The sequence below is a fragment of the Euleptes europaea genome, unplaced genomic scaffold (assembly GCF_029931775.1).
Source record: "Euleptes europaea isolate rEulEur1 unplaced genomic scaffold, rEulEur1.hap1 scaffold_111, whole genome shotgun sequence".
NCBI classification, from domain to species: Eukaryota; Metazoa; Chordata; class Lepidosauria; order Squamata; family Sphaerodactylidae; genus Euleptes; species Euleptes europaea.
In genome coordinates this window covers 1-61,688 of record NW_026612068.1, presented here as the reverse complement: position 1 = coordinate 61,688, position 61,688 = coordinate 1, and the positions used below count along the sequence as shown (strand labels likewise).

The window sequence follows — 61,688 nt, the reverse complement described above, 5'->3', positions numbered from 1 at the left end:
TGCGAAGAATAATCAACCTACCTAAAATATCATTTTACTAGGGTGTCACTAATGTCTTGAGCAGAGATAAAATATTTCCCCAAACCACTTTTTGTGGTGTTTTCTCTATCTGAGAACTTTGGTTCAGTTTTTTTCTCCCTTAGAGGAACATGAGATTTTTTAAAGAAAACCACTGATTTCTTGAGCTTGAACTTAAACTAGCATGTAGAAACAGAAATTGTTTAATTCCTTAATGGCTTGGATCCACCGAGCCGGCATTCTGGCTTTCTTGCCTCTCTCTTCCACTTCCAACCCTCCGTTCTTTGAAATGCTGCTTGGGAGGGGCATGAATGGCATGGGATGTAGCAGAGGTTGCTGTTCCAGGAAGGGGCTGTTAGTGGACAGCATGCCCTGCCCCTTGTGCAAGTGCCCTTTTGTTTGTACGAGAACGTATTTGAAGCCAAGCAAAGGTATCAGTGCCACAAGCTGAAAACAAATTTTTTTTAATATGAAGTAATCCATTTATTCTTTACTATGTCTGTACAGCATGTTTTTTAACTTTTAGGAAACGAGTCAATTTCTGATACTGTAATGACTGATCAGTATATGTTCTTTATTCTGATCTTTAAGGAAAAAATATACTCAGTCTCTGTCAAACTGCTTGGAATCTGTGGATTCTAATAAATTGTAATTAGAGATATGTGAATTGCAAGAGCAATGGAGGTTTTTTTTGCTGTCAAGTCACAGCTGTCTTATGGTGACCCCGTAGGGTTTTCAAAGCAAGAGATGTTTGGAGGTGGTTTGCCATTGCCTGCCTTCACGTCATGACCCTGGTATTCCTTGGAGCTCTCCCATCCAAATACTAGCCAGGGTCAGGACTGAGAATGTGTGACTGGCCTAGGTCACCCAGCAAGCTTCCAGGGCATGACTGGGGATTTGAACCTGGGTTTCCTAGATCCTAGTGCAACACCTTAACCACTACATCATGCTGGCTCTCTGTGACAGCAGTGACAGAATGTAAAAGTTCCAAGAACAGCGCTTGTTTTCTGTCTCCTTAAATACAATTTTTTCTATCCCAGTAGTCTGGATAGGAATAACTGGGCAGATATATGGAAGGCAAGCAGTCATGAGATGCCAAACACATTTAAGTCTGGAAGTAGTTTTCTGCCTGTGCTTCCTAGGCTTGATACATATGTTACAAAAGATCATTTGTTCAAAGCATGAGTGTTTGGGATCCTTAGTCTTGCACACTTCCTTCCCTACTTCCCCTCCCTCCTTCTCTTTCACACAGCGGTCTAATGAAAGGCTTTTCAAGGAAACCATAATTTGACATTACATCCAGTTTACAAATTATGGATTGAATTCTTCCCTGCAAGTCAGAATTGAGAGTCCTGGTTTTTAAGGGAAAGTGCGCACCATTGTTTGGTTTAAATCTAGCTATAAACTGTTCTTTACTGTGAAAGTCTTAATTAGGTCTCAAGAGGATGGGCAGATGAAAAAGGAATGTGCAAACTGGAGTATCCACCCGGCTCGCTTGTTCATGTAATGACAAACTATAGTCTGGGGTTTTGTCTGAAGGATCCCCATAAGACATAATGTCTCCTATGTTAGGTATCATACAGCCTACATCTGATCACTTGTTCAGAATTCCTGTGAAATCTTGATAGCAGCCTTCCTCTTACAGTTATAAACCAATCTGATATTTTAATCTTTCTTTTATAAAATTATGTCCCCATAATGGCCTATTTAATAGGTAGCATAATTTATTATGAACAAATAAAATTAGCCTTATTAAGCATATTAGTTTACAGTCTCTTACTTTACTTGTCAAGTAAATAATTATAATTATGCCAAAAAGAGCTGTAGGATGACATATTCTATATAGACCAAATGTTCATGCTAGGAATTTTTTATAGCAGAGAAATAATAGTTTATATTAAAAGAGCTAAGGACATCAAAAAGAAATATGCCTGTGAATTTTTTTTTAAACTAGAAAATCTTCTCATATTGATTTATAGTCCTTGGAGAGGATGGCACTTAGTTCATCAATGTAACTTAGTCTTGGAGTACCCATGGGCTCCAACAATGAAAAGTCTCTTGAACCCACATTTGAAAACATTCTAACTTTTTAACTACTTCCACCTTGAAGTATTGCTGGCATTGAATTTTGCCAAGGTACGTTTTATAGACTAATTACTAGTATACCATGATGTATTTCTAAATATAACCTTGGAAGAGTTTTACCCTATTATATGTGCAAGACCAATGACCTGGAAAAAGACTTACAGTACAATCCTGGCACAGTTACTCTGGTCTAAACCTATTGAAATGAATGGAATTAGACTGGACTATCTCTCTTTAGGACTGCACTGGGTGTGTGTTAAAAGGTGCTGTCTTAATTTACATAAAAATGCAATAGAAAAAGAGAATTATGAAATACTTGCTTCTCCCCTGTCATCAGTAGTGCCAACCATTCTGCATGTCCTATAGGTAACAGAAGGAAACACTTTGCTTCTAAGGTTAAATAGATGCAAACATCCATGCTTCTGTCCTCTGTGATAGCAGCTTGCCTGCAGATGGGAAAGGGGGATTCAGTGACTTTAATTTACATGAATCAACAAAATTGCACTTAAGCCACTCTCAGCAATGTTTCTAAAGTGCACAGAGGCAGAAGTTAAGACCTCCCCCTCCATCAGTTCATGTATGCATACGTATGCGTGCATATACCTTAGTCAGATGAGATGCAGAACATTGTGATAAGGATGGGTCAAACCTTCTCACTGTGAGGGTGAACTGCTGATCCAGGATCTGACACTTGAATGTCTGTAATTTAATGTAAAATTCTAAGCAGCCATACTAAGCAGCCATGTTAGTCTTTAAGGTGCTACTGGACTCCTACTCTTTTCTACTGCTAGTGACAGACTAACATGCCATTGCTCCTACCTTCCAGCTACTCTTAGTTGTGCCAGGGGGAAAAGACAGGCAACCCCTCTTATCTGCATGAAAAGAAATTGGGTTGGGTTTCTAAAAAAACTACACCTAGAATCATGTGAATACTGTATGGGTGAAAAAGTTGCCCAATCCTGGCACTATAAGCATTTTTCTCTGGCCAGGCATCAGTATAGGAAGTCAGCTTGACTGGGAGAAAAAGGCTGGGGAAAAAGGTGTAGTGAGCTCACTTCCCCCAGATGGTACTTGTTTAAGTGAAAAGGCACCCCCCATGCACTGCTTAAGAATCTCAGGAATGGAGGGGAAAGTTCATTCACACACCATTTCATTCTTCTGTGTGCCTGCTCTGCAATTGAGAATTTTATCTGCCTGTAGAATGGGGACACATTCTCCTACCTTTCTGCATTTTGGGAGGGAAGATCCCTTGGCTGAAGGGTTAATCTCTACAAATTTCATCCCAATTGCTTGGAAGGTTAGAGTTGGATTTGAAAATGCTTCCATGGAAATAGGCTAGGTTGTTTTATTAATATGATTAGGTATCTTTATATCTGATATTGAAGAATCTAACTAAAATATTCCAAAATATGGAAAGATCCAAAATACAGACAACTTCTGGTCCCAAGCAGTCCTGTACAAATTTTTAAAACGCAGAATAGAAATCAGATTCAGTGTTCCCAGTGGCATTATGTGTCATTTTAAAACCACTAAGAATTTTTGCATATACATAATGAGATACCTTGGGAATGGGAGCCAAGTCTAAACATTAAATTCATTTATGTTTTATATATATTTTATATATACTTTATACACATAGCCTGAATGTAATTTTAAACAATATATTTAATAATTTTGTGTACATTGACCTATCAGTGGTGCTACTGAGGGCCTGTGGGTAATGCCTGCATGCGGGCTCAAAACATCCGCTTTTCAGGTCAGTCCAGATATTGGATGTCCGGATAAGAGAGACTCAACCTGTATTACCCTGTAAAATATTTGTAGGCCTATAATATATATCAGAAGTTCAGTATCTGCTTTGGAATTGACTTTCAAGCCATAAGCCCACAAATTTGGGCTTAAGTATAGTTCTTTGAGTTTCCTTTAAAAAGGAGGGGGCACTGATCTGCCTTATGCTATTGTAATGTAGAATAATGCTATGGAAACAATAGAGCCAGGAAAGTAAAGTGTTTGCTTTTGATTTTCCCCTTGAAACTGCCTTCTGTCAAAGATACTATTCTGTAATAGCTTTGATTATTAGCCTGCTGATATGGTACCATTGATTATACAATGGAGCTGAACAATTGGGTACTTTGGTTTAGAATCTTAAATTGAAATATATTAAGAGAAATTATTACGTTTAGTTTCAGGGAGAATTTCCAGGTTCTTAGTTATCAAATCTCTTTCATATGAAATAAAGAGCTGTATCAATCATTTTTTAACAAGGGCACATACACAATTATGCTTTTTAAAGGGGTCATGAGTGGCCATCTCATATCCCCTCCCCCCCTGAAGACAAGTCACTTGGAAGATCTTGACTTACTATGCTATTAATTAACTAGCCCTGGATTGCAGCTTGCAGAGACTTTCAGCATAGGCCTGAAGGGGGATAGATATGTTGAGCTCAGGAAAGGCACATCCATGCCATCTCCTGAGCAGCTTGGGGGCCAGGCGCCGAAGGGGAAAATGCATTTCCACCTGAAGCCCCATGTAACGGCCCATTGTGTTTCATAGGGCTGCGCCTCCCTTTTTGCAGGTGCAAATTTGCGCTTGCAAAAGGGGGTGTTCCTGGAATGAAAGGAACGCCCCAGGAACGCCTCCATCAGCACCAGCCCTTATGCTGTGGAAAAGCTGCCGGGGAGGCTGTTCCAGCCCCTGAGCCTCAGGCTACTGCGCTGCTTCCTGGAGCCAGCATATGTTGCTCTGCTCCGGCATTGGTGCCCACTTAACCAGCACAAGTGGCACTAACGCCGGCGCAGAGGTCACGCAGGCTCCTAACCACCTTCACTCCCCCCCTTCATCTCCCATGCTTGTGTTAGATAGCTGGTAGTTCAGTGGGTACTAGGCAATTGCTGATTTTATTTGTCATGTACACTTCCACTTCACTTACTACCTATGGTAATCAGGTGACCTATACTAATTCAGCGCAGGGTTAGGGTACCTATAATTATATCAGTACCCAAACTGTTTGTTTCACAGAAGTAATGTGTCTGTAGATGCAAACCATTTCACCCAAGACAGCCTCGTGTTTTGAGGCCTGTGTATTTGTGCTCAGAGTAGACATAGGTTTTGCCTATACATATAAAAAGTTATACACACCCCTTAAACACTTCAGTTTAAACAGATAGTTAGTAGGCTTCAGCATTGATAATGGAAAATCCTTTTTGAAGACTTTTTTAAGCCAGCTAATCTTGTATTCTGTGTCTGTGCCAGGAATACTTTGTATCTCTTTATCTGTGGAACCAGAAATATTTCACTACAGACTGTCAGAAGAGGAATAGTTTAAAACAACTTTAATATGAATAGCAATTGAATAATCTTGCACAGCAGCTAAGACTTGTTGTCAAACTAAGGTCATGTGATTCTAGGGAGTTTTTCAAAGTACCAGTTCTCTGACACTGTTAACTATAACAGAATGTCTGAATTATCAGTTCTCTTACTACATTCAGGAGAACTTCATGTAATTAAAATTATTATTCTGTTCTTCTTGAATTGGCCATAGGTCAATAATAATCTGAGCATATGTGGTTTTTATTATATCTGCCATCTTTGTGTTTTGCTGGGTTGAATCTTTTGTCCTTCAGAGTTCTTTTATTATGTGCTAATGTGTATTCACGTAAGTATATGCTGAAACGTTACCATCCCCTGCTTCATAGCGCCTTTAAAGAGGACAAGATAAATTTGGCCAGTCTTTGTTTTTGTTTTTTAAATAATGAAAGCCCTTCCCATGGTGGAAATTGACAATTACTTTCTGAATTGAAAATATCCCAATCTGTATAAATGAGAGTAGTTGTTTTGTTGGTATCATTTGTACCTGACTTTCCTTTAGCAAAAGTCCAAGAATAACTTGCACGTTGCCTATAAGACGGTTGAAATCGATTCCATATATAATAGAAAGTCCATCAAATATATATAAAGCATATTATAAAATATACAAAATCTATTAGCTATGATGACTAAATGGAATCTCCGTGTGCAGGGGCAGTCTTCCTGCCTGCTTGTAGGCCTTCTTGGGGCACTTGTGTGAAACGTACTAGATGGACCATTAGACTGCTCCAACACGGCTACTGTTATGTTCTTATGTGTGAGGTTGCACCTGTAGGAGAGTTGTATTTATTATGTTTCTATCTGGAGATGGATGCCCTCTTGTATAAATAGATCTGGGGGTGGGGATCTTGGTAGGTAGAAGAATTATAAGAAACAAATTGGGGTTTCTGTTACTTTGTTCTTTATTTACAATATATTCCAGCAATTTTTGCTGTTTTATTTTCAGACTCTGAGTTTATGATTGTTATACTGGAAAACACACACATCCCGTTAGGAGTTTAGACTCAGTCAAGAGGCTAAACTCCTAGCAGAGTCAGTCGTTGGAATGGTCACAGCTGAGACGCCAGACTAAGATGCATCCCTTCAGGGATCAATGGCCACATCAGCAAAAGAGAATGTACAGTTCCAGCGGTAATGGGCACAGGAATCCTTGAAGGGTAGCTACTGGGCGGCAGCAGTAATAGTGGAGGATCTATCATAGACAACAATAGTGCCACTAATCCTGGTTAGTTCTGCGCAGAAGAAGGCAATGGTAAACCATTTCTGATCATCTCTTATCTCAAAGACCTTATGATAAGACAATCCAAAATGAAAAAAGATAGTGCTAGAAGACCGAACCTCTAGGTTAGATGGCACTTAATCAGCTACTGGGGAAGAGCTGAGGACAACTGCAAGTAGTGCTATTCTTAATGACACAACTGGACTAATCCGAAAGGACTTTCAATTGTCGAAATAAATGGATGCAAAAGGAAAGTCCAAAGCTGTTCAACTCATATAATAGGAACATGGAATGTGAGTATGACTCAAGGTAAGCTGGAAATTATAAAATGAGAAATGGAATCGGTTCTTTTAGGTTATCCGGGCTGTGTGACCATGGTCTTAGTATTTTCTTTCCTGACGTTTCGCCAGCAGCTGTGGCAGGCATCTTCAGAGGAGTAACACTGAAGGACAGGGGCTGTTATTGCACTAGGTATTCCCAGCGATGTATCAAGAGTTTGGAAATGTTATAAAAAACATCGCTTTAAAAGGGTTTTTGGATGCCACGGCTAAAAAATGGTTGGAAGATGTCTTCACAGCTAAAGGGGCCAAACAAAGTGTGAACAGTATTTTTTATAACATTTTCAAACTCTTAATATATTGCTGGGAATACCTAGTGTCTCCTTCAGTGTTACTCCTCTGAAGATTCCTGCCACAGCTGCTGGCGAAACGTCAGGAAAGAAATACCAAGACCACGGTCACACAGCCCGGATAACCTACAAGAACCGATTAACTTTGACCGTGAAAGCCTTTGACGAGAAATTGAATGTTTAACTATTGCAATCCTGGGAGTAAGTGAACTAAATTGGACTGGATTAGGACATTTTCAATCAGAAAATTATGAAGTGTTTTACTCTGGAAATGACCCACACAGAAGAAATGAAGTTGCTCTAATAGTGAGGTGTGGTATAGCATAAGTGGTCAGGGGCTATAATGCAGAGTCTGACTGAATAATATCCATCAGACATCATGGAAAGCCAGTCAACATAACCATCATTCAAGTTTATGCCCCAACTTCAAATTCTGATGAGGAAGAAACTAAAAGATTTTATGCAAGTATCCAGGAAGAAATTGATCATCCACCTAAACAAGATGTTCTAATAATCATAAGCAACTGGAACCCAAGAACAGGAAAGAAAGCAGAATCAAATATTGGAAGATTTGAGCTTGGAGCATGAAATGAAGCAAGAGAGCGACTCATATAATTCTGTGAAGACAACAATTTGTTCATCGCAGGCACCTGTTTCAGGCAACCGAACAGACAATTGTATATGTGGACATCAGGGTATGGCTGATGTAGAAATCAAATAGATTATATAATTGGAAGCAGACGTTGGAGAAACTCTGTTTTCGCTGCTAAAACCAGAAACTGATAGTGGTACAGACCATGAATTGTTAATATCGAAAATTAGAACAAAGCTGAAGAACATCCATAGTGCTAAAATACAGACCATGAATTGTTAATATCGAAAATAAGAACAAAGCTGAAGAACATCCATAGTGCTAAAATACAATCTAAACAACATCCCTGAAGAGTTTAAAGGCCATGTAAAGAACTGATTTGCATTACTAAGTTCAAGTGACCATGAAGCAGTAGAACTGTGGGTTGAAGCCATAGATATTACCAAGGAAGAATGCACAAAGACTATTCCTGTAGGCAAAAAAAATTAAAAGCCACGATGGATAACTGAAGTGAAACTCTTAAAATTGCTAAACATAGACAAGAAGCAAATGTAAAAGGTGACAGAAATAGAATCAGAAGTCTAAATGCAGCGTTCCAGCAATTTATATGTAGAGACAAAGAGAAGTATTATAATAACCAGAAATAGAAGAGAACAACAAAAAGGGAGAACAAGAGATCTGTTCCATAAGATTAAAGAAATCAAAAGGAAATTAAAGGCACAGTTAGGCATGCCGAAAGGTCAATACAGAAATACATTATCTGAACAAGACAAAATACAAGATGGGAGTGATTCACCGAAACAGAAGAAAATGTACAGAAGAAATTAAAGGATGACAGATTCCTTCAAACAAGAACCTTTTGAAGAAGAACCTACAGTTTTAGAAAGAAGTGAAAGTTCCACTGAGAGCAACTGGGAGAAACAAATCACCAGGAATAGATGGGATATCAATAAACCTATTCCAAACCACAGAAATTGAGTTTCATCAAAATCTTAATGAATATGCCAACAAATATGGAAAACAAAACAATGGCCCACAAACTGGAAATGCTAAAGCTACATTCCAATTCCGAAAAAAGTAGATGCCAAAGAGTACAGCAGCTATGGGACTGTTGCATTAATTTATCACTTGGGTAAAATGATGCTCAAAATCTTACAACAAAGACTGTTACCATCTATGGAACAAGAAATGCAAAGATGTGGATGGATACTTGTGTTTTCTCCTATTCAAGACTTCTCTTAGAACATCTAAAGCTTCATCTTGTGGGATATTAGCATAGAGAGAGACGATATCTAATGTTACAAACAACACTTCCTCCGCTTGCAGTTTATTGGTCATAATGTGACCAAAGTCACATTATGAAAAGACAAGACTCACTGGAAAAGACAATAATGCTAGGAAACGTTGAAGGCAGCCGGAAAAGAGGAAGACCCAACATGAGATGGATTGACTCAATCAAGGAAGCCACAGTCCTTAGTTTGCAATAGGACATTTTGGAGATAATTAATTCATAGGGTCACCATGTCTGAAATTATTTGATGATACTTTTCACACTCACAGTACTGAGTATTGTGATGAGGACTACAAGTATACTCCTTATGGCTCACCACTACTTGAATTATGTCTACTTTACTCTTGGTCCATGAAACCAATTTATTTGTTCTTGCTGTTGTAGTTGTAACATTCTTTTTGACTAAGAATGTCAAAAAAAGTGAACAGGCAGTGGCTGCCATGTTAGGTATAGAATTAAAGCAGTAAAAAAGCATGACTGATCTTTTGTTGCTAGGTTTATATCAGAACAGGAATAGCCAGTATACAATGTACCAGGTGCTGAAGCCTTCAGCACCCATTGACTGAAGGCAGGTGGATTTGCATGTACCACTCCCCGTAGGACAGCATTTATCAATTCTCCTTCCTTTCGTCACTCAGCGTTCAGAGACAACTGTACAAACCCATTTGTGGCTTGTGTTTCTATATACTTTTCCACCTACATTTCATCTGGTCTTTCAGTATTCTCCACTCATCCCAAATTTGATCTCTGTGCACATAGAACTGCAACTTGATACATCCCCACCTCTCTTTTCTCCCTGCCTTTCTGTCTATGTGGTCTCTTAACTCTTCTGTTCGTGTTCTGCATGTGGGAAACAGAGGGATCCCTTTGCAGTCCTGGCTTTCCCCTGCTAGTTCCTTGTTGTTTTGTCCTACCCTTTTCTCAAAATCTCCAGAGCTCTGCTTGAAGTCGTGTCATCCTGATCAGTTCTAGTGACAGGAAGATGGGCAGTGCCATCTGAAGTAAAGTTGCAAAGTCCTAAGCTCATTGACTTTGGTGGACTTAGAAGGGTTTAACTCTGGGATGGCACAGGTAATATGCTAAGTATCCAAAGTGGTATGGTGTTTCCATCAGTACAGTTTGACTATTTTGGACACAGTGCCAAAACCTGTGTTATACTTTGAGGATTTAAAATTGTAGTTCACAATGCTCCTCTTTGAATTATGCATGGACGGAAAGAGCTTATGTAAATAGCTCATTTTGTGTTTTTATTTTCACATTCTTATTTGGATTTTATCAAAATAGTTGCAACGAGCCTGATTATAATGATGGAGAAGTATTCTTGTAAAGCTCTCACATTCCCTGAATTATTATTTTGAAAGTTGTTGAAAGATTAGTTTTCTAAATATATCATACATTTTTAGAAAAAAAATATTTTTCAGCATCTACCTTTCATTTCTGTGCCTCATCTGAAGGACCTCAGACGTATAATTTATGATTCACAAAATTATGTGCACACTCTTGGAAGCTCTGCTGTATTTAACATCAAAAATAGTTTCTCTAACTGGATCATTTCTGTAGTAACAGACAGTATCAACAGGTAAACATCTGTTGTTCACCTTGATTTCTTTCTGTACTTCAGCAAGTTTTGATGAATGGTATTGAAATACCAACTTTTGATGAGAAATTGTGTGCAGTGATGGTTTTGATGTCCATAAAATGGCATTGGATGTAATTGCCTCCAGTATTGAAAATGGAGTTTTGATTTTTCTTTTTTCTATCAATATGCAAAAATTTCTCCTAGCTTCCAGTAACTCATTTTTCCTGCTATTTTTCAGAGGAAGGTAGGAGCATATGCCTCTTTTCAGTGTGTTTCTCTACAGCTATTTTAAAATTACCTTTTGTAGGGGAATAGATAACATACCAGTTCTTTATCTAGAAAAAGAAAAGGTTGTATATGATATTTCCCCCCTTTTCTCACTCTTTTCACTTGAACAGATTCTCTAATGTAATAGGAAGACATCTTTAAGAAGAAAGGAATAAATATTTATTGGAAAGAAAAGCTTTCATGATCACTGTAAACCCCTCCCTCCAAAATTCAGTTGGGCTGTTAGAAATCCCTTTTGATAGTATAAAGTGGTCTCCTAAGAACTGTGAATATTATTCCACCAAGTAGAGAGGTCTTTGCTACCTTGACCTCTGGCTGCAGCCCCTGAAATTACAGGTTGGGGAATCATGAAGGGTAGTTTGAGACAGCCTCTCCTTGCACCAGTTCAAGTATCCTGGCCCATGGAGGCAATATTTGGGACCCCGCCCAAAGTGACTAGTTATTAGTTTGAAATACTCAATACTCAGTTCTGAGGAAAGCAGTGTTCTGTGCACATGTTGCTGTTGTTGAGCCCATAGGCCATGAGTAGCAGAGAAATTCCTATTCTGCCATGGAAGATTGCTGTGTGACCTTGGGCCAATCACACAGTTGCAAACTAATGTACCTCACAGGGTTGCTGTGAGGATCAAATGGAGGAGAGGAGAGTAGTGTAGCCTGCTTTGTGTCTGCCCAGAGTGGGACAGGGTGCAAATAAAGTAAAGAATAAGTAAATTCTCAGACTAATTCATAATATAAAAAGCTGAATTTGGAATTGATAGTGAATATGGAAAATACAAATACAAGTTTGAGAAGTGAGCAAATTTCTGAAAATCCTCATCCTGCACGACACTCTATCATGCCTGGTTCTGAGACACCCTGTGGTCTGGTGAGTCCATCTCCACTACTTCATCACAGATGGTTCCCAGAGAGCAGTAGGGGTCATGGACACAGCTCAGATTCAAGGGCTGGATCTCCTTCTGCCTCAAGGTATGCATGGCCTCATCCTTACTTTGGACACAGAAGGCATGCAAAGCTTTGTTCTTAATTCATACAGCGGCTTCTTACTCCTGGAAAGATGATTCCTGGGGTTGTGGGAGCCATGTCGGGAACAGCCATGTGGATCAGTGGGCCAGAGTGATGAGGGACAAGAGTATGAAGCTGACCCTGTTCCCCAGCAGAGCTGCACTTGCAAAAAAGGAAGAGAAGTGATTTCACCACCTTGTTCTTCCTCACTCCATCCTCCCTAAACCATGTGGCTCTTGTGACCCTTGGAATTATCCTTCCAGGGAGTAGTAGGAGTAGCGAGGATTGGAGAAAAACTTTGGGTTCTCTGCACAGTGGTAGGATACATGCAACTATGAAATGGTCTCAGAAAAATAAACATACTTTAAAAGGAAAAATATGTCTGTACTGTAATTTTGTTTGCTCAAAATCAACTTGTGCATATAAAACAAGTCTTTTCATACATAGGCATAATGCACAAGACAATTCACGGATAATGGAATTAATTTATGGACCATTTAAGAAGCATTCATTTACTGACGGCTTGTAAAACTGACTTTAACAAGGCAACAGAATTTGCATATACACGTCAAAGAGCTTTTTTTCAAGTACCCATGAAAACATTATTGAGGGAGCAGATAAAATTTTGAATAATCCTTTGGCACTGAAATATTTGCTGGAACTGAAAATTTTGACTGGAACAAATGTGTAAAGCTTGAATAATAAAGCCATCTAAAGGCAACACTTCTAATGCAAAACACAGGTGACTATTAATGTGCTAAAGTAAATAGAGGTAACAGCCTCTGACAGCTGTCTTGATTGCATTTTATAGTGCCATTTTGTTTAATTGTTCCTCTGAAGGATTATATATCATATATATTCTTCATAAACGTCATGTCATCTAGTTCACTGTGGAGGGCTTATCCACCCCCCAAAATATTCTTCACCCATGAAGGGGGAATCAGCTGAAATCAGCCTTTTTCCGTCTTGTAAGAGCACGGCATTTTGTTCAGGAAGGTCCTGAGTCCCTCAAAACAGCTAGCCCCAAACTCTTAGCCACACCTTGGTTTCTCTTATCCTCTTCCCCCCACCCTTGCTCAATAAATAATAAACATTTTTTGCCTGGTTCCTGATTGTAGTTGATTTCCTATGTCCTGTTCAAACTGAACCAGTTCTGAAACCGAATATTCATGCTTTCAAGGAACTTGGGCAATAGTCAGTTTTATTCCCAAGGGAAACATAAAAGGAAAACAAAAAATTAAATGAATAGTTTAATAAAGAAGTTGGATTTCATTAGTAGAGGTATGGACCTCCTTTGTAGCTGTTTGGCATAATGTCTATCATACCTGTTAAACAGAGGAACATTCTTGCTTTAGTTTAACTTTGAAGCCTCTGTTGTGGAAAGTGAGCAGGCAGGAAGATCATGGAAGAGGAAAGAAGATGGATGGGAAGGAAGCAGGAAAAGGGGAGAAGCTGGGAGGGGTGAAGGAAGTGAAGACTGGAGAATAAGCAGGAAGGGAGCAGGGAGAAGAAGAAGCTTTGACAGCTGCAGGGGTAGAGGGAACAGGGAGGTAGTGGGGGGAGGACCAGTGGGGAATGGAATTCCCTCCCCCTATGAATCTTTGCAGGTCTCCTTAAAGCTCTACAAACACCTTCAAAATCAATTTGAAAACAGGAGAGAGAAAAATGAATGTATGTATTCCTGGTAGTGTTAGTTCTCCAACATTGCCTCATAGTCTCTAAAAAGTTATTGTTTGCCCACCTTAAAAACACAGTTCTGATATTTCCTCCTGCTTGTCTGTTAGGGTCCTCCTCATGTAATATCTAGGAGTTGGTTGCATGCATTCAGTGTGTATTGTTTCTACTTGAGAGTCCCCGCTGTACTTTTTCTCATAACTGTGTAGAGGGTTTCTGCTTTTCAGTCACACCTTTTCTTGCCAGTCACACCTTTTCCTTTCTGGCAGAGATTGGCTTTGATGTAAGATTGCTTTGGAGGGGAAGGAGCATGTTCTAATTCTTGTGCTAACTCCTACTCTCAAAAGTATTTAATTAAAGTAGTCTCTATTTGTAACATTTCTGTTGAAATGATTGGTGTAGAGTGACAGGTCTTTAAGAATCATGCCCTGTGGATAGCTTTCTTGTCTACTTACAAACTTCTGATGGTTGAATGGGATAAGTTGGCAATACATCAAAAGCTTTTTCTGACATTAGTTTTGGTTTGTTTTTAAACTTTATAATAAAAGGTTTATAATAAAAGGTTCTGTAATTCTGTATCTTAACAACCCTGTTAGTATTCTTATTATACCTTCCTGGTTCTTATTATACCTTCCTGCAACCAGCAGAGCAGATTACTTCAGTGCCACCCAAAAAATAGAGGCAGCTTTTTGTTGCTTTTTTACTATGTTTGCTTGCTGTCCACAACTTGCTATTAAGAATAAAACTGTAAAATACAAAATGATAAAAACCACAGACATCAGTAATCCAAAAGGGCTAGTTTCCCAAAGCACAACTGAGCAGAATTTCTTTTCACATTCTCCATGATGTTCCTCGATAGTAGTAGAGGTAAGCTTGTGTTTATTTACTTACATGCCCTGCCTTGCTTCTCAATGGAGCCCCAAGTATGTGACTGGCCCACAGTCAACAAGCTTTGATGGCAGAGTAGGGATTTGATTCTGGGTCTCCCGGTTCTTAGTAATAGCCCATGGGAACAAGCTCCAGAATTATAATGAAAAAGACTGCTTCTTGTGGAAGCCAGTCAGTGGGGTGTATCCTATCCCTATCCCGTGACTCCACTGGGCAAAGTTTGAAGCCTTCCTCTGGTCTAATGAACCTTCCTCCTACTTCAGTGGCTCTTCCAAAAGTTGGAACTTGAAGCAGGACTGTATTCGCTGATCTTAAGATTCATGGAAGATTTAGTAGAAGGGGGCACTCTCTGTATTCAGGGTTTAAGGCTTTGTAGGCCAAAGCTAGCATCTTAAAAAGAACACAGATACAATATAGTAGGACTAGGCTGACTCAGAACCTTTACAAATCAGGCAGTGGCATTCTGAACTATTTTCATGAGCAGTCCATGCTGAGTGTATTATAGTAGCCAAAGTTAAGAGTTTATCAAGGAATTAGTCACAGTGGTCAGGTTTGTATCTACTACTAGTAGAAGGTGCAATTGTCTCATAAGCTAAAGCAGGTAAAGCGTTCATTGGCTGTCACCCTGGAGAAAAGGGATAATGCTAGGTCCAGTGGCAATCTCAGGGTTTGAACCTGATCACTCCGTCATCGGATGGGTGTTTTCCCATCTGTTCAGTCCTTCACACTTTGGGCTTCTCTGGATTAGGTTTAAATGTATTCATGTGGTCCATTACCTGTTCCTGGAAAGAACTGAGGTATGTCATTACCTGACTTAGATCAGATTTTTAAAGACAGTGAGCTGGGTGTCATCATCATTATTATGATTCTGCGTGCTGCAGTGTGACGTAGATGTTAGTATCATCTAGTCTATTGAGCAAATTTCCAGTTTACTTTTGAATAATCAGTACCTTTCCCTGACAGGGACCAAATGTACTAAGAAAACCAATTCATCACCCCCTTCCCAACTGAGCAGATTTTTCAGTTCTTACCTCCCCCGCCCACCTCAGCTATTGATAGCAGAAGTCATTGTTCTTCAGAGGCAACACTTTTTTCGTGTTCCATGTTGTGAGTGGAAGGATCTTTTAACCAGAGCATTGAAGTGTCTTCTAAAGATTACTTGATCTTGCTTTATCAAGAAATAAGAAGGGAAGAAGATGATGACTGAAGTCTCTCTTAATTAGTGGTGTAAAATTTTCCAGAAACTTTAAAGCCATGAGCCCCACCCCACAAATTGGCAAAAAAAATATATATGCAATAGCTTTCTTTAATATTGAGACAAAACTTATTTTACTGCTTTAGCAAAGTAAAATGAAGTATTTTATACCTAGAATATGATAGTGTAAATATTTGGTATATTTATTCAAGCAGGGGACCCACACTGGGGTATCGTGTCCCCACCCACTATTTTCTCTTTCCCTTCCCTGAAAACCTCCATAGACCCTCTCCTTTTCCTGCTTCCGTCTCTCTTTCAAACAGAACAGCCAACCTTTCATCATCTGCCCCCCATATTCAGCTCCACCCCTCCAGCATCTACTATGGGAAAAGTATGGCCTTGTTGTATGTTGCTGACCATTGGGCCAGGCCCAATTGCATGGTAGGGAGTCCCATAAGAACATAAGAAAGGCCCTGCTGGATCAGACCAAGGCCCATCAAGTCCAGCAGTCTGTTCACACAGTGGCCAACCACGTGCCTCTAGGAAGCCACTAACAAGATGAGTGCAGCAGCACCATCCTGCCTATGTTCCACCGCACCCAAAATAATAGGCATGCTCCTCTGATACTAGAGAGAATAGGTATGCAGCATGACTGGTATCCATTCTAACTAACAGCCATGAATACCCCTCTCCTCCATGAATATGTCCACTCCCCTCTTAAAGCCCTCCAAGCTGGCGGCCATCACCACATCCTGGGGCAGGGGGTTCCACAATTTAACTATGCGTTGTGTGAAAAAATACTTCCTTTTATCTGTTTTGAATCTCTCGCCCTCCAGCTTTAGCAGATGACCCTGTGTTCTAGTATTATGGGAGAGGGAGAAAAACTTCTCCCTGTCCACTCTCTCCAAACCATGCATAATTTTATAGACCTCTATTATGTCTCCCCTCAGCCGCCTTCTTTCCAAGCTAAACAGCCCTAATAGTCTTAACCGCTCCCCATAGGACAGTTGCTCTAGTCCCCTAATCGTTTTGGTTGCTCTTTTCTGCACCTTCTCAAGTTCTGTAATATCCTTTTTTAGGTGTGGTGACCAGAACTGTACTTGGAACAGTATTCCAAGTGTGGTCTCACCATAGATTTGTACAAGGGCAGTATGATATCAGCAGTTTTATTCTCTATTCCTCGTCTAATTACGGCCAGCATGGAATTTGCCTTTTTTACAGCAGCCGCACACTGGGTTGACATCTTCATTGAGCTATCCACTACCACCCCAAGATCCCTTTCTTGGTCTGTCGCTGCCAGCACAGATCCCATCAGTGTATATGTGAAGTTGGGATTTTTTGTCCCAATATGCATCACTTTACACTTACTCACATTGAATCTCATTTGCCATTTTAATGCCCATTCTTCCAGTATGCAGAGATCCTTCTGGAGCTCTTCACAGTCCGATTTTGTTTTAACCACCCTAAATAATTTGGTGTCATCTGCAAACTTGGCTACTTTACTGTTTAACCCCAGCTCCAGGTCATTGATGAACAGGTTAAAAAGCACCGGTCCCAACACAGATCCCTGAGGCACCCCACTGCTCACATCCTGCCATTGTGAGAACTGACCATTGATTCCTACTCTCTGCTTCCTATTTTTCAGCCAGCTCTCAATCCATAAGAGGATTTGTCCTCTTATCCCGTGACTATGAAGTTTGTTTAGCAGTCTTTGGTGGGGGACTTTGTCAAAAGCATTTTGGAAATCCAAATACACAATATCCACAGGCTCATTCCTGTCCACATGCTTATTGACGCTTTCAAAAATCTCTTAATAGGTTAGTGAGACAGGACCTACCCTTACAGGAGCCATGTAGGGTTTTGCCCAGCAGACCTTGCCCTTATATATGCTTGACAATTTTATCTTTAATAATGCTTTCCACTAATTTACCCGGAACAGACGTTAAGCTAACTGGCCTGTAATTTCCTGCGTCCCCCCTGGAACCTTTTTTATAAATGGGTGTTGCATTGGACATTCTCCAGTCCTCTGGTACAGAGGCTGATCGAAGGGACATATTACATATCTTTGTTAGAAGTTCAACAATTTCCCATTTGAGTTCTTGAAGAACTCTAGGATGAATACCGTCTGGTCCCTGTGACTTGTTCGTTTGCAGTTTGTCTAGACCAGGGGTGGGGAACCTCAGGCCCGGGGGCCGTATGCGGCCCCCGAGGACATTTTTTGTGGTCCTCAGGAGCTCCGGTAACTCTGCTGCGGAGGGGGGGCGCAGGGCGGCCCTCCCCAAGGGTGTTCCTGGGGCCACGGCTTACAGCGTCCTTATAGCGCCCTTTGGACCTCCTCTCACCGACTGTTGGTTGTTGGTCGGCGAGAGGAGAGGGGGAGGGACTCTTCCCCCAAGGCTGCCCCCTACAGCTGCGGCGTGCAGGAACGCTGCGGCACATTGTAAGCCCCTCTCACTGCCTGTCGACAGTTGAGCAGCGGGGGGGGGGAGAGGCCGGTGGCTCCCGGCGGCAGAGTATGCATGCGGGAGCCGATTGGGCTTGGGGGGGGGGCTTTTATGGACTCTGGGGGGGGAGTGCACGGAGACTGGGGCCCGGTTGCTTGGTGCTCTGTGCGCCGCCGGGTGTGTGTGTGTGTGGGGGGGAGGTGGGGTGGCTGGGGCCTGGTCGCACAGGCCGGCATGCGTGGGTGTGTGTGTGGGGGGGGAGGGAGGCTTTTCTCTCTTCCTCTTTTTCTGTCACTCTTTCTCCTTTCTCTCCTTCTCTTCCTCCCTCTTTTTCTGTCTCTTTCTTTGTCTCCCTCTGTCCTTTTTTTTCTTTTCCTCCGTCCTTTTCTTTCTTTCTTCCCCTCTCTCCATTTCTTTCTCCCTTTCTCTCTCTTTCTCCCTCCCTCCCTTTTCCTCTTTCTCTGTTTTCCTTCCTCCCTTCCTCCCTTCCTCCCTTGCCAATTGGCTGTGGGCTGTGCCCCCCTGGCACCTCGTTTTCTGGGGCCCACCGCTGGCTGCCCTCCCACCTGGGAGGGAGGAGGGGGGCACCCTGCAGGCCTTCTCTGGGGGGCCTCCCCTGGGGTTGCCAACCTCCAGGTTGTGGCTGGAGACCTGGCAACCCTAGCCTCTCCCCCCCCACGGAGATCTACACCTGGTATGGCCCCCGAAAGATGTTATAAATGTGTGAATGGCCCTTGGCAGGAAAAAGGTTCCCCACCCCTGGTCTAGACGTTCTAGGACTTCCTGCCTTGTTACCACTATTTGCCTCAGTTCCTCATTTTCCCCTCTCCAAAATCTCTGTTCAGGAGAAGGAATCTGCCCTGTATCTTCATCAGTGAAGACAGATGAGAAGAATTCATTGTTTTTCAGCAATCGCTTTATCCTCCCTTAGAGTTCCTTTACTCCCATTGTCATCCAGTGGTCCAACCGCTTCCCTAGCTGGTTTCCTACTCCTAATATACTTAAAGAATTTCTTATTGTTTGTTTTGATGTGTTTAGCAATATGCCCCTCAGAATCTTTTTTTGCATCTCTAATTATCTGCTTGCATTTCCTTTGTGCAAGTTTGTGTTTGCTTCTGTTCACCTCGTTTGGGCAAACCTTCCAGTCTCTGAAGGAAGACTTTTTTTCTCTAGTTGCTTCCTTCACCTTACCCGTTAGCCATGGTAGTGACCTCTTGGACTTATTACTACCTTTCCTGACCTGCAGTATACAAGCTGAGCCTCTAGTAATGTGGACTTGAGTAACCCCCAAGCCTTTTCAAGAGATTTAACCCTCCTAACTGTTCCTTTCAACTTCCTCTTTACCAGTTTTCTCATTTTAGAGAAGTTCCCTCTTTTAAAGTCAAAGGTAATTGTGTAAGATTTCCCAGTCACTTTCCCACTTGCATATAAATTAAATTTGATGCCATTGTGATCACTATTGCCAACTGGCTCAACTACATCCGCATCCCGTATTAAATCACTGCTAGCACCACAGAGTATTAAATCCAGGATCGCCTCCCCTCTGGTTGGGTCTATGACCAACTGTTCGAGGGCACAGTCATTTAGGATGTGTAAAATGTTTTATCCCTTTGGCTTGACTGGAGCATACATTTATCCAATCAATATGAGGGAAGTTGAAGTCTCCCATTATTACTACTTCATTACCTTTACATGCTTCCCTAATTTCATTCTCCATCTCAAGATCACCCTGAGCCATTTGGTCAGGGGGCCGATAGAACGTCCCCAGTACTAAATCTCCTTTGGGGCCCGAAATCATCACCCATAAGGATTCTGTGGACAAGTCTGCCCTTTTTATGGTCTCCAGCTTATTAGACACTATGCCTTCCTTGATATACATAGCAACATCCCCTCCAATATGCCCTTCCCTGTCATTTCTATACAGTTTGTAACCAGGGATGACTGTATCCCACTGGTTCTCTCCCCTCCACCAGGTTTCTGTAATGCTCACTATATCTATGTTTTCTCTTAAAACCATACACTCTAATTCCCCCATTTTTGCTTGGAGGCTTCTAGCATTAGCATAGAAACACCTCCACACTGTTTCTCTCTTTCGACTTGCCTGGCATGTGCCTTTGGGCATCTTTAAGTGGCTACCCATCATTTTTTCCCCATTCCCTTTCATGTCCAAGTAATTCCCATGTGGGCAATCTGAAGCAATTTTCCCTTTGTCCGTGTGCACTGAGTTTGCCCGAACCGGATGCTTCTCAGCTCCTGTCGGCTTTCCCCCCAGGTTCAGTTTAAAAGCTGCTCTGCCACCTTTTTTATATTACACGCCAGCAGTCTGGTTCCATCCTGGTTCAAGTGGAGCCCATCCCTTTTGTATAGGCCTGGCTTGTCCCAAAATGTTGCCCAGTTCCTTACAAATCTAAAGCCCTCTTCCCTGCACCACCGTCTCATCCGCGCATTGAGACTCATCAACTGTGCCTGCCTAGCTGGTCCTGCATGTGGAACAGGTAGCATTTCTGAGAAAGCTACCTTGGAGGTCCTGGCTTTTAGTCTCCTGCCTAGCAACCTAAATTTGGATTCCAAGATCCCGCAAAGACTTGCAGAGGTACTTCACTTTCCCTATATCCCTCTCCCTGCACTATTTCTTCTTTTCTTCCTCCTGGCAACCCCTGTATCCTCTCCTGTTTCTCTGCCTCATTCTCTCCTTCTCAGCCATTCACTAATCTACCTTTTATCTGCCTTCCATTTTCTGCTATATTAATATTTATTTACTTCATTTGTACCACAACTTTTTTTACAGTGCGGACCAAAAGTGTACATTATTCTCTTTTCCTCCTTTCTATCTTCACCTTTCTATCTTCACAACAACCCTGTAGGTTAAGCTGCAAGAATATGACTGGCCCAAAGTCACTTAATGAGTTCCTATGGCAGACTGGTTATTTGAACCTGGGTCTCCCAGACCCCAGTCTGAAGCTGTAACCTCTATACCAGACTGGCTTTTGTAGGGTAGCTGCTGTTGAACAGTAGCATGCAGCTGGGCTTGGGTGAGACATACAAGTCATAGAATCATAGAGTTGGAAGGGACCACCAGGGCCATCAAGTCCAACCCCCTGCACATTGCAGGAAATTAACAACTTCCTCCCCCCTCCACACCCCTAGTGACCAGAAGATGGCCAAGATGCCCTCCCTCTCATCATCTGCCAAAGGTCACAGAATCAGCATTGCTGACAGATGGCCATCTAACCTCTTCTTAAAAACCTCCAGGGAAGGAGAGCTTACCACCTCCCGAGGAAGCCTGTTCCACTGAGGAACCGCTCTAACTGTTAGAAAATTCTTCCTAATGTCTAGACGGAAACTCTTTTGATTTAATTTCAACCCGTTGGTTCTGGTCCAACCTTCTTGAGCAACAGAAAACAACTTGGCACCCTCCTCTATATGACAGCCCTTCAAGTACTTGAACATGGTTATCATATCCCCTCTCAGTCTTCTCCTTTTCAGGCTAAACATACCCACTCCTTCAACCTTTCCTCGTAGGACTTGGTCTCCAGACCCCTCACCATCTTTGTTGCCCTTCTCTGGACACGTTCCAGCTTGTCTACATCTTTCTTAAATTGTGGTGCCCAAAACTGAACACAGTACTCTAGTTGAGGTCTAACCAGAGCAGAGTAAAGCGATACCATCACTTTGCGTGATCTGGACACTATACTTCTGTTGATGCAGCCCAAGACTGCATTTGCCTTTTTAGTTACAGCATCATACTGCTGACTCATGTTCAGTGTTTGGTCTACTAAGACCCCAAGATCCTGGCCTCTTTAGGCTCCTCCCATTTTTCCTTCTCATAGGAATGGTTTGGGATTGCGCCTTCAGTATTTTATTTTTAAGAAATGCCCACCCTTCTTGAACTCCCTTCTCCTTAAGTATTTCTGACCATGGGATTCTACCTAGCATAAGTTTAAGTTTGTTAAAATTTGCTCTTTTGAAGTCCAACTTACATGTCTGACTACGTACAGGTTTTCCTCTCCCCAAGATTGTAAATTCCAAGAGTACGTGGTCACTACTACCCAGGGTGCCTACTACTTTAACCTCATCGACCAGTTCTTCCCTGTTGGTGAGAATCAAGTCTAAGATAGCAGACCCCCTTGTTTTCCTGCACCTGGGAAGTGTCCACACCTGTCCACACTTGGAGAGAAGTGACTAGTGGAGTTCCTCAGGGATCTGTGCTGGGCCCTGTGTTGTTCAACATCTTTATAAATGATTTGGATGAAGGAATAGAGGGGATGCTTATTAAATTTGCAGATGATACTAAATTGGGAGGGGTAGCAAATACGGTAGAAGATAGAGCCAAGATGCAGGATGATCTTGACAGACTGGAGAAATGGGCTAGAACTAATAAAATGCACTTCAACAAAGAGTCATGTGGTATCACGTGGTTGCTGCCAAGCCCTGCCCAATGAGTCTTCCCTCAAAGAGGAAGACAGCCCTGGAAAGGGCCCTGCCCCTAACCCCTGTCTTTTTACTGAGAGAAACTAAGCCTGAAATGCTGGCAAAATTATTGTAGTTGCCTAGCAACAGCCACTGAGGGCATCTGTTTGTTAAAGCTATAGGTGCTCCTTTTATAATTTTTTTATTTTTTAACCCCCAGCGTATTATTTTTTTAGATGTCACATTTTCCTGCAAACCTGGGGTGTTTTTCAAGTTTGTAGAAAGATCTGTGTTTGTTCACGGCTCCAATCTCTGGTTTGGCCAGGTTGAGAATTATCATGTCTGTATTTGGCATGTTTATTAAATATAAATGGTTTGGTCTTCTACAGGCAATTACATACAGTACTAAAGAGATACAGAGAGCAGCAAACAGTTGCATTCTCTGCTACTTTAGTACATGTATATTAGCTAGGTTGGCTGTTGGGTGGGAAGGAGATAGAGTTGCCATCTCCAGGTTGGGAAATTCCTGGAGATTTGAGGGGTGGAACCTGGGAAAGGTGGGGTTTGAGGAGAGGCGGGACCTCAGAATGGTATAGTGCCATAGACCCCACCTTCCAAAGCAGCCATTTCTTCCAGGGGGACTAGGGTTGCCAACCTCCAGGTGAGGGCTGGAGATGACCCAGAATTACAACTGATTTTCAGAAGACAGAGATCTGTTTGCCTGGATAAAATGGCTGCTTTGGAGGGTGGAGCCTATGGTATACCCTTGCCTCACCAAAACTCCCCCTTCCAAGGCTTCAGCCCCAAATCTCCAGGAATTTCCCATCCTGGAGCTGGCAATCATACGGGGAACTGATTTCTGTAGTGGGAGATCCGTTGTTATTCCAGGAGAGCTGCTGCCACAACTGCTGGGGGTGGGGAAGCAGGTGGGAGGCCAGTAGGGTGATGGGGGCCCAGAAAGAGTGATGAGGTGGGGGGGCAGAAAGAGAGCTGCTTGATGATTACCTCACTGTACCTCAACAGTCAGAAGGAATGGTGGGGAAGAGCAGGATGACCCATGAGTTTTACAGCTTCTTTTCTGCTCTTCTAATATTTTAAAAATATTTCAAAGATGAATTATCCTTGTAAATAGAGGATCTTTCTGATAATTCAGTCTTGAAGAGTTTTAAATTAAGGTTATGGTGCTACTCGGCAAAACTGATCCATTGCTCATAGGCAGGATACATGTAATCATTGGGTCTCTTTGGTGCGTAGTTACCCAGCTCAGTGCGAAAACCTAATTTTGTCCTGTGATGTAGTGGTGAGAGATTACCAAGAGGTATTTTAAAACAGACAACCCATATATTATTGCAAGGGAGGACCTGCAAGGACTCATGAAGGATGGGAGATTCCATTCTCCTCCTCTCATGGCCTGGCTTTGCTGCTTCCACATCCTTGCCAGCCCTGCTGCCTACTATGCTTCTGTGGACCTGCTCCCCCTCCCCATCTAGTTCCACTTCTTCTCAACCTCCCTTCTCACCAAACCAGGACCTTTTAACCCTGGTTGGTTCTGTTTTGTGTAATTTTGGGTCCACACAGAGGCTGCCCTTGACTGTTAATGTTGGAAGCCTTCTTCTAGTGCTAGGAACCTTCTGCTTGCACAGAGTCTTACGGTTGTGGAAGAGATCATGTTGCACTGCAAGAGGCTTGCTTGCGTTGGAGAAAGCTCCACCATTAATAAAATGGAACCTTTAGATATAATCCAATATTTTCAGGAGGGTTTAATCAGTGTACATCCACCTGTTATCAAATGCCAAGAAAAAGATGATAGCGACAGAAGGCAATATTGATCAGTAGCAGAGTGGTCTGAAAAAGAGATTTAGCAAAATTAAATTTGTCATAGATTAGTTAGTGCTACACTCATTGTTCCAAGTCAAATTGGCTGTATGAGCAGTATGATTAAAGTAAAGTAAGTGCTACACTATACACTTAAGCTGTATTATGTAACAGAATGTTTGTATCACCATATAGCACTGTAATGTATGTTTTCTGTATATTATACTACTCTGAATATTACTGGAGTATGGTATGAGCCTACATTTTATGTGTTGAACCAATGCTAATATATAGCTAGTTCATCTGCATAATAAAAAACAGCTTTTTCCAGTGTGTTGCAGAATGGTCATTTTGTTGGCTCAAGTCAACACTTGGATTTTACTGCAAAACGAATTACCTTGTTTTTTACTGAAATAAATATTTTAAATCAGCAATGGGTATATGAAAAGCGTGTCTAGTTTTATATGTATACTATTACACCAAAACCCTGTGATAGGAACTTGCCATAAAGATTCTAATATCCTGTTGTGCAGAACATTTTAAAATCTGTTTTATAGATTCTTGGGGTTATAAGTTCTCAGCATGTTATTGATTGAATAGCCCAACCGAAGGGTGACTATAGCTCTATTCCTAGTACCTCAAATATATTGTATAAGAAATGTATTTTTATGGATTAAACATTGGTGTTTTCTTCTGCAGGATAAGAAATGGGTTCTCAGTCATGCAGATGTTACACTGGGAGAATTACTGGGCAAAGTAAGTAATCAACTTGTTTATATGAGAGAAAAAATATTGAGCCTTGGAGTCTGAATTAAACCAATGACTAGGAGAGCTGTAGCATTTCTCTCCCTCCCCCCTTTCCATGTACAGCTTTTCTGTGAATAAAGAAACAGGTTGCATTTTGATTTTCATCACAGGAAATATGGGTAAGATCAGCCAAAGCTAAGCTCTGTTAAGAATCTTTGATTTCATTAGGAGACGAAAGGCCTCTCCCATTGAAATCAATGCATGCTTTAAGTATTTTAGACTTTTGTTTTACGTTTTAAATAATTTTAAAACTACCGTACTTTGTGTTAGAATGTACTGGAAACATAGATAAACATCATGAGAATATGAGAATAGTTATATGTCAGTTAAGTTCCAATCATTCTAAACAACGAACTTTCCAACTTCTTGCAAATGACTAGTTCCCAATCTTTTCCCATTTTCCTTTGCTGCCACTGTAACTGCATCTTTTCTGTAGGTTTGTTCTACTAACACTATGCAACCAGCCAGTAATTACTGACAGTTAATAGCATTGGAGATCTTTTATCATCCCAACTGGGTACAAGTGGAATAGAATTTAAGTTGACACGTACATGCTTGAAATCAAAGGGACTTGCACCCACAATGTTTACATGTTCGAAATGATAAACTGAAGACCATGGGAATTATCTAGCCCCTGGCCAGCATGCACAAAGAGCACCATGTTGAGGGGAGTTGAGATGAAGGGGGGAATAGAGGTGAGGTGGCTCATTATTTTTATACTCCACTTTTCTCCACAATGGAAATGCAAAGAAACTTACAACATTGCTTTCCCCTCCTCCATTTTGTTCTCACAGCAACAACCCTGTGCAGTAAGGTTAGGCTGAGAGTGAATTAGTGGCCCAACATCACCCAATATGCCTTCATGGCAGAGTGCAGATTTGAACCTGTGTCCCCCATATCCTAGTCTTACACTCTAACTATTGCACCACTCTGGCTGTTAATAGAAGAATGACTAGCAGATACCTGAAAAGTGCCTTATCAGTATTTTGGTATCCAGAGCATTATTCAGTATTCTTGGGAATACTAGTATCCCATTCTGGCATATTCTGAAAATAGTGGAGAATATTGCTTTGGGGGCAAAAAACTCTCTATGCATTTCCTGACCTTCTGTGACCAAGTTGAGGAAGGCTATACCACTCCAATACCCAAGGGATTATGCGCAGAGCTTTTATTTCTTTCTGCTGTCTTTGCACATGGTACATACATTTCAAATAGAGGTCTTGTGGAGAACCCCCTCCCTTTTGTGTGAGAAAAATATAACAGAAAAGAATTATTCTAAGCCACTGGCTATTAAGTTGAAAAATATCCCAGATCTTTATCAGATATGCTCTGTGATCTGCTTTTTGCCTTAAAATTGTTTCCCTATGGTTGTCCCCAGTTCTCTAAAGCATACAATGCATTATTCTTCAGAGGTCTGCTTAGCTCTTTCTGGACTTCGACTAGTGTCTGTGACTAGGACAAAAGTAGACTTAATTTATTCTCCTTGTATGCAGGGACTCTGTAGACCACAGTGTGAAAAAGGAAGCTGCATTAGTTGGACCAGTGGTCTTGATCCTGCAGGGCATTTCTTATGTTCTCATGTTTATCTCATTCTACACTGTGAGCCTGATAAAACTTTCAACAAAAAATGAAGGCAGTTGGACAATGATGTTCATAACTGGCAGCTCATGTATGAATCAAGGATTTCCACTGTTACTAAAGTCTGGCTTGTAAATAGGCGTGCCAACCTCCAGGTGGTATTTGGAGATCTCTCACTAGTACAACTGATCTCCAGATGACCAAGATCAGTTCCCCTAAAGAAAATGGATGTTTTGGAAGGTGGACTCTATAGCATTATACCCTACTGAGGTCCCTCCCCTCCCCAAACTCTGCCTTCCCCAGGCTCCACCTCTAAAATCTCCAGGTTTTTCCCAACCCAGAGCTGGCACCCCTACTTGTAACTCACATGTGAACTTGTAAGAATATTGTTCCTCAGTGCAGTTGTGTGTAAAGCTTTGTGATATTTTCTGTATTGTGAAATTTTATTTAGCTGAGGACAGTACTGTGTATGTTTATTGACTATTAAAACCTGCAATTTCAGGGTAATTTTGGTGAAGTGTACAAGGGAACACTAAAAGATAAAACTCCTGTTGCTGTGAAAACCTGTAAAGAAGACCTTCCTCAAGAGTTGAAAATAAAGTTTTTATCAGAGGCCAGGTGAGTAGTGAAAACTGAAATAATATTTTTTTGCAAATCCATTAGATACTTAGTACAATCCTAAACAGACTTACACCCTTCTAAGTCTATTGAAGTCAGTGGGCTTAGAAGGGTATAATTGTGCTGAGGATTGCACTTAAAATGTACATGTACATTATACATAGGTTTCACATTAGATTAGCTAATGAATTCTCTTTGAAGAGGGAATGGGTCTCTTGGAAGGAATACATTGAAGGCAATCAAGCATCATATTGAAAATGAAAGCTATAAACTGTTTTTTTTTAAAATGATTTTATTGTATAAAAGGGAGAGAGGAGCCCCGTGGCGCAGAGTGGTAAACTGTAGTACTGCAGTCGAAGCTCTGCTCACAACCTGAGTTTGATCCCAATGGAAGTTGGTTTCAGGTAGCCGGCTCAAGGTTGACTCAGCCTTCCATCCTTCCGAGGTCGGTAAAATGAGTACCCAGCTTGCTGGGGGTAAAGGGAAGATGACTGGGGAAGGCACTGGCAAACCACCCGTAAACAAAGTCTGCCTAGTAAACGTCGGGATGTGACGTCACCCCATGGGTCAGGAATGACCCGGTGCTTGCACAGGGGACCTTTACCTTTATAAAAGGGAGAAAGCTATAAACTGTTGATAGAAAGTTCACTCATATGCACTCAGTGGAAATGCTTTAAATTATACATTCTTATTGCTAACAACAGTAGTTGACAAAATGTCACTGCCATAATAACAGCTGTAGCTGGGAGTCCTTTCTAACACATGAAAATATATTGAAATCATATTGTTTTAATTTTTTGCCATCTTAAAAATTAACGAATTTATTGCAGCTAACACTTCTTGGGTAGAGCCTGTTTCGCTAGATGCATAAATTTATTTATTCATTTAAAAATTCTATCCTGCCTTTCTGCCCTCAGAAGGGCCACCAAGGCAATTAACAAATTAAAACATGTGCAATAAAATCACACTGTAAAACCACCCTGCCAAAGTAACATACATCATTAAAACAATTAAAAACAAAGCTAAAATACATACAAAGACATATAAACAACAATTAAAACATTGGTCAGGAAGGAGGGATCATGAAGGGGAATGCCAAAGGAAACAAAGGAGACTTCACCAGCTGGTGGAAGATGGCAACATAACTGAATCCTGAGTCAGCAGATAAAACTACACATGGGGAAAAACTGTGATCATTAGAGTTCAAAAGCCCCAAGCAGTATACATTTCTATGCAAAATTCAAAAGTACGAGATAGGTTTAGTGACCATTCTCATCAGCAACAGTGGTGCTTAATACATTTCAATCTATTATAAAATCCTAATTCAACAATTATTTATCCAGTAGTTATCTATGCTACAATAAATCTGTTAGCCTTTGTAGTACCACAAAGTTCCTTTTTATTTATAAGGAAAGAAAGCAATTATAACACCCATTAAAATGCTTTCTGTTGTGGAGCAATTAGTCCTTGCAGTCCTCTACTGTGGGCCATATTCCTCTAATGCTTGGAATTTTTGGCTCATTAAAAGACTTTGTTCTTGCATGAGTAGAAGGTGCCTAACATTGGCAGAATACCTTCCACATCAGTGGATTGCTTCTGCAATGGAAAAGGGCACCGTATACGTGGAAACAATACTTAAGATCCAAGTCTTTGTTTTTTGTAGAATTGCTATGTCACCTCCCCAGAGAACCTGATCAAGACAGCTGACAAAGTAAAACGTTTTTTTAAAAACCCTTAGAAGTTGTTAATTAAAAAGATAGGTGGAGCATAAAGACAACAAATAACATTAATCAGCTTAAAACGAGTCTCAAAATAGTTCCATCTAGAAGCAGGCTGTAAAATATGGTGAAAGTTCAACCTCTTAATTAAAAGCTTGGGTAAAAAGGAAATGTTTGATTTGGATCCTTAAAGTATAGGGTTGGTGCCAGACCAACCTGAAGGGGAAGTGTTCCACAGATAAGGTGCCACTGTCTCTGGTCATTATCCACTGCAGGGGAGCACAGTGAGCATGGTTTGTGGGGAAAACCTTAGTTGGTTGGGTGATGGGAAAAAGTGAGCCTTCTAATAAGAGTGGTCTCAAACAATTTAATATTAAATGTATCTAAAATAAAATAATACCCCAGAAAACCGCGAACTATTTCTATGAACCTGTATTGTACTGTTTAGGAACTAATGAGAAAAGTGAGGACAGAAAAATCGGGGCTTTCCTTCCATCAATTTTTACTTGATTCATCTATTCATGTCTGTTGGGTTGTAAGAAATGTCAGAAATGGCATTTTAGGTTACTTTATTATACACATCGACATGATATTTGTGTTGTATCAATCAAACTGGTCGTGTAACATACTAATGTAATGAAAAATTTGCACCCTTTGCAGAATACTCAAACAGTATGACCATCCGAACATTGTAAAGCTTATAGGAGTTTGCACTCAAAGGCAGCCTATTTATATCGTTATGGAGCTTGTTCCAGGTAATATGCTTATTTGCTTCATTGTTTACAATGTATTTTAGAGCCCAATTGAACTTTCAATTGTATTCTTGTTCTCTTGGACATGTGCTTTCTGCTTTTCATAATCACCTGTTCTATCATAATACATTGTTTAAGGCTATTCGACTTCATTTCAGAATGGTCGGGTTTTTTGTTTTTGCCAGTAGGTGGAGACAGAACCAAAGTGATGGCTCCTAAGCTTTTCCTGTTGTAAATCTGTCCAGATCATGGGAATATATGCCACCACTGCTATTCCATATCTGTCTATATGTTGATATTATAGGAGAAAAAAAACGTGCCCCAAGACATCTTCCTGAATTATATTATCATAACATGGATAAAGAAATGGGCAATTTTTAACTTCTGGGTAAAAGGAACAGGAAGGTTCTTAGTAGGGGCTAGACTGCATAGTAAACAGTTACTACAAATACAATTTCATTTCTGTCAGTTCCCCCCCACCCCCATGCATGAATGGGAGATAGCTTAATTATCCTTTGCCTCATTATTTTCATTTTACAAGGCACACCTGGGTAGATATTTTTATAGGGGACAAAGTCCACTGCTTTTTGTCATGTAATCGTTATTGAAGCACAAGTCCCTTTTCCTAATAAAAATCAGATTAATGGAGAGGGCAAAATACTAAGTTCTAGAGAACATCAGTTTACAAGATGATTATTTCACATAGTTCTGGACACACAAAAGAAGTGTTGCATTTGGAACACGTTGTCCTATTTGAGTGCATCAGCTTCTGGGTGCTAGAAGTAGATCATGGTGAATCTAAAATGCACAAACTGCTTTTCTTGTTCTTCATCCCTCTCATGAAAACAGGGCTGCCAATCTAGCAAAAATATTTGAATAACTAATGTATGGATACTGTGAGTGATAACAACCCTGTCATTTACTATCTGTCTATATTGTATTGTGCCTGTGGCAATGAAGACTGTCATATTGACTGACTGTCATACTGACCTGGTGTGCTGGCATGGAATGTTAAGGTCCTGGGGAAACTGAACAGTTGACTTCTCTTCAGAGGAGCTAGAATGTAATCAGTTCACGTAGCTTAAAACGTCTCACAAAGGCAGACTGAATACGGGAAGAGATACTAGAATGCAGAAAGATTAAGGGGCAGGGAGCTCAGAGGGCTTGAGAGTCAAGGGAACCAACTAGAGAAGGGACTAAGAGGAATCTTAAAAAAGGGCTGGGTGCTTGAAGAAAGGAACGTAGAAGACAGGGAATGGAAGCCACACATAGAGGACGTTCTGATTGCATTTGGCGAAGCTCTAGGATAGGTTACTGAGAGTGATGGAGGGGGACAAGAATGTTAGGGAGGTTGGTCAAGAGACCAAATGGCTAAAGGAAGGAGTTGTTAAATATAGACATGGACAATAGATTTCTGCCTGGTAATGGCTTTTACTGTCACTGTAGCTTTGTGACTTGACAACCATAAGAGACATTGAGAGCCATAAAATAGGGAGGAGGACAATTTCACAGATTGTTTGAACTAATTGGACATTTCTTTAGCTCCAACCTTTCAATCTCAGTAATGGAGCTGATATAGCATAGTGGCTAACAGAGTGAAGTGTAAGCCAGGAGGCTCCTCATTCAAGTTGCACTGCTATCATGACCTCTCTAGATAGCATTAGTCAAGCCACACCCTCAATCTCAGTCCCAATGGGGCATAATAGTGATTTATCTACTGTAAGGGTTATATAATCTGTCTTCTTGTGAGCAATTTAAATTGTATAACTGTATAAGTGATGCAAATACCAAGTATTATTCATGATTTTGCATTCACAAGTTGTTTAAGTTCTCATATTCTATGAACTAAGAGAATTCTGAGTACTTATGTTAACTCTTGCTACACAAACATGGAGATTGTAAGTAAGAGCTGCCATTTTGAATTCCATATTATGTGAACAGTATGAATTTCATGCTTGCTTACTTTACCGTGCTCTTTTAGACTTTTTTCATGAATTGGCAAGAGTGTTACATTCTTCTTTCTAGCATATAATTTCAAGTTGCAACTAGATTCTTACTAAACATTTATACAGCATTGTCCCCAAGTTCAGCGTTGGTCCCTCAACCTGAAGAGAAAAAGAACTGAGTTTTAAAAAGCAATTGTTAGAAGCATGCAATCTAAGACCTGAGCAAGAATTGGCTGCCTAGGTGAACCAGAAAGCAGCACCTGCGTCTTTATGGGAAGGGTAAGAACCTGACATTACAAAGCCAACTATTCAGGCATATGCCCTACATACCCAATCATAAATCGGCTTTGTGCGGTTAGACAGAGTGGTGATCCAGTAATCATAACTGGCCATATAGTTCCTTAGATAGGTCACCTGACAGCCAGTTCAAGTTCAGTTATTATTGTCTCTAATACCTCTACTGTAGGTACAAATGTACATGACTACTTTGTTTCTGGCAGCTGCTCTTTTCTCCTTGCTTGTGGCAACCAGATCGTCAGTCTTCCTCTACAGGTAAAAGCTGCCATTCTGCTCACTTCTGCAACCATATATGTGAGTTGAGTGGAGGGGCAAAACTGTGACTTCTGTGCATGTTAAGTGACTCTGCTGTTCCATGAGAGATGGGGTAATGGGGAGACACCTGTCGTGCAAATGCACAAGAATCTGGAGGAGGCAGAGGAATGGTGGTGTCCGGGAGTCATTGTTCTGTCCCTGGAGAAGGTATTCACTAGTTGCCTTGGGTTGATTAAGCCTATTATTTACAGCTGTAAAAAGGGCTATCCTTTATTATTCTCAGCCTCATAATGGAGGGAAGAACTAAAGGCGGCTTGGTCATTAGGCCTGCCAAACACAACTCAGCAGGCTTAGTTAGTATAAAAGGTGTATGGAAGAAGGTTACAATGAGAGCACTGTAGACCAGGACACAGAGGGTGCTGGGGAACAAGGCCCTGGGGCACATTTAGTTCAACAGTGGAATCGGCTGCCTAGGGAAGTGGTGAGCTCCCCCTCACTGGCAGCCTTCAAGCAGCAGCTGGACAAACACTTGTCAAGGATGCTCTAGGCTGATCTGGCATTGAGCAAGGGATTGGACTAGATTGCCTGTATGGCCCCTTCAGACTCTATAATTTGTTGCTCTAAAGAGCTCCTAGCAGCAGAAGGGATTTAAGATACTGCCTGTGTAATTGTATTGTCTCTGGTTGCTTTTATTAAAACAATCCTTGAAATTTAACAATAGCTTGCCGCTGCGAGCTCATTGACCTATCAGATTGCTGTAACAACCCGTTGCCTCTGGCAGAACACCACCAAAACTGGATTGGTCATAATGCTGAGAAGGGATCTATGTGAGTTGGAAAGAGTTGCAGAATAGTCTTCCTTTCTTTGACTATGATGTTTTCAAAAATAACAAGTTTGTCATAAATGAAGACAAAGTAATTTTCGACAAAGGCTGTGGAAGTGTGGGTGGAATAGTTGGGGTCCTCTTATTGACGTTTTTAATAATTTGTATTTTTGAAGCCATTTCTTTGTTATGTTTAGGAACAAATGGCACACTATAGTTCTTAATGCATTGCTTTTCAAATATGTAGTTTTTGTAATGTTAATATGGATTGAATCCTTACTAAATCACTGGCTTGTTTTTTGGTGTCAGCTTACAGTAATAAAATTCATGCCAGTGTGCTTTTTATGGCCTTAATATTTCAAAGCTTATTCCTTTTGATTTTATCTGTCAAAATATTGCTGATGCAGCATCAGGCATTCTTGGATACTTTAAAATGGCATTCCATAATGTTTTATGTTTGGTTGATCTGATGTTTCATTTGGTGCCTAATATTCCAAAACAAATGGGAACGGGAAAACGTAAGCTGAGCACTTATCACTGTGAAGATACATTAACCATTTAAAACATGGGCCAGCATCTTTTAATTTGCATATTACATGAGTCCAAAGAATGTTAATAGAGTATATAGGAAACTGTATTGACATTGTTATCATTAAGTTATGGCTAGGCTATTTCCTTATACTAATATTTATTTTTCTTTTGAGGACAAATTGAAAAGTCTAGCCTTAAAAATGCTTCAATGGAAGAAGTTTTTTTATTATACAAAGCCAAAATTACTAGAGTTCAATACAAATTATTTCTGCAGTAAGTAAGAAAAAGTAGAAAAATTTGCAGAAAATCTGGAAAAAATTGCAGAAATATTTACTCTAAATTTAGCCATTTGTAGGTCTCTACACATATTCCACCTGCTTTTGTTGGGGTTCTCTTCCTAACAGTTCTGCTCAGTTTTTCACCTAGTTATGCTAGGCATCAAGACCTTCCAATCATCTTCAGTAAGTCATCTTTGTCTCTCGTGCACATCTTCTTATGAATAGCGCACAGCTCCTACTGCCCTGTTTCCATTTGTGGAGACTTTGCCTGCCCTTAGAACACTGGCATCAAAGAAGCTTTGCAAGTGAGAGGAAGGAAGGTGGGCTTTACATACCCTTGAAGAGAGAATTATAGTAGCCGTGTTCCTGCAAGCATCAATGAGCCATGGCATTGTCAGTCCAAAGACCGTCATGAGGAGTTCATTCTCTATGTACCTGGCATAAAGCATTGCACGCCAAAACTTTGCTCAAACAGCAACGCCGCTACTAATGATCATTCCTTAGTGGTACCATTCAGCTTCTTTATTCCTCAGATATTAAGTGACTAATGGTTGATGTTAATGTGGTCCCGCTAAAGCAGGAGGCCTCTGTTTCTATGGGTTCTTTTCACCCCGGTGGGTACATGACTGTTAGTGGGAAAACACAGACTCCAGCATGTTACTGATACAAATTTAACCATTTATTGGAAGGCACTATTGTACAATACACTACAAAAGTAAATTGGAAGCTGAATCAGAGGCATAATACGTTCATACATATCATGAAAAGGCAATGGATGCAAAACCATCAGAAAGATGTATATGGCTACAGCTAATACAAATCTATGGTGAGACCTTGTACAAATCTATGCTGTACAAATCCAAGTGAGACCACACTTGGAATACTGTGTACAGTTCTGGTCACCACACCTAAAAAGGGATATTACAGAGCTTGAGAAGGTGCAGAAAAGAGCAACCAAAATGATTAGGGGACTAGAGCAACTGCCCTATGAGGAGCGGTTAAAACGCTTAGGGCTGTTTAGCTTGGAAAAAGGTGGCTAAGGGAGACATGATAGAGGTCTATAAAATTATGCATGGTTTGGAGAGAGTGGACAGGGAGAAGCTTTTCTCCTTTTCTCCCTGGGGTCATCTGCTGAAGCAGGAGCGTGAGAGATTCAGAACAGATAAAAGGAAGTATTTTTTCACACAACGCATAGTTGAATTGTGGAACTCCCTGCCCCAAAATGTGGTGATGGCTGCCAACTTGGAAGGCTTTAAGAGGGGAGTGGACATGTTCATGGAGATGAGGGGTATTTATGGCTACTAGTTAAAATGTATACTAGTCATGATGCATACCTATTCTCTCCAGGATTACAGGAGCATGTTGATTATATTAGGTGCTGTGGAACGCAGGCAGGATGGTGCTGCTGCAGTTGTTTGTGGGCTTCCTGGAGGCAGCTAGTTGGCCGCTGTGTGAACAGACTGCTGGACTTGATGGGCCTTCGTCTGATCCAGCATGGCTTTTCTTATGTTCTTATGAATAACATGGGATACATAAACAGGCAAGCATAAACAAATAAGACTGGAGTCTACAATCCACTTCTAAACTAATCCCCAGTAGAGGACACAAGGGAGTGGAAAGATGAACCATAAACCCCTAGGCATGGTAACAAAAGGTTTCAAACATGAGAGCAAGCCTAATACATGCTAGCAAGTCTAAATGTTAAGCCATTAATTGCCACCCTACTACCCTCCTGCCCTTCCAGTTATAGCTCAGTTTCTCATCAAGCAAGGTGATGCGGTTTCATAGCTTGAAGAGACAGGACCCTCACAGACTTGTGAGCCTCTCAAACTCCTGAGAATTAGGAGGCGGGGCACAGTAAGGATAGGCCTTTGGAGACCTCAAGACACAGCATCCTCGAAGCATGTGAACCCTACACAGAAAAAGCTACTGCTGTCCAAAAAGAAAGTGGTGCTGTCAAGCCCACCTTCCTCCTGACCTTTTCTACATTTACCTTGGGCAGGGAGGTGGCACTCCATACCTACTTATCGGTCATGAGACTGGTCGTCTTGTATGCACTTCTGTTCTGGGGCCTTTTTTGCTTTTTCAGCAATTAGCAGTGCATTCTGGAGATATCTAATGAAGAGTTTCAGGCTGAGGGTCAAAGAAAAGTGCCCCTGCGTAGCATGACTGTGTGTCCAAACAGTCAGAGGGTCCTCCTGTATGTGTTGAACCCAGTCCTGTGCAATCTGGTTGCCTGTAGGAACCAACTACCTTCTCATGGAATCTTAACAGTTGCCTATCTTAACTCACTTGTCAAAGGTTATGCACAATATTCCCGTTAACACAGCCATTTGTGGGCTTTTTCAGCTGAATCCACAGATTTTCTCGAAGCCATTGGAACAGTCACACACAGTAAGATCAAAAGTCGAGAAATCCATGCTTTTTTTCACCCCATAATATCATGTAGGGCCAAACACAATTGGGGGTGTCTGGTGAAAAGGGTCTTCTGTTGAAAAATCCATTTGGACAAGCTTTAGAGGTTTTGCTTCCCTTAATGAAAGTATTCTCTTTATATTAAGTGGTATTTTTCAAGTGTTTACAGCTACTTGAGGTTAGATGTCCCTTGTGAAATGCAAAACAATCACCCAGTGTTGTACTGCTGCAGGGTCAGCAAAAGCCAAATTTTTGGAGGCAAATTATGTAGAGTCAGGGTCTGAAATCCATTTTGTTCACAAATGGAGGCTGTAACTGGGCCAATCTAGGACTGAAATGTAGCAGATTAATAGTTACTATGGATAGAAAGTATGTACATGCTTTCAATTCCTTTTAATGTAATGTTTTTGCATAACCCATTCATTTGTGCGTAGGAATGAAGAATGAGGGCAAGGTTCTTGGCATCTTTCCAAAGAATGGCATTCAGCAAAGTCATGGATTTTTTTTGTTTGTTTGTTGTTTTTGCTTATGAAACAAGCGCTGCAGTGAGTAAATAACTTCAGGCTCCAATTTGAGAATGCAGTGGATGAACTGCATTCTGAGAGCCATAGTCTTTATGGACTCCATTTTGAATTATTTCCTGTTTTATCCTTCTTGTGGTGGTGATACAATAAATAGAGAGAGAACAGGGGCAAAACATGGCATCATATTGCTACATATTACTTATTTACAAAATTTATACCCCACATTTCTGCCCTCATCAGGACTAACGAGGTAGCTAACATCAAAATAATAATAATAATTAAAAAAATCTTTAAAACAAAAAAAATCATTCATTGAATTAAAACCTAGTTAAAATACATATACAATTTTTTGTTGTTGTCAAATTGCAGCCGACTTATGGCAAACCTGAAGGGTTTTTAAGGCAAAAGACAAAACAGGTGGTTTGCCATTGCCTTCCTCTGCGTAGCTAGCTTTGACTTCCTTTGTGGTCTCCCATTCAAGTACTAACCAGGGCTGCCCCTGCTTAGCTTCTGAGATCAGGCTGCCTTGACCTATCCAGGTCAGGGCAATACAATAAAATACACATGCATAAAAACAACAAAAACAGAGCAGGAAGGAGGGATCGAGAGAACACTGGACAAAACAAAAAAACCTTTACCTGCTGATGGAAATTGCCTGAAAGGCACCTTTATATAGGCGTTCCTTTAATTCTCCTTTTGTTTTACCATACAATTGATGGCTACTTTAAGGCTTGTACTCAGAAGATATGCGAAAGAATATGGGTATTGTATGGTTTAGACGCAGGAACGTACAAGAACTTGCAAGGAGGTATCTCATTTCCCCTTTCCCCCAACTATTTTCTCTTTCCCTCCCTGAAAGCCCCTATAGCTTCTCTTCCTGCTTTTTCTCTCTCCTTCCTACCCAACAGTGAACTGCATCCAACTGGGAATCCACTATGGCCACAACCCATAACGCTCCTCTCTTTCTAATGGCTGCTTTTTAAGACAAAGCAACACATTTGGAAATCTAGTCACAGAGTCGAGTATAATTTAATCCTTCTCAAAGTCTGAAAACATTTTAATATCTTTTTGAAAATAATCACATTATCCTGAATAATCACCCACAGATCGTTTTCACGTGTTTTTAAATAATTTAGAGCTGATTTGTTTGTAAATCCAAAATATAGCAGCCACTTTTTCCAGCTTTATCTCTTTTATGCACTGAAATAATGAAAGCACTGTAAGACATATATGTATATATTGATTAACAACCTGATACATAAACACTGTTCTGAGTTTCCATGGGGAGACCGTAAGCACAGCTTTGAGGGTGAAACATAAGAGCGCTTGTGCTGTGGAAAGATTACACTGCATATCAATGAATTCTTAACAGATTCATACATTTGCAAAAAGTTTGCCTTGGTCTCTGATATATTGGGTAAATCTCCGCAGTGTCTATGGCCCAGTAATCAGAATTGTAACTTCAAATGAAGATTCTTCAAAAATTACGTAATGGGGTAGCAGAACCTCAGTTTGGGGACATGAAGCTTGTGCTACCTAAAAAAAATGGGCTTTAGTCCACAAAGCTTATGCTAGAATTAAAAACGTGTTCATCTTTTAATGTCACAAGTGAATAAGGTTGGGGGGGTGCTAAGGAGGATGTTGGTTTACTTTCACCTCTGAAGACAGCTTTACTGTCAGCAAGAAAAAAGTGATCCTCATCCCATTGAGGGAGTTCAGGTGATTCCTTGTGTTTAAACTTACCCTTGGTAATGTACATTTACCAGTGTAAGGTACATTAACGTCTGTGGGACTTACTTCCAAGTAAACATGTATTGGGTGCTGACTGGAACTCTAGGCACAGCATACTCACTTGGGAAATAGCTTTGGCATCTCCAAACAATGGGATTTTCTGTCCAGGGAAGGAGGTTGCCAGAGAAGCCTAAAGAAACAATGGGGAAATCTGCCCTCGTAGGGGCTGGGGGGCCTTGGGCAGCCCTTTCCTGCTAGACCGGAGCTACCTTCCTCAGCCTGTCCCATTGGTTGGCTTCATTTTCTCCCCTTGCACTGTGTTTCTTTGCAGACACCTCTGATCAGAGCTGTTTACTGCCATGTCTGACAGCCTCTTCTGCCTTTTATTGCATCTGCTTTGGGGTAAGCCCAGGGGGGCTGCCACTGGCCCTCCAGGGCAGCAGCCCACCAGGATTTTTCCTGCTGCATTCAATGGCAATTTCTCTCCTGATAGTCATTAGATCTTGAGTTCATCTGGATATTTTACATCTACAAAGATGAGCATAAACGTCAATATGTCTGATTCTCTGCATGGTCCCATTTGTAGATACTGAAATTGAGGGACTATGGCCACTATGGCCACAGACAATCTAATCTGAATCTAAATCTGAAATCTAATAAAAATACATGGAGGGTTAACTCTCCATGATAAAAAGAGTCCCTATAGCTTTAAGAAAGATGCCGTCAGTGGCTGTTGCTAGGCAACCACAACCATATTCAAACCTTGGTTTCTGCTGGGGAAAGGTGGGGGAGTAGGGGACAGGGCCCTTTCCAAGTTGTTTTGGACTTTGAGAGAGGACTCATTGGGGCCAGGGCCACTGGGGAACTTGCTACCACCCACCTTGTATAACTCACCCAGGTCTGGGTGCGTGATACTGTTCAACAGCAGCCACCACACAGAAGACAGTGTAGTGCTGTGGTTAGAGTTGCAGGCTAGGATCAGGGAAACCCTGGTTCAAATCCCCAGTCGGCCATAGAATCTCAATGGTTAACTTTGGGCCAGACTTTTAGGGTTGTTGTGAGGATAAAATGGAAGAGAAGAGAATGATGTAAACTGCTTTCGACCCCCATTGTAGAAAAAAGTGGGATATAAATGAAGTACATAACTAATAAATATAGCTGAAGGTGGGGGGGACATATAAAAGGTAGGTCGGTGGTGTGTGGGAAGGAGAGAAGGAAGCAGGGAAAAGGTGAGTATATGTAGGTTGTCAGGATGAGGGAAAGAAGAAATATGGGAGAGCAGGTGCAGGGGAAAGTGATGTGCTGCTGCAAATCCTTGCAGGTTTCTCACTGTGCAACTGGACCTGGCTCAGACAGCATTTCACAACTTGGCCAGAGTGTTCCTAGGGAGAGGCTGCCAGGGGGAGGTACAGAGGGAAAGCCAGAAGTAAGGAGGGCAGATAAAGGCAGGCAGGCTGGTGAGTGGAAAGGAGAGAAGAAAGTACAAAAAGATTAAAGACTTTAGGGGATTTCAAGGAAGAGAAAGACAAAATAGTGGGAGGGGAATAATTAGATGTCTCCTGCAAGTCCCTGCAGGTTCCCCTTATAATGAATTATTTATGCTAAAATCCTTGGTAGTAGTACTTAGAGAATTCCCAAGATCCAGATATATTAAAAGATACCCTTGTTGTAGAATAACAGTACTAGATTACTTAAAACTGCTTCATTCCTGAACCTTCAGGCTTACAAACTGAGAAGCCATTTCCCCTGTCCTCTTTTCCTTTGCGATAGACTGTTGCAAAACTCAGTTGTTTGAGGAAGTGTCATTATATTGGGGGTTACCGCACTTGTGTTCCTAGCAATGTATTAAGAGTTTGACAATGTTATAAAAAATACTGTTCGCACTTTCTATGTATTCCCAGCAATGTATTAAGAGTTTGAAAACGTTATAAAAAATACTGTTCGCACTTTGTTTGGCCTCTTTAGCTGTGAAGACGTCTTCCAACCATTTATAAGCCGTGGTATCCAAAAAACCCTTTTAAAGCGATGTTTTTTATAATATTTTCAAACTCTTAATACATCGCTGGGAATACGAAGTGCGGTAATCCCCATTAATAGATTTGCCCTGGCTGGGGGGTTGGGTTGTCAGTGCACAAATGGGGAACACATTCCTACTCTGCCAGACTTCTGAAATAATATTGTTCGGTTGCATTGTAGTTGTATTCTTATTTACTCCATGGATGAGTGAGAGCAGAGCAGCAGGATGTGTTTGTAGCTGGTGTGAAATAATTCTCCAACAGCTTTTGTTCTCTATGTATTCTCTCTCTACAGCCTGTGGTGGAACTTTATTAGTGCCTATCCAGCTCTCTAGATAGAGAAGCTAATGGATTAATATATCTCAGACTCACACACAATGAATTTAGGCTTTATTCCATAAAGCCGTAGAAAGTATCTTTGTTACCTGCTCAGTGGTGAAGTACAAGAAAACCTGAACATGACAGGTTAATTTCTGGATTATTGTCCTCATTAGAAAAATTAATGTTTGAGTTAAGTAGAATGAGTAAATATTGAGAGATTTCCCCCAAGACAGATTTCTGATTTGAAGATTTCATTAGGAGAAAATTCAGTAAGCCAGAGGTTGATTCAATTTTCTATTTCTGTCTTGAGTCATAGTTCACAGAGCAATGTCAAAAGAGATGTTCCATTGGGTGTCATTTCTGTACAAGTGATGCTAAAACCTACAAACTATTAAGGGAATTTCTGATGTACTTGACTGGGGAAATAGAATATAGATATTGTTCTGACAGATAAATGGTACTGGCTGTTACACACATTGATTCATACCTTTCCTAGAAAGGATACTGTCACAGGATTTGGTGTTGAAAGTATCAGTTACAATGTCTTACAGCACTGTAATCAGATGGCGCTAAAATGCAGCATTTATCATGTCTCTATTAAGTAGGTACTATTGATCATATCTGCCCCCCTCCTGTGTGTCATTAAATCATCATTGTATCAGTGAGAGATTAGAAAGAAACAGAAGTTCACATTCTTGTCTAAAAAGAAATGTGTTATCCTGCCAAGAGATTTGGGGTTGTTTCATGCTTTGTCAAAGAAAGCTTCTGGTCAGGCAGTATAAGAAAAGAGGACTCTGAAGCATTTTTAGCACATAATTTGTTTCAAAAACAAGGTTATCCGTTACAGCTATGCAGAGCAAAATTCCATTGATCACTGTACCATTTATCAGGGTGTTGAAATACAATAAGCTTTCAGCAGAATGCATCATGGAAAGGATTTTTAGGAAAATTGGAAGTTTAGTTGGATCAATATTTTCTTTTATTCACAAAAGGTTGAATAAGTAATAGTTGGGATTGTTGGATTTTTTTGTTTTTGTTTTGCCATCAGGTCACAGCTGACCTATGGCGACCCTGTTAGGTTTTCAAGTCAAGAGACATTCAGGGGTGGTTTGCCATTGCTTGCCTCCACGTCATGACCCTGGAATTCCTTGGTAGATTCCCATCCAAATACTTACCAGGGTCGAAGCTGAGAGTGTGTGACTGGCCCGAGGTCACCCCTCAAGTTTCCACAGTGGACTGGGGATTCGAACCTGAGTTTTCCAGATCCTAGTCTGATGCTTTAACCACTACACCACGTTGTTTCTCAGGACTGTTGAAAGCTGAATAGAAATCTGGCAAGTTCGATTTGATATGGTGGTGATACGGCTTAGCACTATTCATATCATACAGATGGTAGCTTTGCCCCATTGGTTCCTTAGAACTTGATTCTATGATCTTCTTTTTCTGTGGCACTGCCTCATCTGTGTAGGCTCCACTGTATGAATAGGGCTCCCAAAAGAATGGGTATACAGTGTCTAATTCTCTCAAACTTTCTGGATGGACCATGACATTTTCTTTCTATCATAATTGATGCAGTTTCTACATAATTGATGTAGTTTCATTTGCCATGAGTTACCGTATGCAGACTTAATTTGCTTTGCATGGGCACACTTTTCTGGAACCCTCTGCAGAATTTTGGTCCTCAAAGCTGCACACAACTTTCTAGATTTATGTCAACTTTTATATTTTAACGATGAAATTCATCCCCTATGTATCAGGTGAGAGTGATGGTTCCTTTCCTATCCCCATATATATTGGTAACTAAACTAAAGAATTTGCAGTCCCAAAGAATACACTTGATTCAAACATTGATGTGTTTGACTCCAGCAATGATTTATCAGACAACCTTGTAGCAGTTGAAAGAACTTGGAATTGAGGACACCTCCATGACCATAATCATATGCAGAAAAGCTGAAAGCAGTTGTACCAGGTCCCAGAATCTTACCTTAAATTTGTTAAAGAACACTTGGCTGCACTGTGCATTCACTGTACCATGTTTTCCAGTCTGATTACCAATTTACTTGAGACAGCTAAAGTTATGGGGTGCGTTGGGCTTCCTGTTTATTCCAGTCTTTATGGGATACTCAGGGATGCAGATGTTGTTATATGGACGGATGTAGAGTGTGTTAAGTTAGAATAGAGTAAATATGTGCAGGCACTTGTTTTATACCTTTGTAGGCAGCTGTTGAGTTTGTCATAAATTACCTAACCAAGTTGCATTACTTTTGATATCCTCATTAAGGCTGTAAAGTTCGGTTTATTTTGAAGTAGTGCAAGGGGAAGTTTGCTTTGTTGAGACTTTGAACCCTAAATTCCACTAATTCTTTTACTTGAGTTCTATCTGCTTGCCCTGTCATTGATTTCATGGAATGATTAACACTATGTTTTACTGTTGTACTAAACTGATGCTGTTGTCATCTTGCTGAACGTCACTAGTATTCTATATGCTTATAAATGTTAGACATAGTTCAGTGTTCAATCTTGCATTGCATTTGGGAGGGGACTGAGAAGGGCTTAATGCATTTTTGTGTTTTTACTAGTTTTCATTCATTAGTAAATGAAATTTTAACTTTAAAAATCAGAACTACATTTAATTAGGAGTCAGACTTTAAATAAGTCTGACCGCTAATTAAATGTAGTTCTGATTTTTAAAGTTAAAATTTCATTTACTTTTTTAAATTACATGGCACTGATTACTAGATTATTGTACGTTCTTTTACACAGTAATTTAATAATGTTTGTAATCTAGTTAGAATTGCAGTTTATTTTCTTGTTCTGAACAGGCAACTATTTCCTTTAATATCTGCAAGTTTTGTAATTCAATAGTGAGTTACACAGAAAAGTGATTTTGTGTCTGCGTGTGTTTTTGTTCCTTTGCCCTCCATTATGACTACGCAAACAATTTCACTAAATGGCAAATTATATTAAAGCTTGCATTGAAGCAAGCAACAAATCAATACTAGCAGAATAAAAACACACCACCTTGAGGAAAGCAATTTTTCACCATGTCTAGACATTATTGTTTTGGGTATGATGTGGCATACAGTTGGCTGTTTATAATTGTCTGGGAAATGATACTCAAATGCCAGTGCAGTACATCACTCTTCATTATTTAAAAACATATGTATTACATAAATTGATTTTCTGTTGAAACTAAATGCAGAAATAATGGCAAGCATGGAAGATGTGTCAGATTGCTTTGCAAGCCTTTTCCCCCATTAGAACATTTAGAATGGCTAAAAGGCTTTAATAGAAAGGTTTGTATATACCAATAATTTTATACACACAAGATTCTCAGTGAGAGCCATTAGGTTGCAGCCTACACACTGAGCACAATGGCACTTGCAAACGTGGATTTTCCCCCATGTCCCCTAGAAGCCCTTTTTCATTCACCCCAAAAGCTGATGATAGGGGTCAAATGGACCTTATAGGCAACATGTAATGGTAATCTTGGGTCTGCAGTGGGTAAGGTTGCCAAGTAGGGATGGCCACCAGATGGAGGGCTTGGAATGGGGACATGGAGGGGGCATGGTGGCTGAGTGCTGGTGGGTAGCTCTAGAAAGTGCTGGAAACACTATGGTTGGCAATTTCTGGAACTACCAACCGGCAATTCTGGGTTTTTCCAGAAGTGACATCATGGTGCACATGCTGATTATAGTTTTTTTAATTTTTCTCTACTCAGAGCAACGGCAGGCAAAGTAGGTTGCCAGTGGGAGGCCTAGCACCCCCAGCAGTGAGGAAGGGGACTAGACCAAAATCACCACTATCTCTTTCCATTAATAGAGCCTCTTGTGGCTGGCAAAAGAGGGCAGGGTGGATGTTTTCCCCTGATTTCTGCCTCCCACACATTCTTCAGCTTCCAGTACCCATGGGATTTTGTCCCTGAGGCTTGCCCGACCCTCCAGCGTCAGTATTTCCTTTGTCAAAGTCAGCTGTGGGGGAAGAGGGAAGGCAGGGAAGATCTACCCACAGATTTTGTAGAATACGAACCCATTCCGTTAATTATCACAGATTAAAAATATTCTTACTTGTTTGGTTTGTGCTTGGTAAAGGATGCTTACCATTAATGCTGGTTTTGAATGCAAATAATGGATTCATTTTGGGTTGCCAACAGGCCTGGATAAAAATGTCTTGTCCTATAATAGAGGTTTACTGTGGGAAAATGGACAGTTGAAGCTTTTCAAGGCATGCAGGTTAATAATATCACCTGATACGTAATATCCCTTTAAAAGGACAAGACATTTTTCTCCTGGTCAATTGCAACCCTACCTTCACTGTGTAACTTGAACAAGCCCCACCAAAATCTTCATTTATGTATATATTAAAAAAATAAAAGCATATCAAGACACAGGCCTTGACAAATTTTCACAGACTCTAGGAGCCAGACTTCTTTTTCAGCCTTCAGTGATTTATATTTTAAGGACTACAATTTCTGTTTATTGCTAGGTACATAAAATTTCTGGACATTTTGAAGCTTGTGGGGGCCGTGACTTTCCCCACTTTTTTGTGGGGGGGATGGATTGAAATATGTTGAGTATTTACTTTTCTATCAAGCCTAAACTTATTTTACTACTATAACAACATAAGTGCATAATCTATAACAGGCAGCCCATTCATAAAGGGGGGCTGAATGCCCATAGGAGCCGGTGTGACCCCAACGCCAGCATCCGTGCCACTTCCACTGTGCAAACTAGCACTGATGCCAGCATAGGGCGACATATGCTGGGCCCCCTAGATCGCAGCAGCAGCACAGCTCTCAGATGCCGTTGCATTCGCCCGCTGGCGTTTCCCCAGCATACCTCCCTGTGCCGACATCCTGGGAGGCGTTCCCAGGGTGTTTCTGGGGCTGAGGCTGCCTTTAGGCAGCTTCCTAACCCCTTTCACCCCAGGAAACCCCTCCACACTGCAGCGGGGCTACACCAACAAAATAGCTGGAATAGCCTCTCTAGTCTATGGGCATTTTTTCGCCTTTTTCATTTTAAGCGCATTTATTTTTATTTTTTTCCGGCTGGGAAGCCTCTGTGGAGGCAGGATGGCAGCACCACTCCCAGCTGCTGCCTAACTGCCCCCCCTTCAGGAATGGGTTGCCCGTGTGAATTCATATCACAGAGATGAGAATATTAAACATCTAATATGAACTAGTACCATGTCTTATACTCAGCACTTTAGTTACACAAATCACCCACTCATGCCCTAAGTTCTTCCAGATCATGGCTGAACAGAACAAATAACATTTTAATGTAAATGTTCCAAAATTATGTGTTGACACAAATGCTTCAATTAATTTTTTTTAGAAAGAATACTGTCAAAAATGCCTTTTAACATTCTCTGATCAAATGGGCTCACAAAAACATATGCCATAATAAATGAGTTCACCTTTAAGGTGCCATGAGACCCTTATTTTGGTTGCAGCAGACAAACATGGCTAGCCCTCTGGAATTTAAATAATGCATCTTTGCTTTCTGATCCAAATCTAAGAATAAAACATACAATTGTTATGCATCCTATACATTGCTATTTTCTGCTGGGAAATAAAGGATATTCTGACATGAAAGTAAAAAGTTATATGCAGTGTAATACAATAAAGCAACACGTGACCACATTTACTGCTTAATTAATTTTATAAATTCTGCCAGGCAGACATTGTATTTTAATGACCTCTTATTCTTTGCCCCAGTTTCCTGAGCTCTTGCTTCTTGCATTTCCTGGTCTTAGTTTTCTGCTGCCTTTTTGGCCATGAAGCCAGACAAGGAGGGAGCTGGTAAAGGGAGCTGTCATTGGTGATGTACTGTTTCCACAGTGCTATTCTGTAGGGATTGCCCCCTACAGCCTTGTGTAGTCTCAGCAGCCCAGGTGAGTCTGCAGCTAATTAGTGAGCTGGTCCTCCTACTGCAGTTATGCTGTGTGATTTCCCTGGTGCCACCTTGACTGAATCCAAGAGTTGAGACAAGCAGGGGTGTAGTTAACTGTGTTCAGTCCTTGTACTTGCAGCAGGAAGATGATGAGAATAGGAATTGATTTCCTGGAGCCAAGGGAAGTAGCTGTGGTCACATGTTGGTGCCGTGTAATAGCTGTAGTTTACTTCATTGTTGGTGTATAGAATTTGTCCCATTAGGTAGACTGTAGTTTATTGCTGGGCAGAGTAGACCCCTAGAGACTGAAAGGCCAAGAGAGTAGAAGGAAAACAGAAAAATGGAGGCGAAGGGAGAACAAAGGCTGTAAGAAATATGGAAGAATAAAACTGTGTTGAATTCTGCCGTGTTGTCTCCTTATTGCATCATGCTACAAAAGCCATGCATGCAAAGCACTCTACTTCCTTTATTCCTTGAAGGGCTATTCGATCTCAGGACTCTGATGAATAACCAGATATACCAGCAGCGAATCTTGTATTTTCTGTACCAGGTTCAAATCTGCTTTGAAAGCACTATGTATTCAATTCCCTCCTTAAAGTCTTCCTTTTTTGTGAAGCCTTTGATGCAAGTCTGTAGGCCCACCACTTACTGCTGCGTATCCTATGTATATGTAAGTGCAACAAAACATTCCTCCCTTCACCTCTCCATCCTCCTTGATTCTGATTTTAGATTACATGCTCCTTGGAGGAAGAGCTTGTCATCTTGTATTTTGTGAAGTGCTCTATACACTGAGGCTCTGTATCACTGGTACACTCACTCCATGGGTTTCAAAGAGCTACAGTCACAATTGCCATCAACCAAAAGAACTGCATGCCTGCTATATGCATGTGCACCAACCCACCAAACACATACACTTAATAATACTAAATATAACTATAACCATAGACAAATTTTCAATGCACAGACCTAATTGGTTGCATGCAAATCAAATCACCATAAACCAAAATGAGAAGAGGGACCGGAGGAGGCATGTGAAAGAGCCACATGTGAGTGCCACTGTTCTATTTAAATAGTAATTGGTGCTTTCCTAGGGGCAATTGTCCCTGAATCAATGTGAAGCTGAGAGTATATTGGTTATGCCCTCCAGAAAGTAAAAAAGAAACACAGCTTCTTTAATATGAATTACTGAAGGACAGTTTTAAAGAATTCTGCAGTCTTTTCCCCCCCAGCTATTACAAAAGCTCTCACACTAAGCGTTTTTCTCTGTGTTAGCAACTTTTAAATCTCCACTTGACACTGATATTCACATAGGCTGCAGAGTTCTGAGGTGATGTGGACAAAAATTGTAAATACATAAGAACAAGTTGCCATCCAGTTTTATCATCTTCACCTGTGTGCCTAAACAGTTTTCCCCAGTATCTTGCAATAGTTTTTTTTAATCTACAGGTGGTAACATGGCAGTTTCCCTAAATATCTTGTCCTAAATTTGATTAAATACCATAGCAGAGTGTTTAGTCAGTTATGTTCATTCCGCTCACAGGTTGGGTTTAAATTGCACAGCGAGGGACCACATAAGCCCCAGGCATAGTTCAATATCCCAGAAGTAGCAATCCAAAGGAATTTAAAAATCAGGGCAGTATAGGTTGGACTGCTGACCAGTCAGTCAACAGAAATAAGGGGAAGTATGTTCAACAATCTGTGCTGGATTATAGGTAAAAATTGGCCTCAGAGACAGCATGAAGGAACTCTGATTTAACCACCAGTTACTTCTCTTTAAAGAACCACACCGTAGTTTTGAAAACATTGACAGGAGCCCCCTTGGTACATGCTTGAGATTCTTGTGCTGTCAGAGGCTGTTCCTAGTATTTCCCTGAGTTCTTGGAGTTACTTGGGGAGTGCAGACAGCTAATTTTAAAGGGGAGCTTCCTAACTATTGCGAAACAAAATTTCCTAGTCTTGTGGCAAATGTACTGGCTGTCAGTTAATGTTAAAGTGTGATTTAAGTGCTTGCTTACAAGGCCTGAATCTTGCATCTTTGATATAACCTCCGTCACATACCTTCTCCTTGTGTATTAGAACTTGAGGGGTGAATAAGATTGTGGGCAAGATTGTGTCTCTCTGACTTTTAGATTTATAAACTGGGGAACAGATGATTGCTCCAGTGCTCAATTCATGTTCTGGGGGTGGGACCCATCCACGCTTTCTGTAAAATGCAATTCTTGTACAGGTTGGTAAAATCATCTTATACCATTCTGCTGTTTTTGAACAGTATTCCCCTGCAGAAAAAATAGTATATACAACTGGGGGCTTGATTGTTTGTCTGCTTTAACTTGGATTATTTCAATTTTCAAAAATATTTATACATTCTAGTTTTTTGTGTAAGCACACTGCTATTGTGGTGAACTTTGCATTACAAAGGAAGCAAAATACATCACAAAACATTAGACAGCCTTCACCTTTCTCGTTTTTTTTTCTTTACTTTCTTTTTTTAAGTATTGGGACCAGGTTGCCTATCTATAACCATGAATTTCCTGGTCAGGGATAATGGTAGGTTTATCAATACATTACAAATATACTGAATGCTAGGTTGGTCCTGGGAATATTAATTTATATTCAGGATTTGATCCTGATTGAAGAGGTATGTGGTCAGTATGCCACTGGCTTTAAAAATCAGATAATAAATATATCCGTTTTTTCAAGTGCATCAGCCAATGCTCTTCATATTCTCTGTTACAATTTGATTATTTTGTTTGTTGTAAAAATCTGATCTAGGCCATTTGCCAAAAGATCTCCATGTGTTATTGTATTGTATTTCCTAAACTTTACCACTGCTACTTTTAGTGTTGTATTATCTATTTGTATTATTTTAGATATAAACTAAAGAGGGGGAGAAAGAACTTGAGGGAGTGGCTCTGTTCAGACTACTATCACATCAAGATTTGTTGAGGGATGGAGAAGAATCTTCCTGTTGAGGCCCTGGGATTGTGTGATATCTCTAGAGGTCTTCTGTAGTACTTCCTTTCAGACTTTTGAAAAACTATTAAAACCTCTCTTTTTGGATAATGCATACCGTATATACTCGCGTATAAGCCGAGTTTTTCAGCCCAAAAAAAGGGCTGAAAAAGCCCAACTCGGCTTATACGCAGGTCAATACTGTAGGGGGGGAGGGGGAAACTTACCGCCGCTGCCACCTGCCCGCGCGCGTTCTCTGCAGGCCAGGAGCGGCCCGCGCGGCCTCCTGGGCGCAGGGAGGGGGCCGCTGCTGCCACCTGCCCGCGCGCCTTCTCTGCGGGCCAGGAGCGTCCTGCGCGGCCTCCTGGGTGCAGGGAGGGGGCCGCCGGCATCGCCTGCCCACGTGCCTTCTCTGCGGGCCAGGAGCGCCCCGCACGGCCTCCTGGGCACAGGGAGGGGGCCGCTGCCGCCGCCAGCCTGCCCGCACGCCTTCCCTGGCTGCGGCAGTGGCCCCCTCCCTGCGCGCAGGAGGCCCCGCAGGCCGCTCCTGGCCCGCAGGGAAGGCGCGCGGGCAGGCGGTGGCGGCTCCCTCCCGGCCCACAGGGAAGGGGCTGCCGCCTCCTGCCCGCCTTAAGGTAAGCCTGCGGGGGGGGGGGGGAGAGGGGCTGCATTTCCCCCTCGGCCTATACGAGGGTGCCTAATTTTTCCCCATTTTTGGGGTGAAATTAGGCACCTCGGCTTATACTTGGGTCGGCTTATACCCGAGTATATACGGTACTTTGATATTTTACATCATACGTGGTGTTCTCTATAGCCATTCTAATCTGTAAGACTTGATAGCTGCTTTTGAATGATCAATAAATATGTGTATGTGTGGGGGGTGTAATTTGAATATATTATACCCTCCTTTCTTACCCGTTAGTGAAGCTTCTGTCTGTCTCTTCTTTTTGTTTTGGGGTATTTGATGATTTAAGAAACTCATAGCATCTCAACTCTGACTTGCATTTATACTTAGTTTATACTTCTCTTCCTATAGGCAGCTGTTTGTAGGAATGACATTCTATTTTAATAAAATACTTCTCTGTTCTAAAGCATAACATTCAGCCCTTTTAGTGTTTTACCGTTTCCTGGTAGCAATGTAATTTTCTCTGATTTGTCTGTTCTGGGGATTGTGTATAATATTCTTACATTGAGGTTGTCTTTATTTGCAATGTCTTTTTTTATGAAAACTGACACCTCTAAAGCCAGCTGTATGTTCTGAAGCAAGCCTTAGTTCTGCAGACTTATATCTAACATTCAGTTTTCTACAGGGACAGCAAAAAGTTAAATATAATATAATTTGCATTTTAATCTTTTGATTTCATTTCCCAAAATATGTTAGCTAAATATGTTAGCTACTATATTGTGCAAATAAAGATTGTTGCTGAAAATCTAGGACTAGAATGAGCAACTTGATACAGACATCTTTGAAATATGTGGAAACCATTCATTTTAATGATCCCTGGCTCAGACTTTGCGTGCAATCCTAAGGGGAGGGCGAAGCTCCTTAGGAGCCGACGTGACTCCATTGCGTGATTCCTGGGGGTGGAGCTGCCTGTAGGCAGCTTCCTAACCCTTCCACTCTGGGAACACCCCTCTCACAGTGGTGTAGCCCCGTTGGTTTCAATGGGGGCTTTTCCTCTTTTTAATTTTTTTTAATAGTTTAAATTCTTTTTAGTGCCGGGAAACATCTGAGGCCATGGATCTCCCCCCCACCCTTTCAGGAATGGGGTGCCCGTCTGCTCACTTCATTCTCAATGTGAGAATCCTAAACGTTGAAATGACATCAGAGAAACAGTTATCATTCACTTGTCCGGGGCAAGAGCAGTATAGCTAGAGTTACCAAACACATTCTTTTACTTTTGCATTTCCGGTATGTTTTCATGCCTCTTGAAGGCTTAGATTCTATGGGGTTGAAACGGTCTGGTATCTCTCTCCCCCCCCCCCCCATTCTCTCTGGCTTAAAAGCTGGCACAGCTTTTAGATGGAATTCCTTGTAAAAATGCTTTTCCGAGGTGATGCTGACTTCTTTTGTTTTGTATTTTAGTTTAGCACAGATGGGAGTCCCCATCCTTGTTTAGCCTGTAGGCAATTTTGGATTTTGAGAAAAGCTAGTAGGTATCACCACAAAATGGCTGTCATGGAAATTCTGAAAGTGTTTTTTTCCTCCAGGGTTGTTATTCTTCCATTTAAATATATTTGAGGTTGCATTTGCAAGAGGATGAGGGTTAAATTTCTCCCAGTCCCTCTCCCACACATATTTCTAAACAAAGTTTCAATTAAATGAAAGTTGCAATGAAGAGAGGGGGTAGGTAATTTCAGGTTTTTTAGAGGACCATGAAAACTTTCATGTAGTAGCATACTTGCCCAAGATTGCTACTATTTATCTAATTTATAGAAATCGTGGTAGGTGGGATCAGTTAACGTTGCCAAGTCTTTGTGGGAATGGGAACTCTGAAATGAGAATTCAGTTGAAGCCAGTTTTGGGGTGTGTATGAGAGAAGATATTCTGGATGTGGCAGGTGCTAGGAGGGTGCAGTGAATTTTCCTGGCTGAAATGGGGAGCATAAATTCCCCATACTCCTCTTCATATCTTTAGCACTTTTCATATTTGCTTTCATTTCGCTTAGTGAGGGTCCCTTTCTGTCATTCCTTTTCATCTCTGGTAGTTGAGCTGCTGTTGTGGAGAAGTAGTTTCAAGCATATAAAAAGAGCCAGGTTGTGAACTCAGGTACCCCATTATCCTTTAAGCTACAGCTACTGACTGGACTTTGCAGGTGGCAGGTAGAAATGAAGTTCAGAGAGACTCAAGAGAGATGAAGGGCAGAGAAAGGGAAAGGAAGAAATGTGAAAGGGGACAAATAGAAAAGGAAGAAATCTTGGGTGAAGGAAGGTAAATATAGAGGGGCATTTGAAAAGGGATAAGGAAGAGAATGGGAGAGATAAGGAAGTAGGGCAACAAGTGGGCGCCAGGAAACTGGATGTCATGATTTCTCTTCTAGCATAAAATAAGAAACAAAGCTGCCACCTGTACTGGATCTCTGAGAATATTTTTCCAGCCATTGTTAAAATACTCCTGTAGTTGCCTTGGGGTATTATATATGTGATTAAATACAACCACATTAATACAACTGCAAGGTGACTGTGTATGTTAGGCTGATTGCTGCCTAAGCCCAGGATTCATTGATAGTTCATCAGTAAGGCTGGGGATCTATTTCTAGTTTTTGAAAGTCATACCCATCAGAGCTTGGAGTAGGTAAAACCACTCAGCTTAAGGACAGGAAAGAGATGCAGCAAAACACATTTTTTAGTTTTAGATGAAAGGAAAAAGACAATCTCCTCTGATACTATCCAGCCTGCCAGTTAAGATCTACCTCTCAGAAATATCATAAATACCGAGAGAACTGAGAGTGATGAGGGACTGTGGCTCACTGATCAGTTTGACATGCAGAAGGTCCCAGGTTCAATCCCTCCAGCTCCAGTTAAAAGGGATTAAATAGTATCATGTGTTCATTTATAAGAGTCTTGCTAGAATTGGCTAAATATGGGGTGCTTTCTTGGTTGGAGGTGCTCAGATTGCTCCCTGAGAATCTAATGCAAGTTCTGCAGTCTTGCCTGTAAGGGTATATGTAGCATCCAAGGTTGCTGAGAGGTAGGTCCTAAGGATGTGAAATTCCCTGTGACAAATTCCTCTTGAGGGCCAGGAAGCCAGGCACTGTTACCCCCAGAATCTTTTGTACTCTTGGTGCTGCATATGCAGCCTAATATGTAGACATAGTCCATTTTGAATTAACCTAGACAATCACAAGGGTCATCTCATGAAGTAGCCAGGTTCCCATGAGAAATTGTGACAACCCCTCATCATGAATTTGCCTTGTAACTCCGTGGGTTCTTCCCACGCTTAGGCCAGAAGGAATGACTAGTGCTTGTGGGACAATGACCTGGCATTCCTCAGACAGTATGACAACTTAATTTTCTGTCCCCTCAAAGTAACTCCAGTAACAAGAAAACCATGTTCTCATCACTGGCAGAAAAGGGTGAAAATTAGGCATATAAAAGGGCCTCATTTTAACCCAGCATTTTAGGTTCAGTTTTACCCCAGGACTCTCACACCTCATCTGCAACACTGGACAACATTCATGCTTCAGGATCAGGCAACATTATGCTTGGGCATTATCATTTTGAGTCTTATGCTTTAATTCAGAGATTTGGACATTATTATAAAGATGTTTTTCTATTTGTTTTGATACATGGATTTTGTAACAGAAAGATGGATGTAACAGGATACTAAATAAACATTATTATATAAAAACGAATTAGATGTGTGATAATTTTATAACTGTTTTTGGTATAAATTCATCAGTACTGTTATAGCACTAGTATTGGAATGAGAAATAGAAAACATGTTTTCTTTTTTTTAAAAAATGGTGAGAGAACAACCAAAGGGTTAAGCAGAGTAGTTTGTTTTCTGGAAAGCTTTAATTAAAGAACATGCAATTAAGCCATCACCTCTTGAGTCTTTCTATCTAAAGAAGCCCAGATCCTTGGAAGACCTGGTAAAAAGCTCAGGAGTTGGCAAATTAAAATGCTAATCCCTCTTATAAACATGCCAGCTTAAATTTGAGGACTGTCGAGTTAGAAGGAGGTTCAGTCTGCTGTTAAGTTAATAATCACGTGATTTGCATCATCCTCTATTCCATGTAATGTGAAATAAGTATATCAATATAGGGTCTGAAACATTTAGCATATTGGAGTGCCTCTCTTTAAATGAAGAACATCAGTCTGTGAAAAGCTGTCCAACCGAGATTCAGTAACAGAGTCTGAGTGTTACTTGAAAAGTGGTGTTCTTTCAGGTCAGCTAGTCCAGCTCCCTGCTCAGTGCAGCCATATGCAACTGCAGCATCCCTGACAGATGACCATCCAGCCTTCTACTGAAGGAGAATATTGAGCATCTTCTAAGACAATTTGTTCCACTTCAGAACAGCTGTTATTGTTAGGAAATTTTGCCTAATATTTAGCCAAAATCTGCTTCTTTGTAATTTTTATCCATTAGCTCCATCTTCTACTTCTCCTCTTAGTTTTGCTTCTCAAGGCTACACATTCTCAGCATTTTCAACCTTTTCTCAAAGGGCTTGTTTGGCAAACCCTCAGCATTCTGATCACCCTCCTTTTGATGTGCTCTATTTGTCAGAGTCCTTCTTAAAAGGTGCCCTGAACTTGGTACATTACTCAGATGAGGCCTGACAGTGTAGGATAAAAGACTGCATGAGCTATGTTAGCAGCTGCATCACATTACTGGATATTTGTGTAGCTTGTGATCAACTAAGATACTTGGATCTTGCTAAAATCTACTGCTGCTAAATCAGGTCTTCTGCAACCTAAACTTGTGTCTCTAACCTGGATAGCCCAGACTAGCCTAATCTCTGAAACTGAGCAGGGTCAGCCCTGGATAGAGTTTGGATGGGAGACCACCAAGGAAGTCCAGGGTTGCCTTGCAGAGACAGGCAATGCCAAACCACAGTCTCTTGCCTGGAAAACCCTATGGGGTCACCATAACTCAGCTGTGACTTGGCAGCAAAAATACCAACAAAAAACAAAAACCAAGCACAACTACTTTTATCCCTGTAGAAATTTATTTTATTAATTTTTGGCCTAGTGTGCCACCTGCCAAGATGATTTTGAATAATGACTGTGCCTTCTTCAATGTTTTACTATGTCTTCCAGCTTCATGTCATCTGCATATTTGATAAACATCTCCTCTGTGCCCTCATCCCTGTCATTGATAAAAATGTGGAACAGCACAGGGCCTAGGACAGAGTCCTGTGGCAATCCACTAGAGCTCTCCCTCCAGATTTAACGCAAACTCTTAATGAGCATTCGTTGGGTACAATTGTTCAGCCAGCTGTGAATCTACCGGACAGTAGTGTTGTCCAGCCCACATTTAACTATCTTATCTACCAGGATATCACTAAAGTCTTTGTCAAACATTGTCTGTTAAATTAGTCAGGTATGAACCATCATCATGGCCAGCACAGAATCTTGAACGTTGTATGTGTTTTGAGATATGAAAATCTGTGCTGTCATTTTTGTAACTAGCTGTTAGCACTGAGATGTATTATGAAAAGGATTCTTCAAGATAAATTTCTAACAGTTATGTTGAGTGATCTCTCTGACTTTCATCTAAAGGAACTTCTGGGACTGACTAGAATAAAAATGCAAATAACATCTAGACTGGGATTGAAAGTGCCCCTTTAGGTACATCTGAAAGCTCGGGCATGTCCAGTAGGATTTTTGCGCTCCCCACCCCTTTGAAGTACAGACCTCCATACCATATCACAAACTGTTTTTGAAGGTCCCCTTCTGTTTCAAAAAGACTCACTGTGAAGTCTGGCAGGCTGCTTTTTATGAAGCAAAAGCCCTTGTGGGTGCCCAGAGGTAGAAACATGGTGCTGTGGATTCTAATCATTATGCATTATTAAAATACTGTAATAAAAAACTTGTCAGCTACTATCATGTGCATAGTTTTTAATTAGTCCAGGTACTGGCTGTGTCTGCTTTTCATTAAACTCTAGTATATCCCTTTTGTACCTTTAAATCAGAGTTATGCATAGGAGTTGGTAGCATGCTTTCCAAAAGTGCTTCTGCTGTGCAATGTACTGTTTTTACCTTATAGCAAAATAATATTTAAGGAAGCTATGTATTGGTGGAAATACTGTCTTTGCATTTTTCTTTTTTTTTTATCCTAGGCTCAGACAAATTGGTTGAAAAGCACATCTGAAAGTGTAATGCTCTTGTTCAGTCAGGCGTCGCTAATGAGAGATAAATGGGAATATCATCCCTGTCATGTCTCATTGTCTACCTGTCTCTTTTTCTAGGAGGTGATTTCCTCACCTTTTTAAGAAAGAAGAAGGATGAGCTCAAAACCAAACAGCTAGTGAAGTATTCGTTAGATGTTGCTGCTGGCATGGCATATCTTGAATCCAAAAACTGTATTCACAGGTAAGATCAGTGCAAATGTTCCGCACTACAGTTTTGAGTAACTAGATAAATGGGTGTATACATATGCTGTAACATAAATGGATGGCTGAAAAATGCAGTTGACTTCATATATTTTTCAATGTCATGTCTCTTTTCCTAGCCACTACTACTTATGTGAGCTCTTATTTTAATCAGTTGTAAAACAATACGTGTGTATTTCACTGTCAGCTCTTTATGGAGGACAAGTTGTGCTTCCCATTGAGCCATATGTTTAAAATGTAGTGAAAGTTGGTGGCAAGGGATTATGGCCCAGTTAATTAACCAGTAACAGCCCTGTCTGAATCTGAGGCATGGCTGGAAAAGAGATTACCATTTGTTACCTTTTCTTGAAAACCATAAGCATTTTGCAGATCATAACCAACTGTTTAACTCAAGTCTGCTTTTCTTCTGAGATGCAACCTGTATGTATACCTGATATATTACTGTTTTAATGCTGGGCATTCTTATCTCTTTTCCTCCAAAGAGAATGCTGTAATTACTGGATTTCTGCAACGTTTGAAGACATGCCACATTTTTTCCTCCTTAAATTTCTGATTTGATGTGTAACTTTCTTGTTTGGCATGGCATATTTAGGTGAAAATTCAAGTGTTTTGAAAATGCTAATGACTTTTTAAAAAGTTTTGTTTTGTTACTGAAATAATTTTCCTGTACCCCAAAAACCTTTATCTCTTCAGGTTGTAAAAGCTTCCCTGCCTAGTCATTTTGAATTGATGCTTACTTGCCTCTGGCAGTCAAGTGGCAAACTCCATGTTATGTGGTGATCTGTAATTGGATTCAGACATTGACTTTTACTTTATAGAAAACAGCTTTGGGGAGCTGGGCATGAATTAACACTAGGAAAGACACCCATCCCCAGCATTATTTTCCTGATGGACATTTCCCCCATACCCAGGAGTAGCCATGTACATGCAATTTTTACCTACCGGTATCTGCAATTTAAGGCTGACCCCCTCCCCCCCATGCCTGCTTTATAAATAAACCATTGGACAATCTGTCTATGGATCTCAGCAGCAATTTACAAGCCTGTATTTATGAACCTTTTCAGGTTTTAGCATCTCCTGTCTGTACTATAAGGTTCAGTGGTTCTGTATGTTATAAAAAATGTATAACCAAGGTCTGTTTCACATTGTGTAAACTGGTATATTACATTGTGAAAAGAGTTGTGTTTGCACTGGGCTGCGCACACGGTGACCCTGTAGCCATTTCCATGACCAAAGCAGCTTTGATCGTAGTGTTAGATGCTGGCTCACACCATCTACGATATTCTTATGGAGCTCCTCATGACAACATATACTTGCAAAAATAATAAACATGAATCTGAGAACTGTATTGAACACAGTTGCACAACTGCAGTTACTGTTATGCTTTTGCAACTGTAGACCTAGGGAAACCAATTTAAGGAAGTGTTACACCAGTGTTGGCTCTTGTGGCCCTTTCTTACATGCCCAGGGTAATGCTGGTCACCACTTGGGGTCAGGAAGCAATTTTCCTCCAGGCCAGATTAGCCATGGATACTGGAGGGCTTTTTGCCATCTTCTGGGCATGGAATGGGTGTCACTGTGGGTGTCGGGGGGAGGTAGTTGTGAATTTCCTGCATTGAGCAGGGGGTTGGACTAGATGACCCTGGTGGTCCCTTCCAACTCTATGATTCTATGAAATGCTCCATTAGTTATCAGTGTCTTTAATAGAAAATTCATAATTGTCCTGGGAGTGATCCCAGAGTTTGAAATTGGAACTTAGGGCACTTGTGACTGACCCTCAAAGCACCCTGAAATAACTTTTAAAACATCATTTGCACTTTTATTTTTGCATGTCTAGAAGTTTTCCTTTCCTCAGCCTACTGGAGCCCACTGGGTTGGATTCAGACTAAGATGGAAATTTCTGCTGATTCCCCTTTTCTGCTTCATGTTATTCCTAAGGGTCTCCTGTCTCCCCAGAGCAGCATTTTGTGATGATCAATGGGAAGAGTGAGAAAGGGAAGTTCCATTCAGCCTTCAGAAAATTTAGACTCAATCATCCCTTTCCACCAGTGGGCTCTAAAAAAAGGAAGTTGCTACATCATGGTAGCATTATAACATATAGCTATCTAGTTCCATGATCCCAGCTTTCATATTTTTAAAGTAAGTTATCTAGCCCCTTTCATTGTAGAGTTATAAGGGGGAAAGCACAGGCTGCAGCTTTCCCCTTACAATGCCTCAATGAAAAGGGCAAGAGACTTTTTTAACTGAAAGTTTGGAACTAGTACATCCTGCAACATATTGGTATAACATTATAACAATATAGTAATCTAGAATTTTATTTTTAAAGTCCCAAAAAAAGCCCTCCGGAGGTGGTGGTGGGAAATGGCAGTGACAGGGCTGAGACAAAGAAAATGCCACTGAAGTGACCTGCAAAAATGAACACATTCCCATCTATGCAGCATTCAAAGACACTTTGACAGCAGCCTTTCCAAACAGACTGTACACAACACATCACAGCAAAACAGGAAAACATAGAAACAGGACAAATAGAGGAATATTCCTAAAAACATCATTGCTGTGAGTAATTCAAGGTGTAGCAAAACATCCATGTGGAGATGCCCTGGAAAGGTTTTCCTAATAACATTGTCTGACCTTTGTGGTGTATTTTATAGTGTACTATATGAAGGGTTAAATTAGTATGTTTTCTGCCTCAGGTTCTCAGATTGCTCATTTGATGTATTTATTATTCCCCTTTGAAGTACATTTCAGGTTGGGATGCCATAGTTCAAAAAGAACATTTATGAGATGGGACGGTTTCAGATAATAGAAATGGTAAGACAACTAATGAAAAGCCCATACAAAATTTACTCCAGACATAGAAATTTGGGGATTTTTACAGCCTTTTATTGCAGTTTTTCAGATTCACTGTAAATATCCTGGCATAGCCAAAGGGTGAAATAGTTAAATAGGTTTTGCTGTTAAAATATCTTCTTGTCCTTAGAACATACATTAACTGGATACTCTTGATTACATTTGGTTAGCATAGATGTAAGAGCAGAAGATGCTTAGACTGCTTGTTCTCTAAAAGTAGAAGAATGCCTCTGGGTTCATTTTACGCCCCCATGTTTTTCAAATACTCACCCAAACACCACATGGGAGTCTTCAAGGTGCAATTGATGTTGAACTAGAGTACCCTTAAGGCTTCTCATTGACCTAAAAATATGTGTGCATGTGTGTGTTAATTGTAAATTTTCAAGCTGTATCTTGTGCTTTGAAGCACATGGAATGGATTACAGAGTGCACTTTTCATAGTAGTGTCATTTTCCTAGAATCACAGAAAGGTCAATATTATCCTGTTTCATTTAATTTGTTATAAATCCATAGTTATTTGTCACACTGATATTGTACTTATGTGAACTTTTTAATCTCTTAGGTGTGCTTATAATGAGTTGCCAAACATGATCTAATTTCTAACCTATGGCAAAGCATAACTTTACAGAAAAACATTTTATTTTATCTGCTCAGTATGTTTGACATTTTACTTTCTAGATCTTTGCCCTTTCCTCCCATCTCCTACCTCATCTCTCTGCTTGCTCTCTCAGCTTCTTTAGATAAATATTATCTAATGGAGTTTTCCTGTTAATACTGTTCCAGTGGTGCTTAGTTCCTCACCATTTAAGATACTGAGGGAGAAGAATAGCATCCAATCATTAATGAGCAATTTTAATCCTCTGGAGTGAAATTTTCTCTTCCCTCCCCTTCTCCTCCTTATCTTCTCTCTTGAATATGGGGAGTCATTTCTTATATAAATTACATGAACAGGCAGATCTGCTATTATCGTATCTGCCATTTGAGTCATTAAAAAACCCTTTGGCTGCAAAAACGATAATGCGGATCCATGGCTGAATGAAAATATGTTTGCTAAATAAATATATCTTATGGAAGATTCACTTTGCATCATGCATTATGTAGCAACATGAATCATTAAATCATGTTATATTTTCTAAAATAAGTGTGGTAATATAAAACAATAAAACATTTTTTTACTAACTGTTCCTATTTTGTCAGAAGTCAGCTTGTTCAACTGAATCCTGAGAAGTTAAGTGAAGACAGTTCATATAACTGAATAGAGCTGCTGTACAAGGAGTTTTTAAAATATTTCCATATCAGCATTTAAAAAGTGGCAATGAGTTGAGCACAGAGGGAAAGGAAAGACTTTTTCACTCAGCTAGCCCCTCATGCCTTTACCAGTTGGTATCCTAATGATCAAAAACAGACAAGGCTATCTCAGGTATGTGTGGCCCATCCAATTTCACCAACAACTCCTGGTCATGCTACTTGATATGACCACATGGCAGTGTCAGCTTAAGTATATGGCTAATATAAAAGCCTAAAAACATCCCTGATGACTTAGGGTGACCCTGCAGGGTTTTCAGTGCAAGAGGTGGTTTGCCATTGCCTGCCTCCACATCACACCCTTGATATACTGTGGAGATCTCCCATCCAAATACTTGCAAATACTTGCCAGGGTTGAGGCTGAGAGTGTGTGACTGGCCTAAGGTCACCCAGCAAGTTTCTGTGGCAGAGTGGGGATTTGAACCTGGGTTTTCCAGATCCTAGCATGACACCTTAACCACTATACCACTCTGTCTGTCTGTCTGTCTGTCTGTCTGTCTTCCTTCCTTCCTTCCTTCCTTCCTTCCTT

The 61,688-nt window shown here is 40.8% G+C and overlaps 1 protein-coding gene across 1 annotated transcript; it reads left to right on the top strand.

Annotated features, from left to right (window-relative positions):
• Positions 1-11,829: 11,829 nt before the first annotated feature.
• Positions 11,830-56,984, top strand: LOC130493056 (tyrosine-protein kinase Fer-like; the record flags this gene model as incomplete). Its single annotated transcript, XM_056866834.1, has 5 exons — positions 11,830-11,931; positions 25,194-25,250; positions 27,382-27,497; positions 29,876-29,970; positions 56,861-56,984. Coding segments are annotated over exons 1-5 (494 nt in total), but the record flags the coding sequence as incomplete, so codon positions are not given.
• Positions 56,985-61,688: the final 4,704 nt, after the last annotated feature.